The sequence below is a fragment of the Chlorocebus sabaeus genome, chromosome 8, assembly GCF_047675955.1.
Source record: "Chlorocebus sabaeus isolate Y175 chromosome 8, mChlSab1.0.hap1, whole genome shotgun sequence".
NCBI lineage: Eukaryota > Metazoa > Chordata > Mammalia > Primates > Cercopithecidae > Chlorocebus > Chlorocebus sabaeus.
This window is the reverse complement of record NC_132911.1, coordinates 26,854,890-26,910,452: the sequence shown is the minus strand read 5'-3', so window position 1 is coordinate 26,910,452 and position 55,563 is coordinate 26,854,890. Positions and strand designations below refer to the sequence as shown.

Genomic DNA, 55,563 nt, shown 5'->3' with positions numbered 1-55,563 from the left:
ATATTAATTGATATTAATGCAGGTGCCAGACATAGGCAATTTCCCAAACAGATAAAAACACTTGAGATTGGTAATCAGCTTCCAATAAAATTTCAGAAATTGGGTGAGTGAGCTTGGGCATGCACATTAAGAGACAAAATAGTGGAGTATGACTTTCAGGGGGCATTCCACTGGAAAAGGGAAGAAAACCTCAGATGGGCATGTGTACAAATTCCTAAGCACACGGTGCATGCTCAGCTCCCGAGCATAAGGAGGGCACTGTGCATTCGGGCAGCTCACGCTGAGGGAAGAATGAAGGGAGAGGGCAGCAAGACCCCAGAAGTGGGCCAGCATATGAAGTCCCAGGATCAGGGTTAAATGCCACACTTGTCCCTCAAGTTGCCCACTTGGGTCTCTTCCAAGTGTACTTTCTTTCCTGTCCTAAAACTTTTTAATAAACTTCCACTCTTGCTCTGAAAGTTGCCTCAGTTTCTTTTTCTCCCTTATGCCCTGTATTAGTTCATTTTCACATTGCTATAAAGAACCGCCTTAGACTGACTGGGTAATTTATAAAGGAAAGAGGTTTAATTGACTCACAGTTCCGCATGACTGGGGAGGCCTCAGAAAACTTACAATCACGGTGGAAGGTGAAGGGGAAGCAAGACACTTCCTTTGCAAGGCTGCAGGAAGGAGAATGAACATAGCAGGAATTACCAAACACTTAGAAAGCCATCAGATCTTGTGAGAACTCACTCACTATTAGGAGAATGGCATGGGGAAAACCACCTCCATGATTCAATTACCTCCACCTGGTCTCTCTCTTGACATGTGGGAATTATGGGGATTACAATTCAAGATGAGATTTGGGGTGGGGACACAGCCAAACCATAACATGCCCCTCAGTCTAATTCTTTCTTTTAAGGAGGCAAGAATTGAGGTTGCTGCAGACATACAGATTCACTGCTCGTAACTCAGACCCCTTCTACTCCTAACAAGTATGGGGCAGGACCCTCTCTGGAATCGGGCTTTTATAGCCTACAATCAAACAAGGTAGGTCAGATAATTTCTTTATGGACAGTTTCCACAGAAAGGCAGAGAGAAAGTTAGACTAATATTTTAAGGTTTCAAGACTGGCTTTAGGAAAAAGGGGTTCTGGTTTCTATGACCTGCCTTGGGGAAAAAGAATTCTAGTTTCTATGGCTATCCTTGGGGACTGAGAGATAGGAGGGCAGGAGGGCAGAGAAAAACTTCTGCTTTTGAGGCCATCATTTTGGGTTATTCTTATTTGAGTTTCAACACTAACAAGTTTGCATGCCAAAATTTCATGAATACTGGTAAAAGATATGAGACTCCCGGATCAGAGACAAAGGACAATACTAACAGCAATAATAGTAGTTACAATATTGTCATTGGGCCAGTTTCTGAGCCCTAATTCTTGCAAGACTATGTGATGAAGGCCACAGTAGGTTGCATTATAGGAGAGGGGCCCCAAGTTTAGGAAACTCAAATCTCTTATAATTGGGAATAAATCTGCCAGATCTTTGGAGAGACAAGAATTCTGCCTTCCAGGGCTATTCAATGCAGAAACATCCTTGAAAAGACAGTTGGAAAAAGGCAGTTAGTGTCTCTGCTCTCTCAAGACATGCAGGAACATGACATATGTGAATTGTCTCCCAACAGAACAGGAATGAAAGTGCATCATGTGAAAAGTATTCTGTATCCGGAGGCTGTAAAGTGATCAAACTGAAGCAGGAATGAGGATTTGAAGGAACCATCCAGGCCTATTTTACCGGGCAAGAACTGAGCATGAACTCTGGTTATCTCAGCTAAACTTTGCAGAAGTCCTCAATTTCACTGTTTTTTTTTTTTTTTTTTTTTTTTTTGAGACGGAGTCTCGCTCTGTCTCCCAGGCTGGAGTGCAGTGGCCGGATCTCAGCTCACTGCAAGCTCCGCCTCCCGGGTTGACGCCATTCTCCTGCCTCAGCCTCCCGAGTAGCTGGGACTACAGGCGCCCGCCACCTCACCCGGCTAGTTTTTTGTATTTTTTTTTTTAGTAGAGACGGGGTTTCACCGTGTTAGCCAGGATGGTCTCGATCTGCTGACCTCGTGATCCGCCCATCTCGGCCTCCCAAAGTGCTGGGATTACAGGCTTGAGCCACCGCGCCCGGCCTAATTTCACTGTTTTAACGGGACTTGCCCATTAAAACAGTGCTTGTCATGAGCACTTTCCACGTTTATTTCACTTGAATCCTCACATTTCATGGAAACAGAGATATTATAGCTATTGTACTCATGAGTAAATGGACTTTGAAACATGATCACTTGTTCACTTTTTCAACCACAGGATAAGAATCAGGTTTTCTCGGAGCTCTTCTGCCGCCTCCCCTCTCTTGTTTCTCCTTACCGCGGCGGGCTAGAAGAAGACTGGCCAAAATAAGTAAAGGACTAATGCAAGAGTGTCATAGGTCCTCAAAAAGGCTTTGTAAACCTTAAGTGGTAATTGCACTCACGGTGCTTTAAGACCCAGCCACTACTTCGGAAGCAGGAAGTTGGGATCTCTGGTTTCTCCCAGCCGCGGGCCTGAGGTTCCCGGGGATTGGTTAAGGAACGGGCTCCTTTTCCCATTTCCAGCCGGAAGTAGGTTTCCAGTGACACGGAAGACCTACCGCGCCGCCTGGGAGACCCTTCCGTGCTACCCCGGCCAGGGACCCGCCCCGACCCGAGCAGGCGGGAACTGCGGGCACAAGGCCGATCCCGCTCTCCCAGGATTTCGTGTGCACACCGGAAGTGGGTGGGGCTCCTCCGGGCGCCTCTTCTTCCCCCCCCCCCGCCGCCCCGCGCGATTGGCCAGCGCTGTTGTCTCTCAGTGTTCTAGGGGAAAGGACTGGGCGATTCCCAGCACTCGGGCTGCGGGCGCTGGCAGCCAGACGGGTGGGAGGGGCTGGAGCAAAAGTTCCGGGAGCCCGAGCCGGCTGCTCGTGCCATGGAGCGGAGCCCCGACGTGTCTCCCGGGCCTTCCCGCTCCTTCAAGGAGGAGTTGCTCTGCGCCGTCTGCTACGACCCCTTCCGCGACGCAGTGACTCTGCGCTGCGGCCACAACTTCTGCCGCGGGTGCGTGAGCCGCTGCTGGGAAGTGCAGGTGTCGCCCACCTGCCCGGTGTGCAAAGATCGCGCATCGCCCGCCGACCTGCGCACCAACCACACCCTCAACAACCTTGTGGAGAAGCTGCTGCGCGAGGAGGCAGAGGGCGCGCGCTGGACCAGCTACCGCTTCTCGCGCGTCTGCCGCCTGCACCGCGGCCAGCTCAGCCTCTTCTGCCTGGAGGACAAGGAGCTGCTGTGCTGCTCCTGCCAGGCCGACCCCCGACACCAGGGGCACCGCGTGCAGCCGGTGAAGGACACTGCCCACGACTTTCGGGTAAGAGCAGCGGTTTGCGCGAGGCGGCCGAGCCAGGACTGGAACCCGGAACCCCTTGGCTCTGCTGCTCCCGCTTGTCCTGCCTGCCAGAGCCCAGTGTGCCCGCGTCTCGCTCCCAGCTTGCAGGACCCCACCTCTCCCACCCAGGTTCCCTACAGGGCGTGGCTGCTTCTTCAAGGTCGGCCCAGGGGTCCGTGCTAGGAGAAGAGAATGCAAACAGAAAGTGAGAGCTGAGGTTACATGATGTTCCCAAGACATTTGCCTCGGAAGGGCCCGGGCCATGCATCCCTTGTGCCAGCCGGGTGTGGCCCAGGTCCCTTTAAGCGGCACGGAAGTGGGTGCAACCCACGAGCCCTGTAGCTTGGCACACTCAGTTTAGAAGTGGAGGAGGAGCCACAGACCTGGCCAGGGATGTGGAACCTTAAGATTTCCCCCAAACCAGTCACCTACTTGCCAAGCTGATCCCACGGTTTGTATTATCCGGGGGAGAGGCCACTGACCCTGGCTGGCTGACTGACTTATTCTGGTTTGTAAACCAGCGTCTCCATACCTACAGTTCTAGTGGCTATACATAAACCCAGGAGCAACTTACAGGACAAAACTAACATGGAGAATTCTGCGGTATAGGAAGGAAAAATGAACAGAAGATAAGGGTTAGCCTAAGTCAGCATTTTCCAAAACGTTTAATCTTAGCCCATAGGAAGCAGTGCATTTTCCTTTGTGACCCAGAACATATGTATCAGTTGAAACAAAAGTTTTGTGAACATGTCCATGGCACTCTGGCATTTTCTGTTACTTAACTTTTTTTTTTTTTTTTTTTTTTGAGACCTCTGTCGCCCAGGCTAGAGTGCAGTGGTGTGCTCTCAGCTCACTGCAACCTCCGCCTCCCAGGGTCAAGCTATTCTGGTGCCTCAGCCCCCTGAGTAGCTGAGATTACAGGCATGTACCAACACTTTTTTTTTTTTTTTTTAATTTCTAGTAGAGACAGGGTTTCACCATGTTGGCCAGGCTGGTCTGGAACTCCTGGCCTCAAGTGATCTGCCCACCTCTGCCTCCCAAACTACTGGGATTACAGGCGTGAGCCACTCCGCCTGGCCTCTGTTACTTTACTTTTAAAAAATTACCCAGCATGTGAAATACTGAATTTATTTCATCACCTGCTAATGCATGAGTCATAGCCCCAGTTGGGAGAACACTGGGTAGCTGGCCCGAAGCTGCATGGACTGGAGAGGAGGAGCTGCCCGAGTCCCCAGTGCCTGGTCTCTGGGCCCCTCTGCAGCCCTGCCTTTTTTTTTTTTTTTTTTTTTTTTGCAATACCTGTTTAAGTACAGAAGTCTGTTACTGCTCCATATGCATTTGACAAAATGAACGGGAATGTACGGATGCTGTCAGTACGCATGTCTCAGTGAGTAATCCTTTTACTCCTGTCACCATTTTTGCTTAACATGGGTCCATGTCAATGCTTTTCTTGTTTCCACTGGCGGAAGTAGCAGATCCTGATTTGGGACAGCTGGAATAAGTGCTGGCCAGCCTGGGGTCTGGGGCCCAGGTCAAGGAGGGATCATGGTTCAGGTCTTGACTGATCCCTATTTGGCTGGCCAAAGTGCTGATCAGGAGATGGGCAGGGGTCAAGGCTGAGAATATCCAGGCAGAGCCCCCAGGTTGGGGCCAAGCTAGGATTAAAGAGCAGAGAGCCATGCACCAGCAGATGCCTGCTACTGTAGGGTCCCAGGGATACTGCAGGAGGCAAGATAGACAATTTCCAGCCTCAAGGAGCTTCCAGCAGAGACCCAAGGGAAGAGAAGGTGTCAGCCAGGTGAAAGAGCGTATTTCAGGTAGAGGCAGCAACATTTGGAAGTGGGAAAGCCTGACTTTCCAGGCACCGAGGGAATTTCAGGGTAGTTAGAATGAGGATGGACGTGCAGGAGGATCCAGGAGGCCTGTGGCTCACCCTTGCTGTGAACAGCAGCTGGGGGTTTTAACAGAAGAATGATGGTGTCAAGTCAGTGGACACTCAGGATGATGTCAGGGGCTGAGTAGTCTAGTCCCAAATGGATCTGAGAAGAAGGAGAGCCAAGTGTGGTCAGCCTGATGCAGGGTGCAAATCACTCATTTACTAGACAAATGGGTACTGATGGCTGTTGGGTGCCGTGGCCTCTTCTTAGCTTCTTGGAATTCTCATTTGAGCAGGGCGCATAGACAGTCAATAGACAAGATGTAGTTCTGTGTGATTCAATGTAGGTGGTTGTGGGGGAGCAGTATGGGAAGATTCCCCCCACCACTTGGTAAGAAGGGACTAGGTAAGAAGCTGTGTGTCTCGCTGAGGGAGTTTTCAGTTGTGTGTTGTGGGGAGCCCTGAAAGATTCTAAACGGGGGAGTTTGTGATGGGATGGGTGCTTTAGATAAAGATTACTTTGCCAAAATCATCCCAGCGGACACATTTCAGTGCTCACTCTGTGCTAGATGCTTTTCAGTGTTCACACGTCAACAAATTTAATGCTTACAAAAACTTATTTTCAGGTCCTGTGTTAGTTTTCTGTTACTGTCGTAATACACAGCCACAAATGTAGTGGTTTAAAATAGCACAAGTTTGTTCTCTTATGGTTCTGGAGGTCAGAAGTCCTAAAGTCGAGGTGTCTATAGGGCTACAGTCCTTTTGGAAGCTCCAGGGAGAATTTCTTTCCTTGCCTTCTCCAGCTTGCAGAGGCCCCCTTCCTCCAGCTTTGAAGTGTGTCTTTCCATTCTGTGTCTGTTGTCCCTTTGCCTTCTTTGACCAGTTCTACTACCTCCCTCTCATCACAATGACCCTGTGATGACATTGGGCCCACCGAGGTAATCCAGGATAACCTCCCCACAGCAAGATCCTTAATTTAATCATCCACACAGTCCCTTTTGCCATACAAGGTAACATATTCACAGGTTCTGGGGATTAGAATGGGGACATCTTTTGGGGGGAATAATTATTCAGCTTGCTACAGTTAGGTGCTATTATCCCCATTTTATAGACAATGATAGAATCATAGAGAGGGTAAGAAAGTTGCCCAGAGTCACAGAGCAAGTAGCTCTAAAGATCACCTGGAGCCTTGTTCAGTTCATACTGATCCTGGACATTGAGAGAGGTTTCTCTCATCTCAGACTTGTGTGGGCAGCTGACTGTGTGTCAGGGGTTTGAGTGGCTGTTGACCACTGTCAGGATGACAGAAGGTACTGGTTGTGTGCCAGTACTGCATGTCCAGTACAGGGCAGGACAGTCCTAGACCTGGCCTTCGTGGGCGTGGTTGTATCATCTCACTAATAATTACTAATATAGTTTCAGCTCAATGTTCCTGTGAAAGACAGTACAGGATGTGGTGGGAGATTGTAAGGGGGAGGCTGCTTTTGTTTGGTGGAGCGTGGGAACGAGTCTCCAAGGAAGTGATTTCGCTGAGAGGAGCTGATTGAGGGGCGGCCAGGAGTGTGTGTGTGTGGGGTTGGGGAGCGGGGCGCAGCGTTGGGGTGTGCAGTGACCAAGAGATGTTTCACGTGGGGACGAGGGAGTGCAGGACAGATCCTGCAGGACACAGAGGGCCGTGCCAAGGAGCTGGGATTTTTGTGGTAGGTGCAGTGGCACATGATGGAAGGACTGATGAGATTTGGGAATCTGGCATCATGCTTGCAGCAGAGCTCTAGCAAGGAACAGGGCTTAGAAGGACCTTCAGAAATCCTACTGCGGTGTTTCTCAAACTTGAACAAGTACACATTCTTCTTAAAGAAAAAAATAGTCCAGCAGTGAGAGTTAAATTATTTTATTGCTTACATGCATACAAACGCAAACCTGGTATACATAGCACTTGCTCACGCCACATATAAGCAATAAAACCAAAGGAAGTGAACAGATTGAATACAAAACTAAAATCAATAACATTCCACTTAAAATACTAATTCTAAAGTTTTATTTTGCTGGAACAAAATCTCTACTCCTGGCCAAGATACTTCTGATTCTCCCATTACTCTGTTCCAAGTGACTATTTAATCCACCCAAATTTCTCTGAAGAGCTCTGGAGCTTTCCTGTTACGGGATTGGCCTTCATTTGGGTGTGGCACATTCTTTACCTGCTATGTGTATTTCTCTTCTTTCCTTATCAGGACAAGAAAGTTGTATGTCTTGATATCAAGTAAGCTGTTAAGAAAATACGAATGGTGGACGGGCGTGGTGGCTCACGCCTGTAATCCCAGCACTTTGGGAGGCCGAGGCAGGCGGATCATGAGGTCATGGGGTTCGAGACCAGCCTGGCCAGTATGACGAAACCCCGTCTCTACTAAAAATGCAAAAATTAACCCAGCATGGTGGCAGGTGCCTGTAATCCCAGCTACTTGGGAGGCTGAGGCAGGAGAATCGCTTTAACCTGGGAGGTGGAGGTTGCAGTGAGCTGAGATCGTGCCACTGCTCTCCAACCTGGGCGACAGAGCAAGACTCTGTCTCGAAAAAAAGAAGAAAATACAAATGCTGGTGCTGAAGTTGTGAACTGAAAGCATGTGTCAGTGCTGTTTATTCTGTGACTTGGAGTTGGATTGTCTTAGTATTGGTTTAGGTTACCATTAAATGAAAATATCCTCAGACACAGACTGTTCGTCATTCCATTGTGACGGTTTAGGTTACCATTAAACGAAAATATCCTCAGGCACAGACTGTTCATCATTCCATTGTGACGGAATGGTTACATCTTGTGAGGAAATGGTTACATCTCAGTAGTGAGAGGTGGATCAAGGCCACTGTGTTTCATGCCTGTAATCCCAGTGCTTGGGGAGCCTGAAGCAGGAGGATTGCTTGAGGCCAGGAGTTCAAGATCCTGCACCAAAGCAGAAAAAAATTAGCTGGGTGTGGTGGCACATACCTGTAGTCCCAGCTACTCGAGGGGTTGAGATGGGAGGATTGCTTGAGGCCAGGTATTCGAGGCTGCAGTGAGCTATGACTGGGCCACTGCATTCCAGCCTGGGCAACAGTGCAAGACCCTGTCTCATACATACATACATAAAGTTCTAAGGAGAGAACTCAGGATTCCTGCCTCTCAGTCCAGTGCTCTTCAGCTTGCATCTTCAACAGAAGCCCTGTGCTGAGCTGCCTTGTCCTATCCAGACCTTGTCTTATCCATCTCACAGGACTGGCGTGATGACCACTCTTTGCCACAGCCTCTCCCTGTCCCAGCTCCAGCCCTCTCTCCCCTTTTGGGGTCAACATCTTAGAGTCCATCTGGCTGGATCTAACCCGAGAGTACTCTCGATACCTCTTGAGCCACATTCTAAGTCTTCCCCCTTCCAATGCTTTTCCCCATTTCCTAACCACTCACCCCATTCTGATCCCCAGCTTTTAGGCTAGGACTTACCAGCTCTTCGGTTGTACCAGAGGACATTGTTGCTTGCTTGTCCGGGCCTGTGCCCAGTGGTATTGGGAGATGGGGACAGTGGGGGGTGTCTCACTAGACTCTACACACTGAGGCTCCTGAGTGGTGGCCTCCAGCAGTGGGCCCCATGGCAGACACCTGCTTCGGAACGAGGTCTGAACACATAGGGGAAAGACAGATCTGGGAGACTGAGTTGGAGTTGCATAAGAAAGGAATTTGGATGAGCTCAAGTTATCCTCCATGCGTTTTTGCTGTTCATTTAAGAAACATGGACCATATCCAGCAGGAGAGTTAGGTTACCTGGCATGTAGGTGGCACTTAAAAGCTATGCCAAATGCACAGCATGTGCCAGCCACTCTCGTGTAAGCATCTTACAGGTATTGACTTGTGGAGTCCTCACAGCAATCCTTTGAGTTTGGTAGTATTTTTTATCCCTCTTATCCAGATGAGGAAATGGAGGTGCAGAGAAGTGAAGGAACATGTTCAAGATCACCTGGTACTAGGTGGAGGTGCTGGGATTTGAACCTGGATGGCCAGGTGCCAGAACTCTTGGCTGCTGTATCAATCTGCCTGAAAACAAATGGTGAAATTTGAGAGACTGTAGAAACTTCTCTGCCTTCATTTTTAAGGTGAGGAGCCTGATAGCTGAAGAGAGAAGGAACTTTTACCAACTCACCAGTGGGTAGCGACAAAGACAAGGCTCCTAACCAGCCCTCCTAACCTTCAGTCTAGGAGGCACGGTGGTATAGCAGAAAAAACACAGGCATTCTGTGTACTCATTGACTGGGCAGGTGGTTAACTGAACATTACTTTATGCAGGGACTTGGATATGCAGGGGACAAAACAAAGAGCAAGCATTCCTTCTGCAGAAGCGTACTGAGCACTACTGTGCGAGGTAGGGAGGACCTGGAGGGTAAGACCTGCCCTCAGGAAAGAGAAGCTATTACCCTGGATAGTGAGTGCGGAGACAGAGGTGTCCAGGGTGCTGTGAGCCCCTGGAATGGAACCAGAGCTGGCAAGATCAGGGAGCTTCCTGGAGGAAATGAAGGGTACTAGAGCCGAGTTTTCAAGGTGATGTTGGGTTAGTTGGAGGAAGCAGGTGGGAACCAGGCAGAGCAACAGAGTCTCACGGGGCAGAAAACCTGGCTCGGACCAGACAGAGCTGGTTTCAAATGCAACTCTAGCACTTTGGTAAGTACTTGCAAAAGGGCTGTGAAGACCTTGTACAATGATATTCTTTCCCTTGCCCCTACCTTCCTACTTCCAGCTATACCACAGAGCACCTGTCCTGTTAATGAAAACTGTGGGTAACATGTTAATGAAAATTGTGGGTAGCATATTAAGGTATTCAATATGCAATTGAAATTTGATGCTTAAGGAATCAATTTGTCATTTTTGGGAAATCATGTAGTCTATATGATCACATTCTGGATCCTTTAGTATGAGTAAAAACCTATTTTGTGTGTGTTTATAACTAAACAATCTTTAATGTAGGCCGGGCGTGGTGGCTCACGCCTGTAATCCCAGCACTTTGGGAGGTCGAGGCGGGCGGATCACCTGAGGCCAAGAGTTCGAGACCAGCCTGGCCAACCTGGTGAAACCCTGTCTCTACTAAAAATACAAAAATTAGCTGGGCGTAGCCTGTAATCCCAGCTACTCGGGAGGCTGGGGCAAGAGAATTGCTTGAATCTGGGAGACAGAGGTTGCGGTGAGCTGAGATCGCGCCATCGCACTCTAGCCTGGGCAACAAGAGCGAGACTCCATCTCAAACCAAAAAAAAAAAAAAAAAAAAAAAAAAAACCTTCAATGTTATAACGTGATACTAACATCAAGGCTTGTTTGCTCTCTTGAGCTTGGGGCTGGGGGATGTTTCAGATCTGTCTTGGGCCCCTGCTACTGCCCATTCATGTGCTCCTTGGGCTACAGGCAGGTCTCTTGAGTGGTAGTTCTATTTGTAATCCAAGCATATTTAGGGTTAAAATTAATACCAAAAGCAAACAAAAGAATATTGTTTAGATGCATTCAAATTCACACTTCTTACATGTCATATTTCCTAGGTTAACTACTAGATGCACAGAAGGGGAAAAGTGGAGTAAAAAAATGTGTAGTAAATTTTAAAATAGGAAAGGAAGAAAAAGAAAAATAGAATAAGCAAGACAAATAGCTCAGAACAAGGTGGCAGATTTAAATGCAAACATATCGGTAATTGTGTGTCAAATGCTCCAGTTAAATGAAAATGTTGATATGACTGGATAAGAAAATGAAACCTAATTCTGTGTTGCTTAATATAATTATCTCAGTGAAAAAACATTTGATAAAATTTACCATCTTTTTGTGACTAAAAAAGCAGGAAACTAGGAATTGAAGGAATTTTATTACTTCGATTAAGGATATCTAGTAAAAAAACTTATAGCAAATATCACATTTAATGGCAAAACATTGAAAGCTTTCTTATTGACATCAAGAAAAAAACAGGAATGCCCATTATGACCGACTCTATTCAGTTTTGTGCAGGATAGCCTTGTCAAGGAACTAAGGCAAGAATTATAAATAAAAGATGTAAGGTTTGGAAAGAAGGGAAGAAAAACTGGCATGTAGATAATACGGGTTGCGTATTTTTGCACTGAGATTTCTATGTGTAGAAAATAAAGATTCTACAGTTAAATCATGAGTATTAATAAGTTGAGGCGAATGTTGAATCCAAAATCAAGATACAAAACCAGTTGTATTTCTATGTATCACTAGCAAATAGAAAATGAGACATAGATGGAGGTTCACACCTGTAATCCCAGCACTTTGGGAGGCTGAGGCCAGAGGATTGTTTGAGCCTAGGAGTTTGAGACCAGCTTGCACAACATAGCCCTGTCTCTACAAAAAATTAAAACAAATTAGCCAGGTGTGGTGGTGCATGCTTGTAGTCCCAGCTACTTGGGAGGCTGAGGTGGTGGGAGGATCACTTGAGCACAGGAGGCTGCAGTGAGCTATGATTGCACTACTGTACTGCAACCTGGGTGACAGAGGGAGACCCTGTTTTGGTTTTTTTTTTTTTTTTAATTTAAAAATATGTTTACGATAATATAAAAAATAAGATATCTAGGAAGAAATTAACAAAAAATATGCAAAATTCTGATAGGGAAAAATATACTTCATTGAGAGATATCAAAGAACATTAAGTAACTGGTGAGATATATTATGTTCGTGGATTAGTAGAGTCAGTATTTAAGCTTTTCAGTTTTCCCCGAATTGATCTATAGAGACAATACTGTACTAATCTAAATCTCAACACGATTATTTTTGTGTAACTTCACAAACAGATTCTAAAATTTATATGACCCTCAAAGGGCCAAAAATTGCCCAGACATTCTTGAAGAGAAACCCATCAGAAATCCTCTTTGTTACAGCTACAGAAATTAAGGCTGTGTAATATCAGCACAAGGATAAACAGATGGGCCAGAGAAACAGATGGAGAGAACCAAGTAACAGATGTATGTTTGATTTAAGACAGAGGTGGCTCTGCAGACCAGTGAGCAGAGATGGTCTTTTTAAATAACAGTGCTGAGACAATGAGCTACCTGGGCACACCATGTACAAAAATAAACTCCAGGTACCCACATCAGACCTAAATGTGAAAGGAAAGCTATAAAGCTTTGAGAAAATAATACAGAGCTATACAATAATAATGCAAAGTCGTAAAGCTTTGAGAAAATAATATGATTGTTTTTGTGATCTCAGTGTAGGGAGGCGTTTCTTAAAACTAGTGTACTAATCCTAAAGGAAAAGACTAATACATATGGCCATATTTCAATTAAGAAAGATAAACGATGAAGTAGAAATATCCATTACATCTCTAACTAATCAAGGACATACATTGTGTGTATATAATAAATTCCCACACAGCAGTTAGGAAAATGGCAGGCAACGTAATGGAAAAATGGGCAGTACTTTACTGAGTACTTAAAAATAAACATCGAAGTGGTCAATAAACATTTTCCATTAACATTGCTCTTGCTGTAAAAATTGGTACCACTGCTTTGGAAAACAGTTTGGCATTACCTACTAAAGTTGAAGACACATCTGGTGGCCCAGCAGTTTTATCCCCAGGAATATATTACAGAGAAATGAGTTCACATGTGTCCCCAGGAGACATGTACAAGAGGGTTACCTCCTCTGGGTCTAACTTGATCCTCTGTATAGTTGGACTCACAGTGCTTACCTTACAGGGAGAATTCAAATTAAATAATTGAATTAAATAGAGTGTTTGTAAAGTGCATAATTTAGTGCCTTGTGTATAGTACATGCTTAATAGTAACTGCTTGCTAGTAATAGTAATATAATTGTTGGTTAGTCTCATCAACTGACATCTCAGAGAAGGGCCATTTTAGGATTGGTCTTTTCTAAAGGAAACCAGAACTCTCTTAAGTGGTTGAAAAGTTTGAGAAGATCAAGGGACTATCCCCTTTCCATCCTTATTGTCCCATGACTTCCTAAGGGCCAGGGTTGAAGGGCAGGGGCTGGGCTGTGTTGTTTTGGGGCCTGCACACCTCTGGGTAATGCATATGGGCAGCTGCTTCACTCCTGTCACTTACACTAATTTGACAAATCACCAAATTGTCCTTTTGGACTCTTACATGATTTTGTGTCAAAAATCTCATTCTATAAAATAAAACATTGGAATGACATTTCAGTGGTTTCGTGGGGGCATTCATGCAAACTATAGATGATATACCATAGAAAACAATGTTTAAAAATCTTAAATATTCTCACTTAAGATGAGAAGATCGAAATGAGTTGAAAATAAAACAGAACTGCAGAAAATGAAATCAGTAACCATTTTGTTTTCTGTGCTGTAAGACTTAAAGGAATGGGCTACTGAGTGGGACCAATGGGCCAGTTCTCTATTTCCTAGTAAATTGCCCCAAAACTTAGCGCCTTAAAACAAACATTTATTATCTTTGAGTTTCTGTGGGTCAGGAATTGGGCCTGCCTTAGCTCTGGGTGCCTCTGCCTCAAGGTGTCTCATGAGGGGCTGCAGTCAGGGTACTGTGGGCTAATTCTAGCCAATGGGCTAGTTTTCTATTTCCTAGCAAATTGCCCCAAAACTTCATGCCTTAAAACAAACATTTATTATCTTTGAGTTTCTGTCGGTCAGGAATTGGGCCTGCCTTAGCTCTGGGTGCCTCTGCCTCAAGGCCTGTCATGAGGGGCTGTAGGTACGGAGCTGTGGTCTCATCTGAAGGCTCAGCTAGGGCAGGCTCCTCATTTACACTCACATGTGTAGCTGTTGGCAGGATGCAGGTCTTCACTGGCTGTTTGCCTGAGAGCATGAGTCCCTCACTGGCTGTAGGTCAGAAGCTACTCTCAGTTTCTTGCCCCAGCAGTCACTCCCAGGGCAGATGACCACATGGACAGCTGGCTGCCATCCCAGTGAGCAAGCTAGAGAGAGCAAGGCAGGGTGTGCACAGCCTTTGTCACCTAACCTCAGAAGTGACTTAGTATCACTTGCCACATTCTTTTGGTCAGAAGCAAGTCACTAGCCCACAGGGGAGGGGATTTCACAAGGGCATGAGTACCAGGAACTGAGGGTCACTGGGGCCACTTTAGAGGCTGCCTGCCTGAATCAGCCCTTTGCCCACAAGGAGTCATGTCCCTCCCACATGCAAAATGCACTTGCCCTCTCCCAAGCTCCCCAAACGTCTCATCCCTTTACAGCATCAGCCCGAAGTCCAGATTTGTCATCTAAATCAGGTCCAGATGGGAATAAGGTTTTGGGGGACACATCTGTATAATTTATGGCTGCGTAACCAGTCACCCCAACATTTAGCAGCTTGAAACACTCATCTCACAGGAGGGAGGAATCACTGGGTGCTGTCTCAGCAGCTGCCTCCACAGCTGTCCGGGTTCACGTCCTGACTCTTCCACGTACTAGCTGTGTGCCCTTGGGCTGGTCGTTTCCCTTCTGTGCCTCACTTTCTCATCTGTAAATGGGGCCAGTAATATAACTTATCTACTAGAGAGGAGTAATGATTAAATGACATAAATTCTCAAGTAATTGGCATAGTCCTTGGCACAGAGTAAGTGCTGAATACATGATAACCATTTATAATTGTTTGAATTATTTTTCTTAAGAAAAAACTTCAGACGCTTTCTGAGACTGTAGATCGAAAAGGATAAAGAGGGAGAGAAAATGATAGGCCTCAGATACAAGAGGCAGGAATCCAACATAAAACACTGTCGTGGTTCTTCAGGTCGTCCAAGGACATCAGAAACAATCATTAAAGTTTAAGAAACAAAAACTACTAAACGAAAAATATTTGTGCCTGCTGATTAAAGTATTCCATGCGATCCAAGCAGTGTTAGAATGTCAGGATGCGGGAGGGGTATGGAGGGCCATGTTGAGGTAAGGCCTCATGGGAGGTAACTGAACCCCATGGGAAATGACCGGCTCCACCCCCATTGTCAGTCACCGCCTGTTAGAGATTGCAGACCCATTCAGTTTAGGAAATTGCAAAGGGAACCTGTGACCACACTGTCTGCAGTTGTCTGCACAGCTCAGGGATTCAGACCCAGCATGAACCAGCTTTTGGCCCTCATGGGACACTCTTCTAGCTGGTGCTGTGACCAACATGAGAGCAGATCACTTCTCAGCCCCATCTCCCAGTCTGTACCAGGCTGGACTGGAGGATATCTGAGGGCCCTTTATCCCATAGATGTCTGATTCAGGATCAGGACTGTACTTAACCATCTGTGCCCACAGCACTTGGCATGGATGGGGTTCGGCAAATGCATTTGAGTTACACTTGTGTTGAAGTGGAGTCCCAGTTGTAAATGTGATGTGTCTGCCCTCCGTGCCCAACCTCCAGCCCTAACCTGTCTTCCTCTCATTCCCACATCAGGCCAAGTGCAGGAACATGGAGCATGCGCTGCGGGAGAAGGCCAAGGCCTTCTGGGCCATGCGGCGCTCCTATGAGGCCATCGCCAAGCACAATCAGGTGAGTGAACGATGGGGCTGAGTGGGGAGATTGGGTCTACTCTGGGCAGTCGGGGGAGGAGTGAAGATGCGTCGGCCCTGGCTTTGGCTCACATAACCCTCTGGGTAGAGGTGGGCTCTCTTACCTCTGATGGTCCTGTGCAGCCACGTCCTGGATGCTGACCGTGGCTTCTCTGCCTTGGCCCCTCTAAAGACCCAGGTGTGATCATGCCAGCAGCCACAGGAGTGACTTAAAAAGCTACCAACACCATCTGCCCTATGGCACATGCATCATATCACCACCACCTGTGCGTTCAGTGATGACCTGGGACTCATGTAATTTCTTGTTTTCTTTCAGTTCCCACGTCCACTCCATCAGCAATCCTATTCCCCCATCTCTAAAATACGTTATTTCTGTCAAACTCTATGTTCTGGTCCAGGTCACCATCATCTCTCACTGGGCCTCCTGCCTGGGCCTCGTGCTTTCATTCTTTTGTGTTCTGCTTTCCACGGACTGGGGTGATCGTTTAGTAAAACACACCAGCAGTGACCCTCCTCTGCTTAAAACTGCCAGTGGCTTCCAGTCACCCTCGGTACCACCCAGATTCCTTACCATGGCCTCCGAGGCCATTGCCTGACCCTGCCTATCCTCAACCTCATTTACTTCTCTGCCTCATCTTCTTTCTGTCCCTTAAGCAAACTAAGTCTTCACCCCAGAATGTGAGCCCAGCATCTTTGCCATTAAAATCTCAGATGTCCCCTTCAAGAAGCTTTTCCTGATCACCCTCCTCTGTTACTCAATGGCATACTTTCCTGGTTTATTTCCTTGATGACACTTCATTACCTGTAATTACCTTTGGTTTTCTATCTGCTTTTTATCCCTTCCCATCAGCATATAATGAAAACAGGGCACACTATTGCCAATTAACTAGAGGAGTTCTTGGCACACAATAGGTGACCAATAAAAATGTTTGTTGATTGAGTGAAGTGAGTAGGTGACCAATAACTTAATCAAATGAATGAATGGGCTCCTTCTGTACCCACTCTGGTTGTTCTGCCTGGCACCCTCTCTTCCTCCAGGTCCTATGTGGATTGGCAGCCTTGTTTCTGACTTTTGATCTTGGCTCTGGTCTTTGGCTTTCTGAGGTGGCTGCCTCTAGTAATTACCACTCTGTTAGACTCGTGTTAGCGACAGCTGAGCCATGCCTGTTCCGGTTTGCTGGGCGTTGTCCTCAGGAGCCTGTGGTCCCTTCCACTATGTGTCCAAAGGTGAGGATTAGGCCCAGGAAAGGGCCTCATTAACATCTGGCTGTGGGTTTACCCTGAGCCACAGAGCTGGTGGAACAGAGTGGAAGAAAGGACCATGTGACACACTAGGCACCAGGGCAGTAACCGCAAAGCAGACCTATTTCCAAACCTAAGCCCAGTTCGCCAGCGGATCCCTCAACCCCCTCCAAGCTAATCCCCTCCTCTAAAAAGAGGGCAATTCCCTCTTACTAGGATTAAAAAAAAAATTCAGATAAAATAGTGCATATAAGTGCCCAACAGAGAGAAGTCGTTAACATTTCTGATGTCTAATAGACCGACAAACTGGTGGGAGAGAGTTTTCACTGTTTCAGTGGATTATTTTGTCATCTGATGTCAGAGCTATAAATATATGTTGAAATTCCAACTCCAAATAGCAATTACGAACCTGCTATTGCTGGAATTTGTTGAGTTGTTTTTCCAGTAGTCATTGTGGAGTCATGTAGCTTCATCATTGTTCTCTTACTTGGTTTCCTTTTGTGGCTAAAGCCATATGCCTGGCTTGCCTTGTCCAGGACTGGGTTGGGGATACTTGGGGAGTGTCTGTCTGTCCATGTGGCAGTACTGCCTGCCCATCCCAGGGAGTATAGGAGTCCTGAGCTTTTTGCTGAGGCTGAGGGTAATGAGGTCACGTGGGAAGCCCCTAGGATTCCAGCCTGATTAATACTTTGTCTATTAAATTCAGTTTATCAAGTCGATGAGAAAAGTGAAAGTTCTGGTGTTTATTCCTTTACAGTGAGGCCGTCATTGCCCACGGTGAGTGGGCAGGAGTTGACCTTGCACTTGCTGGTTTTTCCTGCCATGCTCTATTCTTGATTTTTCTGTGTGATAAGAATTATCGAGGAGAGGGAAAGCGTCAAGATAAATAGCTAATGCTTGCGGGGCTTAATACCTAGGTGATGGGTTGACAGGTGCAGTAGACCATCATGGCGCACATTTACCAATGTAGCAAACCTGCACATCCTGCACATGTATCCTGGAACTTAAATGTAAAAAAAAAAAAAGAATCACCCTGGATTCTACTCTCTCCAACGCAGACATCAGTCTTTTCAGTCTGATGGGTTAGCCTTGCTGTTTGTCCTCATTTGCATTTCTTTGATTATTGGTAAGTCTGTACACGTTTTCACAAGCATAACGGCCATTTATGTTTCTTCTGTGAATGCTAATTCACATTCTTTTTTTCCCTTGGAATATTTGTCTTTTCTCTCAGTGGATTTGTAAGAGTGCTTTGTACATTAAGAATAATAGCCATTAGTTATAAATGTTGCAAATATACTTCCTGTTTGTCATTTCTTTTTCAGTGGGTCATTTTCAATTTTTTTGGCCATTTTCACTTTTTCAGTGAATCCTTTTGCTATATTTTCAGAGCTATAAACATACAAACAGTCCCTGGCTTATGATTTTTTGACTTTACCATGGTGCACAGGCAATGTGCATTCAGTAGAAACTGTACTTTGAGTACCCATACAACCATTCTGTTTTTCCCCTTCAGTACAGTATTCAATAAATTACATGAGACACTCAGTGCTTTGTTATGACATAGGCTTTGTGTTGGATGATTCTGCCCAACTGTAGGCTAATGTGAGTGTCCTGGGCACGTTTAAGGTAGGCTAGACTAGGCCGGGTGCAGTGGCTCACGCGTGTAATCCCAGCAGTTTGGGAGGCTGAGGCAGGCGGATCACGAGGTCAGGAGATCAAGACTATCCTGGCTAACATGGTGAAACCCCGTCTCTACTAAAAAGGTACAAAAAATTAGCCGGACATGGTGGCGGGCACCTGTAGTCCCAGCTACTTGGGAGACTGAGGCCGGAGAATGGCGTGAACCCGGGAGGCGGAGCTTGCAGTGAGCCGAGATCGTGCCACTGCACTCCAACCTGGGCGACAGAGCAAGACTCCGTCTCATAAATAAATAAATAAATAAGGTAGGCTAGGCTAACCTATGATGTTTTTAGTAGTTTAGGTGTATTCATTGCTTTGACTTAACCGTTTTTCAACTTACGATGGGCTTATTGGGATGTAACCCCATCATACGTTGAGGAACATCAATATTTAACTTTCAGTCCAAAGATGAGATTACTAACCTGCCATTGCCACAGCACACATTTCGAATGGTTTTTCTAACACTTGTCATGGAATTATATTTTTGTCTTTAACTTTATGAATAGTCTCTTGCCATACACACCTCTTACTCTTCTATGTATTCAGTTATCTCATTCTTTCTTCGAGGCTTCTCAGTTTTGTACTGCGCCAAGGAATGTCTTTCTTATTAAAGCTTTCTTATTCCAAGCTTTATTTGCTTTTTCTTTAATTACATTTATGGTTTTATCTTCCCTTTGAAAAAACTTTTTGTGAGGACAGGCACGGTGGCTTACGCCTGTAATCCCAGCACTTTGGGAGGCCGAGGTGGGTGGATCACCTTAAGTCAGGAGTTTGAGACCAGTCTGACCAACATGGTGAAACCCTGTCTCTGCTAAAAAATACAAAACTTAGCCGGGCGTGGTGGCACACACCTGTAGTCCCAGCTACTTGGGAGGCTGAGGCAGGGTGAATTGCTTGAACCCAGGAGGCAGAGGTTGCAGTGAGCCAAGATCACGCCACTGCACTGCAGCCTAGGCGAAAGAGTGAGACTCAGTCTCAAAAAAAAAAGAAAAAAAAACCAACAAACCTTTTGTGGTTATGATTTGGAGTGTGTATATTATTTTAATGATTATTTTAAAATAAATACTTCCTACTGCTCCTTTGGTAAAGCCTCTGGATCAGACAAATTTTAAGTCCTAAGATTAGAAGGCAAATACTTTAAAAAAAATCATTGCTATTTGCAGCCATTCGTTTCTGTGATTCAGGACTTCCTTGTTATGGTGCAACCTAAAGAAGGAACTGAACATTGTATGTAGATGAGATTATAGTACTACAGTTGCAATCTATAAGCTGTGATTTTATTTTTTAAAAAACCCTATCAAAACAACCTATTATTAGGTTGTTTTACTTTCCCATTTGAAATCTGAACTTAGAAATGTGTGCTTATAAACTATTATGTTGATGCTTATAAACTATTATGTTGATGCTTATAAACTATTATGTTGATATTTTATCTATAGGAGTTCTATCCATGATTTCTTTGAACATAAAGTTCCTTTGCTAAAAATGGGAAAGTTGCTGGGCTATGGAGGTTCCCTCCGTATCTGACCCCTGACTCCCTCCCGCTCTCTGCTGTAGGTGGAGGCTGCGTGGCTGGAAGGCCGGATCCGGCAGGAGTTTGATAAGCTTCGCGAGTTCTTGAGAGTGGAGGAGCAGGCCATTCTGGATGCCATGGCCGAGGAGACAAGGCAGAAGCAGCTTCTGGCCGACGAGAAGATGAAGCAGCTCACAGAGGAGACAGAGGTGCTGGCACATGAGATTGAGCGGCTGCAGATGGAGATGAAGGAGGACGACGTTTCTTTTCTCATGGTAAGGAGCTCAGCATCTGGATTCAGTGACAGGGCCAGATGTTCCAGCACCAGCTGGGAGCCACAGCCCACCAGCCCTGGCCAACCTCATCTTCCTGGAGCTTCCCGGGTACTGGCCTGGAAGAGCTCACAAGTGACCTGCTCTGCTTGTGTCATAAAGCTAAAAAGACTCACCAGGGCGGAGTTCCTTGAAACCCTCTTATTTCTTCCTCTCTCTTCTTTTTTTTTAGAGACAGGGTCTTGCTCTGTCACCCAGGCTGGAGTACAGTGGTTGATTATAGCTCAGTGTAACCTCAAACTCATGGGCTCAAGTGATCCTCTCTCCTTAGCCTCCTGAGTAGCTGGGACTACAGGCACGAGCCACCAGGCCCAGCTAAGGTTTTCATGTTTTAACAGTCAGGTGGGGGTGAGGGGGGTCTCACTATGTTGCCCAAGCTGGTCTTGAATCCCTGGCCTCAAGTAATGCTTTCACCTTGGCCTCCCAGGTAGTTGGACTGCTGGCGCTCCACTGTGCCCAGCTCCTGTCTCTTCTTTCTTCCTTTCTCTTGCCCTCTCTCTTACTCTCATTTTTTTCCTGTCTCTACCTTTTTGTTTTGTTTTGTTTTTTTGTTTTTGAGACGGAGTCTCGCTTTGTCGCCCAGGCTGGAGTGCAGTGGCGCCATCTTGGCTCACTGCAGGCTCCGCCTCCTGGGTTCATGCCATTCTCCTGCCTCAGCATCCGAGTAGCTGGGACTACAGGTGCGCACCACCACGCCCAGCTAATTTTTTTTTTTTTTTGTAATTTTAGTAGAGACGGGGTTTCACCATGTTAGCCAGGATGGTCTCGATCTCCTGACCTCGTGATCCGCCCGCCTCGGCCTCCCAAAGTGCTGGGATTACAGGCGTGAGCCACCGCGCCCGGCCTGTCTCTACCTTTTAATAAAATGAATTCTTTTAAAAATCATTCAATTATTTAAATTTTTTATTTAAATATGATGCCTTGGCTTTCTGTCTTCTTAAGAAAAAGATGATTCTGTTCTCTCTTTTAAAGAACAGTATTATTCATTTTTTCTTCCTTTTATTGATTTATTTCTTCTCCATGAGCCATCGGTCCTTACAAATTTCCTGCAGGGAAATTTCTGGGCTTGAAAGCTGGTCTGTAAACTGGCCAGGGTGGTGAGGTGTCTCCTGTCCCTGGAAAACAGCTGACTGCTGTGGAAGGGGTGTCGCTGTAGAGCAGAGTGGGAGGTGACAGGGACGGTTACCTGTTCAGGCAGTGTCACCTCCTGGGTGGGACCTTTAGGAGTTCTCCACCTCACTCAGAGCCTCGAACCATGAAGCCTTCTGTCTCCAAAATGTCCCTGATTATGAAATCATTCTGTGTTCAGAGCTGTCTCTAAAAAGAAAAATGAAGGAAAAAAAAAAGATAGAAAAACCATTTCATGGGATCTAAAAGCTGTGTGTCTCATGGATTCTGTTTAGGGAACTGGGAGTATTGTCTTGCCCAGTACCCAGAGTGCTTTCAGGGATGATTTTGGTTTGTGACTCCTTTTTATTTTTTATTAGCAACTTTATTGAGATATAATTTACATGCTAAACAATTCACCCATTTAAAATGTACCACTCAGTGATTTTTAGTATATACAGAGTTGTGCAACCATCACGACAATTTTAGAACATTTCATGCCTCCAAAAGCAGCCCTGCTTTAGCTGTCACTCCCCAGTTCCTCCTCCCACATAAAAACTGTTACCTAAATTGAGTCTAACAGAGTGGTAATTACTAGAATTAGCAGCCCCTGGCAACCACTAATCTACATACTATCTATATAGATTTACCTATTCTAGACATTTCAAATGCATGGAATTATATAACATGTAACCTTTTGTGACTGCCTTCTTTCAGTCGGCATATTTTGAAACATCATTCATGTTGTAGCATCTATCAGTACTTCATTCCTTTTTATGGCCGAATAATATTGCATGGCATAGATACACAATCATGCATTGCTTGGTGATGGGGATATGTTCTGAGAAATGTGTTATTAGGCAATTTTTTTCATTATGCAAATGTCATGAAGTGTGCCTACATAAACCTACATGGTGTAGCCTACTATACACCTAGGTTATATGGAATAGCCTTTTGCTCCTAGGTTACAAACCTGTATAGCATGTTGCTGTACTGAATACTATAGGCAACTAGAGCCCACTGTTAAGTATTTGTGTATGTAAACATAGAAAAAGTACAGTAAAAATATGGTGATGTAATCTCATGGGACCAGAGTCATATATGTGGTTCCTTGTTGACTGAAACATCGTTATGTCGCACATGGCTATATTACATTTTATTTATTGATTTATCAGTTGGTGGTTGCTGTGGTTTAAATATGTTCCCCAAAATTTATGTGTTGCAAACTTAATCCCCAATGCAACAGTGTTGGGAGGTGGAGCCTAATAAGAAGTGATTGGGTCCTGAGAGCCCTCATGAATGGGTTAATGTTGTTACTGGCAGAGTGGGTTAGTTATTGAGAGAGTGGGCTTGTTATAAAAGTGAATTTGGGCCCCTCTTGCTCTCTTGCTCTTGGTCTTATGTGTGGTCGCTTGCCCTTCTTCCTTCTGCCATGGGATGACACAGCGTGAGGGCTCTCATCAGAAGCCAGTGCCTTGCCCTTGGACTTCCCAGCTTCAGAACCACGAGTGAAATAAACTATTGTTTATAAATTACCCAGTCTGTGGTATTTTGTTACAGCAGCACAAAATGAACTAAGACAGTGGTCATTTGGGTTGTTTCTATTTTGGCTATTATGAATAATATGGCTGTAAACATTGAGGTAGCAACTTTTATGTGGACATATTTTCATTTTTCTTGGAAATACGTCTGGGAGTAGATTTGCTGGATCATATGGTAACTCTAGGTTTAACTATTGGAAGAACTGCCAGGCCATTATCCAGAGCAGCTGTATCATTTTATATTCCCGTCAGGAGTGTATGTGGATTCCAGTTTCTCCACATTTTTGCCAAAATTTGTTTTTTAAAAATTATAGCTATCCTTGTAGGTGTGAAGTGGTATCTCCTTGTGTATTGCATGTCATCATTTCCCTGATGGCTAATGACCTGGAACATCTTTTCATGGGCTTTTTGATCATTAGTAGATCTTCCTTGGACAAATGTCTATTCAGATCCTTTGCCCATTTTTAACGTGGGTTGTCTTTTTATTGTTGAGTTGTAAGAGTTCTTTATATAGTCTAGATACAAGTTCGTTATCGGTTTTAACTCTACAGGTAGGTCTTTGATGCATTTTGAGTTATTTTTTGTATATGGTATAGTAAGGGTTAGCCCAACTTCTTTTTTTTCTTTTTTTTTTTTTTTTTTTGCATGTCAACATACAGTTTTCCCAGTACCATTTGTTGGAAAGACTGTTTATTACTCCATTAAATCATCTTGGCACTCTTGTAAATAATTGATTGATGGTAAATATGAGGGTTTATTTCTGGACTTTCAATTCTATTCCATTGATCCCAATGCCTGTTTTTATATTAGCACCACATATCTTGATTACCGTTGATTTGTAGTAAGTCTTGAAATTGGGGATTATGAGTCTTCCAATGTTCTTCTTTTTCAAGATGGTTTTGGCTGTTCTGGGTCCCTCGAAATTTTGTGTGAATTTTAGGATCAGTTTTTTAGTTTCTGCAAAGAAGCCAGCTAGGATAACGGATTACAATGAGTCAGCAGGTCAACTTAAGGAGTGTCTTAGTATGTTTTCTGTTGCTATGACAAAATATCACAGACTGGGTAAATTATAAAACAGTCCAAGTTTATTCAGCTCATTGTTCTGGGTGAGGCCAGGAAGTCCAGGAACATGATGGCGCTGGCATTTGGTGCGGGCCATCTCATGGCAGAAGGAGGAAATGAGTGCAAGACACAGTAGTTGCTCATTGTTTTATAGCAACACAGTCTCATGATAACTAAACCGCTTCACAGTAATGACAGTAATCCAATTGTGAGGGCTCTGCCCTCATGACCCAGTCACCTCTTTTTAGGCCCTACCTCCCAACACAGTTGCATTGGGGATTCAGTGTTCAACACATGAACTTTCGGATAATATGTCCAAATCATAGCAGAGATGTTATTGTTAACATCTTGACAATATTAAGACTTAGGATCCGTGGAATACATGACTCCTTTTGAGGTCAGAAACGTATATATTTCCTCTATATCTGTGGCTCTGTGTTGTTATTTTTTTATTTTCATTTTTTTCAGAAACACAAGAGCCGAAAACGCCGGTAAGTTGCCAAAGCGGGTGGAGGGGAGGGCAGGAGTGGGCAGAAATACCAGGGGTGCAAACTCCAGTGGCCCCGGGGCAAGCAGGTGAACAGCCAGCTGGGTGCACCAGCCCACATGAGCTACTGTGCCCTGGTTGTGAGAGGGAGTGGTGGACAATGGCCAGGTGGAGAGAGCCCTCTCACAGCATCCAGTTCCAGCTGGCTCTGGGGCAGTATTGTTCTCCTGAGTGTGGAGGGTCCCCGCCTGCCGTGCAGGGAAGGAGAACACCGTCCTGCACGTGGCTCGCGTTTCTCGGGCCAGTCAATGTCAGGCTTGTTTCTCGGTCAGCCCCCTCCCTCTGAGAGCCTTAGGCCACAGTGGTTTGTGTTGATGGTTGTTGGGTTCACAGGGATGAATGAGGAAGAGCTGTGTCCCAGTCAGAGCTGTCCAAAGATGGAAGAGAGTGCTTTTGGAGGGAGTGAGTTCCCTGTGCTCACTTCCCACTGGCAGTGTGCAAGCAAAGGCCGGAGGACACCTTGGGACCGTTGGACTAGAGCATCCTTAGGGTCCCTTCCAGCTCAGACATCCCGTGAGCCGGATGTGTAAGTGTGATTTCTGCCTGCAAGGATGGCAGCCATGTTAGAGAACCTCCTGTTTGTATTTCTCCTAGGTGGGGCAGGGTGAGCCCTCAGACTGAATTCTGAAGGGCAGTAACAGCCCTGTTGGCCTTGGCCCATCTCCCATCATAGTCCAACCCAGTCTTGTCTTGGGGAAGGTGGCCAGGAAACTTGGGCCTGAGGGAAGGGAATGAGTCCCGTTGCTGGTTTCCAGTTGGCCCAGTTTGGCCTAGGATGCATGACTCTGGCCCTGCCTGCCATACCCCATTGTACTTTTCCAGACTCTTCTGCACCATGGAGCCAGAACCAGTCCAGCCTGGCATGCTTATCGATGTCTGCAAGTACCTGGGCTCCCTGCAGTACCGCGTCTGGAAGAAGATGCTTGCATCTGTGGAATCTGGTGAGCGGGGGTGCAGGCAGATGTCCCAAGCATGGGTGGAAGCCCTTTATGTTAGCAAAGAGGCACCAAGGCTGGTCTCTGCCCACCTCCCACCTTCTCAGAGGTCCCCTCCTCTCTCAGGTGATCCCTCTGCCAGGCCCTTGCAGGCGAGTTCCCGTACCCTGGTCTTCTCCACTCTGCCCAACACCTCCAACCCTCCTGGTAGAATGCCTTCTCTCAGGACCGTGACACTTGGTCCCCTCTTCAGAGAGGGAAACTGGCTTCCTTGTGTATTCAGAACTGTATTTTGTATGATAAAAGACCTCCTCCATCCGGGATCGCCTCTCACAAGGCGACTGCAGCCCACACGAGCCACAGTGTCCTGGTTTTACAGGGAGGAATATCACTGACTCAGGGAATGGGCCATGCTGTCCTAACATCCCTGGGTCGTGTGACCCAGGGATGAGTTCCTGTGTGAGTTCCTGTGGCTGCCATAACAAAGGACCCAAACTGGAAAATGAGAGAAGTCGACTCTTTCACAGTTCTGGAGGCTAGAAATCCAAAATCCAGATGTCGGCAGGGCCAGGCCCCTCTGAAGCCTGTAGAGGGGAGTCTTCATTGCCTCTTCCATCTCCTGCTGCCTCCTGGCCATTCTTGGCCTTACTGGCTCCCCCTCAGCACTTTGATCCCCACCTCTGCCATCACAGCATTTCCCCCTGTGTGTCTGTATCTGTCTCCTCTTTATTATAAGGACACAGGTCATATTGGATTGGGGACCCTCCTCCAGTCTTACTAACACATGTACAACCACCCCACTCCCAAATAAGGTCACACTCTGAGGTACAGGGGTCGGGACTGCCACATATCTTCTGGGGGATACAGCCCAACCCCTGCCACGGCTCCAGCCCTGGGCCGCTCCTTGCATGGACTTGGGGCCAGGTGGGACACAGTGGTTGGTTTGTGGGGCTGGAGGTATCCACGTGTGGCCTAAGGGACTTCAGGTTTGCTGATTCCCCATTTCTGCCCCTGCTCGCAGTACCCTTCAGCTTTGACCCCAACACCGCAGCCGGCTGGCTCTCCGTGTCTGACGACCTCACCAGCGTCACCAACCACGGCTACCGCGTGCAGGTGGAGAACCCGGAACGCTTCTCCTCGGCGCCCTGCCTGCTGGGCTCCCGTGTCTTCTCTCAGGGCTCGCACGCCTGGGAGGTGGCCCTGGGGGGGCTGCAGAGCTGGCGGGTGGGCGTGGTACGTGTGCGCCAGGACTCGGGCGCTGAGGGCCACTCGCACAGCTGCTACCACGACACACGCTCGGGCTTCTGGTACGTCTGCCGCACGCAGGGCGTGGAGGGGGACCACTGCGTGACCTCGGACCCAGCCTCGTCGCCCCTGGTCCTGGCCATCCCACGCCGCCTGCGTGTGGAGCTGGAGTGCGAGGAGGGCGAGCTGTCTTTCTATGACGCGGAGCGCCACTGCCACCTGTACACCTTCCATGCGCGCTTTGGGGAGGTGCGCCCCTACTTCTACCTGGGGGGTGCACGGGGAGCTGGGCCTCCAGAGCCTTTGCGCATCTGCCCCCTGCACATCAGCATCAAGGAAGAACTGGACGGCTGAGCCGGCCCGGGGCTGCCCAGGTCTTGTGCCACGGCACTGTTTTCTTTCTGCCCTCTTCCTAATGCCCACATTGCTTGGGCACTGCTGTGCCCCCACCTCCTTGCCAGGCTCTTCCCCCTGTCCCGCCTGGTCCTTTTCCGTGACTCCAGGCTGTGCCTCTCTCCATGTTTGGTCCCTTCTCTGTTCACAGTCAGGAGCTATCTGGGTGGCACCTCACTGGCCAGGCTCTCCCGAGTCGTGGCACCTCCACAATGTGAATTTTCTGAATCCCCATTCCCAGATTTCTGAGAATAATGTTTACTTCTAGAATGGGCCTGTTGTAAGCCATCTCATCCAGGTGTGGTAAAGCCCTTGGATGAGGCGGGGACTGCCATGGAAAGGAAAGTTTGTTACTTATGGTTCCAAGAGGAGGGGCTGCATAGGAAAGCCCCAGGGTGGGTCAGAGGGAGGAAGGAGGGAGGGGAACAGTTGGGCAGGAGACTTCGTCTGCTTTTCTCAGGAGGAAATGGGCAAGGCAGAGTAAGCAGGGGAGACAGGTTTAGGGGTAGCTGACTTGAGTAATTTCAGTGGCTCTCAGCGTAGGGGCTGGTCTTTTTGTCTGATACCTGGCCCCAGGATAGTCAGGACAGGTGAATGTTGGCCTGGGGTGTGACAGCCCTGGGAGAGCCATGTGAAGGAGGCAGCTGGCACCATCGCTCCGGATTAGTTGGTTTCCGTAGGAAAGGTGTGTGCTCAGCCGGATGCTTGCTATCTTCAGGGATTAGGGGATTGGCTAGCCTGGGAGGAGCAGTCTGTCTAGGTCAGCGAGACCCCAGATATGAGAGCATCAAGAGTACAGGAAATACAGTTAATGCAGGGCCTCTGCATGGCTGTATCCCCCGTCCCCATCAGATCAGCTCTGATTGATCTGTTCTTGCACAGTTTCTTCTGAACCCAGGGTTGCAGAGCACTTAAACACAACATTTAAAATCGTGGTTTCGGCCTATTTCCTTGCCAGGCCCGTTTCCCCACCTGGAAATGAGATAGGAAGACTGGATGAGGACATCCTGCTATAGTCGCTGTGGAGGAAATTCCTCTGGTTAATTCTCATCAGTGTCTGCAGAAAGGAAGGAAAGGGGGTACCCTTTTTGGTTGGGAAGAAAGGAGAGGGGTGGTGCCGTGGACGTGGCCCTAAACGCTGTGGGAGAGGGAAGAGGAGACTGGGCCTCGCTGCCCTCTTGTCTCTGCTGACATCAGCCTGGTCATGCTTGCTCTACCACTTGCGATTTCATCCTGAATTACTTCCTCCACCGTGCCTGCAGACTTTTCCCTAGGCTTGTTTTTTCTCCCACATCTCTGAAGAGAGTTTTTAATCGTCAACTCACTATGTCCCAGGAAGTGGCATCATAAAAGGAAGTTTTTTTTTTCCTAGGAGCAGTGTTAAAATCTGGGTCACATTCCTGACCAAGGACTCAGCATCCCACTTTCTGCCCATCCCCTCCAGTTCACAAAAACTGACATTTTAAACAAATCATGACTCATGCCTATTAGTTGATTATAAGTATATTGTGTACACTGGTTACATAAAACTTAGAGCCACAAGGAGGGCCCAGGTAGGCAATGCCAGTGTGTGAAGGGGCTGGGTTGGGTGTGGTGAGGATGTTGGCAAACCAGCGCATGCACCTGGTTGGAAGATGCTCAGCCTCACAAAAACTCCAAGCCCTTTGGGAGCCAAAGCGTCTGAGAGTGTGACACTCCTATAAAGTATTTATCACACCCATTAATATAATTTCTATATAATAAACTTGACCTGAAATTATTTCATTCGTTATATTAAAATTTTAAAAATGTTTTTTATTTTCACTCTAGATATGGGAAGAGTTTTTTGGTTTTTTGTTTTTTAAACAGGATAACTTGAGCAGGCCAGGCCTCTTAAAAAATGATATTTGAGCTAAAACTCATTTTTCTTTTGGCATTTTCTTTTCAACGTTCTTATAAGCAAAGTTCATCCACGTTGTAGCATGTGTTCAGCTTTATTTTTTCGTTAATATTCCATTGTATGGAATGATAGTACTACATTTTATTTATCATGCATCGATTGGTGGACATTTGGGTTGTTTCTACTTCTTGACTATTATACATAAGGCTGCTAGGAACACTTGTGTACAAGTTTTTGTGTGGACATATGTTTTCATTTCTCTTTGGTATCTGCCTGGGAGCAGATTTGCTGGATCATGTGGAAACTGTTTAACCCTTGAGGGACTCCCAAGCTGTTTTCCAGTGTGGCGACACAATTTTATATCCCGTCAACAGGGCATGAGGGTTCTGATTACTCCACATGCCTCAGTGCTTTTTATTATCCATCTTTAGCCGTCCTAGTAGGGGTGATGTGGCATTTCATTGTGATTTTGGTTTGCATTTCCCTGATGGCGAATGATATTGAGCATCTTTTCATGAGCTTATTGGCCATTTGCATATGTTCTTAGGACAACTATCTTTGGATCACTTGCTCCTTTTTTAATTGGGTTATTTGTCTTTTTATTATTGAGTTGTAAGAGTCCCTTTATAGCCTAGCACAAGTTCCTTTAACTGGTATATGATTATAAAATTTTTCTCTGTGAACTGTTTCATTTCCTTGATGATGTCCTTTGAAATACTAAAGCTTTTAATTTTGATGATGTCCAGTTTTTATTTTTTCTTTTGTTGTATATGTATCCTAGAAATCTCACTTTTGATACCGTCCTCAGGTCCATGTAAGTTCTGGGTTTTGGCTCAGGGATGGGGCAGTTGTTCTGTTGGCAGGAAGCCCTAGTCCACGAGTTCATTAATTCTTCCCGGAAGTCCCTCTCCTGCCCTCACCTTCCACTCACCCCGTCACTCTCCTTCTCATTACTGTGTCCAGGCTCAAAGCAGCAGCTCCATGGGAAGGTCCCCGTTCTCCAGTTTCTCTCACTTTTGCATCCATTCCACGTGCACCATCGTTCATGTTCCCATCACCCGGAAGGACCCCACTTCCAACCCGCTGCAGTGCATTTCTCCAGGGCAGCTCTCAGGGCATGTTGTCATCGCGCTCTGCCTTTATACCTGGAGTCTTCTCAGTCTCTTCACACACCGCTGCAGCCGGACCAGGCTCCTGTTACCCTTGAAACAGACCACCTGCCCTCGCCAGGGGCCCATTGTCACTGAAATGTCCTGACCTCAGTTGCTCTGGCTCTTCTGGTCATATTGACTCTGCCACTTACATGATATCTCCTGGGGCACACTCTGCCTGCCTGAGCTTATTTCCTCATCTGCAGAAGTGGGGCCCCTCCCCACCTCCTGAATGTCTCAGCAGCGTGAGCACCTCAGAAACCAGAGTCTCAGAGCATGCGAGAACCTCAGTGACCTCCAGGCTCCCAGTCACGTCCATGTCAGCCACCTGGTATCAACTGGTCAGAATTAGGTGCACAGGGACCATTTCCTTTTTCGCTTCTTCTTGTGGGGGTTGAAATTTCTCTCAACATAATTTGATTGCTCCATATCACAATAGTGGAAGTCTTTCATGACCCTTGTGATGAGTGATGGGGAAGTGGCAAGAGTTTTCCCAGCTCCAGAGTGACATTCGAGACCCCTCCCTGGCTGGCTCCTGCTACCGTGGTCACCACTGTTTACACAGACCCTGCCCAGCCTTCCTGGGTGCAGGGTCCCATTGTTCCTCCTGCCTGCAGCGCCTGTCGCCCTCCTTTTATTGTCCCTCAGTCCCCCTTCTCAGCTTGGTGGTGCCTTCCCAGACCTGCCCGGGGCTCCCTGGGCTGCCACTGCATGCTGTCCGTTTTGCTGGAAGAGCACCTCGCTGTCTTTTGTGCTTGGAGACCTGGGAGTGCAGGAAGCATGTCATCTTCCTCTTTCAGGCCCCAAATCTGTGAATGTTGCTAGACCATAATAAATGATTGTTGAGGCCAGGCGCGGTGGCTCATGCCTATAATCCCAGCACTTTGGGAGGCCGAGATGGGTGGATCACCTGAGATTGGGAGTTGGAGGCCAGCCTAACCAATGTGGTGAAACTCCATCTTTACTAAATACAAAGTTAGCCATGCATGGTGGCACATGCCTGTAATCCCAGCTACTTGGGAGGCTGAGGAAGGAGAATCGCTTGAACCCAGGAGGCGGAGGTTGCGGAGAGCCGAGATGGTGCCATTGCACTCCAGGAGCCGAGATGGTGCCATTGCACTCCAGCCTGGGCAACAAGTGAAACTCCGCCTCAAAAAAAAAATAACAAAAAATAAATAAATGATTGTAGAGTATGTATATGGTTAGAGACGTGCACTGCGGGGCAGGAAAGCTGCCCTTGAAAGTGCCGCAGACCAACTGGTGGCATTTTGGTAAGGAGAAAGTGGCATGAAGCCCACAGTCCAGATTCTGGATCCAGATGCAAGCCCTGTGATTTCTGAGCTGCCTGAATCTTCTGACCCTCTGCTCGCTCACGTAGAATGAAGATGACAATATCTACCTCGGGCACTTGTGGGGATTCAGTGAGGAAAATGATGGTAAAAATGTGAAGTATTGTGTTCTAAACTTAGGACAGGATTAATACACATTGGCTAGTTCTTCAGAAATGGGAGATTCTGAATATAGAATTGTGATTCCCAGTGATGACAAATCCCAAATAAAAGTGAGAGATTGAGAAGTAGAAGTTACCTGTGTTGGGAGTGCTCCGATTTCTTCAGATTTTTAACAAGAATGTTTGCATAAAACTCATGTTCATGAAAAACTTTCGGTAGCATGAGAAAATGGCTATGTTGTAAGAACCCAAAAAATAGGATTCAAAGCAGTAAGTACAGGCATGCAACCACTCACAACAAGCAGGAGCCTGTCTTTAATTTGTGTTTTTTGATTAGATAATCCGTTTACATGGCTGTGAGTCCCAAAGGTACAAAATGTACTAGAACAGTGTGTCTCCTTCTGCCCAAACACTCAGCAACACCCCTGGTAGGCAACATATATTACCAGTTTTTTTTTCAATCTTCCCAGAGATGTTTTATGCATAGCACATATCCTGTTGATGGGTATATTCTGTTCACCCCAATACATTATAATTTAGAGCAGACAGCTCTAGCTGTCATCCCTGAGTATCCCAACCAAGAGGCAAAAACCCCAAAGATGTTATTAAAATCCTTTTCTCTCAAGGGGGCGGTCTGTACTGATGTTTTCATGCAGTCCGTTCAGTGGATGGATTTGACTTTCTGTTTGTGTTTAAATACTTCACCTTGAGGTTTTAAAACAGAAAAAGCAAAGCAGAAACCTTAAACCTGAGACCTCAATACACATGTCGCCCAGGCTGAAGTACAGTGGTGCGATCTCAGTTCAATGCAACCTCCACCTCCCGGGTTCAAGCAATTCTCCTGCCTCAGCCTCCTGAGTAGCTGGGATGCATGTGCCACCACACCTGGCTAATTTTTGTATTTTTAGTAGAGATGGGGTTTCGCCAGGCTGGTCTCAAATCCCTGACCTCAGGTGATCTGTCCGCCTTGGCTTCCCAAAGTGGTGGGATTGCAGGCATGAGCCACTGTGCCCGGCCTCAATGTACATTTTTAAAATCTAAATTCACTAGAACCCTTACAAAGGTTTCTGGTGGTTAAGAGGCTGGGATACCAGATTGGACAACCTGGACCTAAACTCTGACTCAACCGCTGTGTGACCTTGGGGGAGTTACTTAACCTCTCTGTGCCTTAGTTTCATCGTTAGGAAAATGAAGACAGTAAGAGTTCCTACCTCATAAGGTGGATATGAGGTTAAATGAGCAAATGTGTGAAACACTTAGAAGAGGATCTGGCACAGTTGGGAGTTTACTGTTTTACCTGGCTCTGCTATTTAAATAGTTGCAAGATTGATATAGCCATTGTATTTTTCTGTTAACAGGGAAACTTGGACATTTGCATGTGTTTTCCAGGTCATTCCATTCTAGCATCCTGTGATTCATAATTTATGTCACTAGCAAAAGCCTATGTCTTGTGCACAGTAGGGATTGCTGACTCAGGGTGCTGCTGCTGGCCAATATTCCAGAACCTGGGATTGGGAGCAGAAACTTTGTCTCATGTTTTGACCCTAGGGTGGAAAAAAAGACTAATGAGTCATAATGTTTTAGGCATAAAGGTTATTCTGGAGAAGAGTGAGATCTTTAAAAAAGTTCATAAAATTAGTAATCGATTATGCACAATGAAATCATGTTGTTATGTTCCAGAGATGACATACGTACTTGTATGTATGAGATTAAAGATGATGACAAATACTGACTCATGTCCACTGTGAAGGTGACCTTAACTTCCAGTAGCACTGGAGCTATTTGGACAAAAATGATGGTTAGCGATGTGAGATGCTGGGATTACAGCATCTCCCTTCCAGATTTCAAAAAGAAAATGCAGCTTCTTGCACTGGCTTGTGCCACTCACTCCTTCTCCCAGCCGTGACTGGAGGACCTGACAGATGCCTTCAGGAACTACTAAACAGTAAGTACTGAAGTCTGATGGCCCAGGGCACGGGGAAGCTCCCCTTCTCTGGGGCGCTGCTTGTCCTTGTTTGTGGGTGTCACCTGGGTGGGATTCTTCTGCCAGGGAATAGGCTGAGGAAGACGGGAGATTCTGGTTTCTATGGATACTGGGCTAGCTGGGATTTGCATAACAGTTCAGAGAACAGACAGTCTGGGAACAATGTGGACCCAGGAGGAACATCAAGGCACATGGAAACGAGTTGGAGGGTCTGGGCAGCCGTGTTGCATACAGCCCCCTTCTAGGGACACGAATCTGTGTCTTCCCCTGCTCTCTGGATAGGCAGCAGTGTGGAGCCCCGAGGATGGAGGGAGGTTGTGTGTGAGCAGTGCCCCAACCAGGGTATGGCACATACTTGGGGCTCAACAAATATTGGTGCTTTTTACTCTCCACCCCCTCTTAAGTTGGCTATGGGCATGCGAAACCTCCCTTGTTTACTTAACAAAGCATCTCATGTAGGCTCTATTGTAATCCCTACTACCTGAGCACTGTGTGAGATAGGCTCCAAAAAGGGGTCAGAGGGCTTGTTCAAGATCACAGGACTAATCAGTGACAGAGCTGAACCTCAGACCCTAGTCTCCTGGTGTTACTGTCCCTAGATCTCAAAAACATCTGGGTTTGCAGCAGTAAATGTGGTATAATCCAGGCAGTTCAGTTGATGAGGGGCTGAACTAAGATAGGGGGTGTGGGGGTAAGGCAGGGGATATGGCGAGAAGTGGGCGGTTAGAAATCCTGGTGGAGGTGGGATTACCAGGCAGACCATGTACAGACTGGACCGGGTGAAGAAAGGAGGCTGCGAGGTTTCTGTCCTGAACGACTGATGCTGGTCACTGGGACGTGGTGAGGTCAGTGCAGCGTTTGGGGACATGGGGTGGAAGCGCAAGGAAGGCCATTAGAGAGCTCTGGAGTCCAGGATCTGCACGGGAGATGCGGAGTCGTGCGGCACAGGCACATTTTAGATGGGGAGCTGAGGATTCAGGTTAAAGACCTATGAGGAGTGAATAGAGGCAGAACTGCAACCAAAGGAAGGCGGCGTAACAGATGCAAATATAAACACGTTGAACAGCAGTGCCAAAAGACCCCGAATTTAGGTATAATGGGGATGGAAAGCAACACATGGACTCGTTTAAGGCAGCATACAGCCTGCAGCCCCCAGCATGGCTTTGCCCAGTACCAGGGAAGACAGAAGCAAAGATGAAAATACCGATGACCAACAAAAAGTGATGGATGGCCAACCTACTGGCAGAAATTGGGGAGGATTTCCCCTAACTATGAAGCCCATGGACCCTGAGTTCCAGCAGCCACCCAGACACATCGAAAGGTGCTTTGTCCCTTCCTCCCTCTCCCCTGTCTACACCGAGGATCAGACGCCACTGAGGTTCCGATGTTGGACCTTTGGGGTCTAAAGAGGTGGTCTGGGTGCTGCAGAGTCGTGCTCCCGGGTTACTCCTTGCAGCATGCCCTTTTGCTCTCTGAGAGCCTGGTCTCAGCTGTAGGAAGTAAGGGAGGACTCCCACTGTGGGGCTCCAGGGACATCTGCAGCATGTGACAGGCGGTTACTGAGCTTGACATTTGTTGAGTGAATGCCTAAACAATTGAATCAACCCCCAGGGAGAAAGTGAAATTGGGAAATGTGAAAGGGAAATAAATCTTGGAGCCCCCAAATCACCAAGCTAAAGGGCGAAGTCAAGCTGGGAACTGCTTAGGGCCAACCTGCCTCCCACTCCATTCAAAGTCACCCCTCTGCTCACTGAGATAAATGCATATCTCATCGCCTTCTTTGGAGAGGCTAATCAGAAACTCAAAAGCATGCAGCCGTTTGTCTCTCATCTACCTGTGACCTGGAAGCCCCCTCCCTGCTTGAGTTGTCCCGCCTTTCCAGACAGAACCAATATACACCTTACATACATTGATTGATGTCTTATATCTCCCTAAAATGGATAAAACCAAGCTGTGATCTGACCAACTTGGGCACATGTCATCAGGACCTCTTGAGGTTGTGTCACAGGCGCACATCCTCAACCTTGGCAAAATAAACTTTTAAATTAACTGACACCTGTCTCAGCTTTTCAGGGTTCACGGAAACAAAAATTGAGGCTGTGAGATCTAGCCATTCTCCTGAGCATCGGGGCATTATTTTAATTAAGGGAGTTTCCTGACATGTCCTAACTCTCTACTGTTCTCCAGCTGCTTTTTGAAGTGGCCAGGAATACTGTTTTCTTCTGTCCTTCATCCTGTCGTCACCCACGTCCGTGTGAACAGACTACCAAACAGGCTTTGTGTGAGCAACAAGGCCGTTTATTTCACCTGGGTGCAGGCGGGCTGAGTCCGAAAAGAGAGTCAGTGAAGGGAGACAGGGGTGGGGCCGTTTTATAAGATTTGGGTAGGTAAAGGAAAATTACAGTCAAAAGGGGGTTGTTCTCTGGCGGGCAGGGGTGGGGGTCACAAGGTGCTCAATGGGGGAGCTTTTGAGCCAGGATGGGCCAGGAGAAGGAATTTCACAAGGTAGTGTCGTCAGTTAAGGCAGGGACTGACCATTTTCACTTCTTTTGTGATTCTTCACTTGCTTCGGGCCATCTGGGTGTATACGTGCAGGTCACAGGGGATACGATGGCTTAGCTTGGGGTCAGTACCCATCCTAGCGACTGCAAGCTCCAGGAAGCAACTGGGCAGAGAGGAGGGGGTACTGGCGGCAACATGGTGCATCCTGGGAGGTGGAATTCTTACAGGACAGTGCGGCAGGGATAGGAAGCACCTTTTCCAGTGAGCATGTGGGTTTGCAGTTTCTTGTTCTGTGTTTTTGTCAGTCCTCATTTTCATAGTTTCAGGAGAGCTATAGGCACAGAAGATTTCGCCTTCAGACAGCAGAACCACCCCACTGTGATGCTGAGAGAGGCTGGGAGGGTGCTGGCAGCTGGGTCACCCCAACCACTGTTCGTTGTACCTGTCTCATCTCCTGTGTGGGTTTTATGTGGAGCTGAGGGAATTTAGGATTTAGATTTCACCTCCTTTGGTGTTGAGTCTATTAATTAAAAACAACAGGCTCAGCACAGTGGCTCACGCCTGTAATGCCAACACCTTGGGAGGCCAGGGAGGGGGGATCACTTGAGCCCAGGCATTCCAGACCAACCTGGGCAACAAGCGAGACCCCATCTCTCCAAAAATTTTTTTAAAAATTAGCTGGGCATGGTGGTGTGTGTCTGTAGTCCCAGCTACACGAGAGGCTGAGGTGGGAGGATCTCTTGAGCCCAGGAGTTCGAGGCTGCAATGAACTGATTACACCACTGGACTCCAGCCTGGGCGACAGAGTGAGACTCTGTCTCTTAACGTAAATAAATAAAATAAAAACAACGTGGGGGCATGACAAAATACCACAGAACAAAGGGGAGGAATTATCCTGAAGATTCTGTGGAAGAAAATAATCTCTTTAAAAGGCCATCTGCAGTACCTGGAAGGAAGTTTTGGCATCCTTAATAAGGAGTCATCTCTTTAAACAGGAACAGACGGAGGAAGAGGACAGGAGGCTGAGTATGAGAAGGGAGTGAGTGAGTGAGAGCAAAACTGCAAGGAAACTGAGACGATCACAGCGGACTTGAAACTCATAGAAGAGACAGTCAAGAACAAAGCTGCAACCAAGACAGAAAAATGGAGTAAGCGACATGGAAGATAAATTTGAGAAACATTGCCAGAAGACAGGGAGAGGGAAAAAAGAGGAGGGGAGGGAAGGGGAGGAGAGGCAGGGCAGAGGAAGGATTAAAGTCTAACAAAAATTATAGGAAAAAAATAAGAATAAATTAAAACTGAAATGAATGATAGAATTGAAGATTGGAAGTGCTTGTCACATTCCAAACAAATTCATGGCAAATACTTTGAATTATAGGATACAAAATAAATTATAATAACATCCAGGACTACAAAGCAAAACAACACAACACAACAAAAACCTAGCAATTACCAAGGAATAAAAATCAGTCTGCTTTGCCAAAAGACAAATGGGAAAATATGTACAGAATTTTGAGAAAGATTGTGAATCATCTGGAATTTTGTATCCAGACAAGTTGTGCAAAGGTAAAATAAATGACATTTTCAAAATGCAAGGATTCAGAAAATATGCCATAAGTGAACCCCACTTGGAATAATTTGATTGAATATGTGTTATATTGCAAATGTCAAAAGTTCTTGGAAGAGATGATATATAATGTTAAATAGAATTTGACAACAGTGATCATATTATATAACTCCAGATTATAGTAACCAAACCCAGAATATTTGGAGGCAAGGGAAGTAAAGTTTCTTAAATCCCCATATGGAGGAAAAGAGGTGGGAAGGAACAGAATTCTTTTGTAAAGTATTGTTTTATTATGTATTTCTGATATTGAAACAAGTATATGTTGAAAGGTTGCTTTCAGGGACCACTGAAACTAGGAGACTTTTAAAACAGCATACATTTCTTCCAAAACATGAAAAAACAGAGAAGGAAAAAGATAGTCTATGCAGAAAGAATGACAACAAATGAAATAGTAATAAAAGAAAATGTCATCATTGCTATGCCGGCAGATACACATTATCTAAATATTCTTATTAAAAACTAAGATTCTCAAATTTTAAAAACCCTATAATTGGCTTCTGATAAAAAAATCTCAAACTAAATGACCAACTGAATCACAGTACCAAGGAGTCTCATTTCTAACAAAACAGATCCAAACAAAACAGGATGGTGATCATTTCAGGCAGGAATTCAAAGGAAAAGGGCAAAATGAGATATAAAGAGATTTTTTTTTTTCCTGGAAAATAAAAAAGTCATCAAATACATGAGGCACGTTCTTTGATATACACTGAAAGTTTGGTGGTGTAATGATTACCTAGAAACTCAATAGAATTAACTGATAATAAAAGACTTGGTGAAGTGAATTCAAATGACATTAGTTTATAAATATGAACACTTGATATCAGCAATATTCAGGAAGAAAATATGCTGGAAATAAGACTCCATAATAGCAACCGAAATATAAAACTACCTTGAATTAAATTTTAAACCAGAACTATAAAACTTTACTGAAATCTAAAAAACTAATTAGAATAAGCAGTCATAACTCGAAATACCTAGAGGTCTGGTTTTAAATTAGACAAAGTGATTTTTATTTCATTTGGAATAACCAAAAAAAGCAAAATATTTTTAGGAAAACAATAATTTCACTAAGATGTATCTTTTTTTTTTTTTGAGATGGAGTCTCGCTCTGTCGCCAAGGCTGGAGTGCAGTGGCATCATCTCGGCCCACTGTAAGATTTATCTTAAGGAAATATTCAGATATTAGGACAAGAAAATCTGTACAAAAGATCCGTCGTTCATCATGGAATTATTTAAAATAGAAAATAGTTGAACATAATCTAAATATCCAACAGTAGGGGAAGAGTTCGGTGCATTATTCCATATGCTGGAATGCTACGAAGCCACTTAAAAAACAAAATTTAAAAAACAAGAATATTTAAAGACATGAGGAAATGCTTACTTGGCTAAAGCCAAACCCAAACTATAGTCAATGCGATGCCAAATTTGTAACTCTATCATATTTTAGATACTGTTAGCCATGGATAGCTCTGGATGCTGTTTACACGTTTGTTGACCCCTATCCCCCCCACTCCTCCTCCTCCTCTGTTTTCTAGAATGAGAAGCGTGACATTTATAGTGAGAAAGGGTCGCCGTATGAAAACGCCAGTCGGTTAGGTTTGGTTTAGTACGTGCTTCTTGGTGCCCTGGACACAGGGTTTTCTTTTAAGAGCTGCCAGGCTATAAGGAAGACTCACCACAAGCGAAAGCGGGCGTAACCCCTGGGCTGGGTCCCAAGAGAGAGGAAGAGAAAATATGGGGACAAGGGAAGTCGCCGCCTTGACTCATTAGCAGGACGCAGTCACCTGCTGAGAAACAAGCGGCGAAGTTCCCCGGAGAGAAACCGGTGACGCCCTGGAAGAGAGGGGCTGGGGGAGGAACTACAGTGGGAAGGGGCCCTCGCTAGGCACAGCCTAGAAGGTCCGGGTATGCAGGGCGGGCGCCCACGGAGCCCAGTCGGCCGCGTATAGAACTGCAACTACTACTACTACCCAGCGGGTGCAGGAGGCTCATTAAGGCATCCGGGGCTTAAGAAACTTCGTCGGCAGGGGCGCTGCTATTGGCTCCCGCGACTGGCATGATGTCACTGTCATCCAATCTGAACTCAGTTGCTCCTCCGAGTCTAATGAGTTAATTAGGAGTTAATTAACTCTTCCTAAGCCATAGGGGCAACAAAAACAACCCTCCTCAACTCTTCGCTGTACTTTGCCAGATAGAGGAGTAAGAAGGTGGAAATGGAAATAAACTGAATAAGAGCAGACGGGCAGGTTTTATAGATAGAAGGTGTGTGTATATATATACACACACACGTGTGTATATGTGCACATATATACATATATACACCTTAAATCTATATAAATACATATGGTGTATATAAATATATTTACATATATACCATACATAAATTTATATAAATATATATTTACATATGGCATATAAATTTATATATAATTTATATAAATATATTTAACTATATAAGTATAGTTAAATACACATACTATATAAACCATATATAAAATATACCATATACCATATGTACATTATGATATGTACATGTATGATATATTTATACATAAAGTAATGTATGTTCACTCAGAAATATGTATAAGGAATCACCCAGAATTCCACCATCCAGAGTTAATACTATTAAACATTTTTATGCAGTTTCTTTTTATATGTTTAAACTCAAAAGTGTGAGATTTGTACAGAAATTAGATCACACTATATTTTTGTAGCCCTTTTATTCACTTACTGTTTTCTTTGCTATTTAATATCTTCAAATGTATAGGATTTAGTGGCTGTAAACCTTTTCAACTAAATAGACATTCCATAAGTGTACCATTTTCCTTTATGGAAATCTGTGGCATCAGTTTTACTGGCTCCAATGATTTGTACTGAGTATATCATAATTGACTTCTAAAATTTCCAGGACAAGTCTGCGTACCATGGCTCACACCTGTAATCCTAGCATTTTGGGAAACTGAGGCAGGTGGATCACTTGAGGGCAGGAGTTTGAGACCAGCCTGGCCAACATGGTGAAATCCCATCTCTACTAAAAATACAAAAATTAGCTGGGTATGGTGACACACGCCTGTAATCCCAGCTCCTCAGGAGGCTGAGGCAGGAGAATCACTTGAACCTGGGAGGTGGAGGTTGCAGTGAGCTGAGATCATGCTACTGCACTCCAGCCTGGGTGACAAAGCAATACCCCATCTCAAAAAAAAAAAAAAAAAAAATCCCCAACTCACCATTATAAGCAGTACTGCAATTGACACACTTACACATTTGCATACACATTGTATTTTAGGAGTCCTGTTCAATTAGGATAAATTCCTAGAAAGAAAACTCCTGTGTCAAAGATGAAAATAAATGTTAGGCCCTTCTGTCCGAGATGGTAGACTGGACCCAGGTTTCCCTCCTCTTTCTGAGACACCATAACAAAGTTAGTAAAGTTATAAACCCACAACAACAAAGTCAATGGACCATGATGGGGAAGAAATTTGACAATGCCTTTTTATGATTTTGGTCAATTTTCATAATCACCCTAAGAAACAGAGACCCAACATGAAATAGGTCCTCAGCACTGTAGGCTCCTCCTCTACAGAATCCCGTGTAACCTCCCTCAGAGTCCATGAAGGTGGATCTTAAATTACAGTGGTCTGGGTTCTAACAGCTCATCTGGGGGATAGGTGTTCAAAACTTGAAATGCATTACCCAGGAGATAGTAAGATTGCTTCTATATTACTGCGGAATAACTCCATCTACAGCTTTTGTCCCCAAGAGTACTCTTCTTTGTTTCCTTCTTCCTGGGATGTTTCCTACATTCTGGGCTCAGAACCCTGCTGGATGAATCCCCGATACCTGCACTGCCCATGGGTTTCTGTTGAAATGCTCCACCCAGTCCAAGGAAAAAAATGAAGCAGACAGAGACAATGCACTGTCTTCCTTCTTTCTTCTCTTTGGATTTTTGAAGAGCTGTGGCGATCGTCCTTGAAAGGGGCCTTTGATAGGATCAGCCCCCTCATCTTACAGTCTGGGAGCATGAAACCCACTTCCTTTCTCCATCCCAGACAACACCTAGGACCTCAAGTTCTGCAGCCAAATCCTCAGGCCCAGGTTGGGATAGCCAAGGGCAGTCTGTTTCCTGTTTATTTATTTGTTTGTTTATGTTTTTTTCTTTTTTCATGACTTCCCAAATTTCACTGTGTTTGAGCCTCTGCCAGGCACTGAGATACATGCAGAGGATAAGAGGATAACAGGATATGGTCCTTGAACTTGAGAAGCTCATAGTCTAATGGGAGTAAAAGATATTGTGCAAGTGCAGGGACAACATTCGGTTCAAGAACTGAAAGGAACAGTGGAGTGGGGTGGGGAAGGCGGGGCTTCCTGTGAGGAGGAAGGCAGGATGAGTAGAAGAGAAGGAGCATGAGGTAACGTCTGCCCCATCTAGGCTGTACACTCCGTAAAGGCTGACACACAACCGTGAATTTTACTTTCATAATATCAACCGACATAAAGTATTTACTCCTGGGTCCAGTGCAACATATAGTCTTGCAGTCAGAAAACTCCAGTTCATCATTTGCCCCCACCATATACCCATGTGACCTTGGCCAAATTAGTTAACCTCCCTGAGGCTCAGCTTCCTCATGTGGAAACTAGTAATAGTCATTCCCACCAGACAGGTTTATTGTGGAAAATCTATGTCAAGAACTTAGCAGAGGACCTGGCCTGTGCAAGAATCGGTGTCTAGCAGGTATTGTTGTTATTGTTTCAGGCTAAGATTCCAAGAAAACAGGATGCACCCCTACCACAGTCTAAAGTGAGGAGTGGGACCCCAAATCAGGGTATCCAAGGAAGGCTGACAGCCTGTTTTGCAAATCTCAGTGGACTTCCCTCTTCAGCCTATAAGAAGTTAGAAAATCAAAGGCAGAGCTGAGGTTAGAAGGTGGATTTCTTTTCTTTCCTTTTTTCTTTTTTTTTTTTTCCTTTCCTTTTTTTTTTTTTTTTTTTTTGAGATGGAGTCTCACTCTGTCTCCCAGGCGGGAGTACAACAGCGTGATCTTGACTCACTGCAACTTCCGCCTACGGCGTTCAAGCGATTCTCCTACCTCAGCCTCCCGAGTAGGTGGGATTACAGGTGTGCACCACCACACCTAGCTATTTTTTGTATTTGTAGTAGAGATGGGGTGTCACCACGTTGGCCAGGCTGGTCTCGAACTCCTGACCTCAGGTGATCCACCTGCTTCAGCCTCCCAAAGTGCTGGGATTACAGGCGTGAGCCACCGCGCCCAGCGAGGGTGTTGTTGGTATGCTGTGATCTCATCCTTCCTCCCAATCCCACCATTCCAATTCCTTCCCACCCCAAGTCCAAGCTTCCACAACCATGAAGAATGAAGGACGTGTCTTTCTCTTCCTCCAACATGAATGCACTACCGGAATACTTGCTATGTGATCCCTGGAGCTGGGAGGTCACAGTGGGCCACCATCTGACCATTGCTCGAGCAATTCAACAGAGAGTGTCCACGCTTGGCTGACTGCTCTGATGGCAGATGAAAGGGAGGCTGCTGCGTCAGGGACAGTCTGCCAGCTTTGTCAGAACAAAGGGCATGTGACAATGCCCTGAGGAGCAGATGTGGCTTGTGTGTAATCCCACCACTTTGGGAGGTTGAGGTGGGAGGATCACTTGAGCCCAGGAGTTCGAGGCTACTGTGAGTGATGATCACACCACTGCACTCCAGCCTGCATGATAGTGCGAGACCCTGTCTCTAAAAAATATTTTTTTTTAAGTAAATAAAAATAAGAAATGGGTGGCAGGTGGAGGGAGGCTCTTTGAAGAACTCTCCAAAGTGCTGCAAGGGGAAAAGTAAGCTCTAAACACCTACAAGGCCCAGAGAATGCCAAGGTCATCATCATGACCATCACAGCCTTGGACGACCTTTCTTTCCCTCACTCTCCTTCCTATCCCCTGTATCCCCATTCTGGCAGATGGGGCAAGAGGGGCAGAAAAGGAGCTGACGCCACCCGCAAACATGCCCAGGCTGGAGGGGGGCCAGAGTGGTAACGTCAAAGTCAGAAGTTTCCATGGGATATATTGATCATTGAACTGAAGCTGCTTTGGGGACTGAAAGGATGATATTCCATTATCTGATTGAAACAAGAAGAGTCAGGCAGGCCAGGCACGGTGGCTCACCCCTATAGTCCCAACATTCTGGGAGGCTGAGGCAGGGGGATTGCTTTAACCCAGAGTTGAAGACTAGCCTAGGCAACTAAGTGGGACCCTGTCTCTACAAAAAATACAAAAATTAGCTGGGTATGGTGGTGTGCACTTGTAGTCCCAGCTACTTGGGAGACTGAGGCAGGAGGCTTGCTTGAGCCCAGGAGGTCGAGGCTGCAATGAGCGTGATCCTGCCACTGTACTCCAGCCTGGGCAACAGAGCAAGAGACCCTGTCTCAAAAAAAAAAAATTGCTGTGCTTGCTTGAATTTGGTGTATGTATATCTGAAACTGGTTTTGAACCCATTGAGCAGAACGAGGCCAACCCTAAACTACAAAGGAAGAGGCATGAGAGTCACAGCAGCGTTTTGTTAGCAGTCGCAGTGGACTGTATGCATTTCTTCCTATTCCACCCCTTTTTAAAACCTACTTTATGATTTTCCAAGTCCCTACTATCCTTAAATCTAAATCCTAGGGGACTGGGGAAGGTGGACCAGTCCGGCCCCTTCCTCGTCAAGTGCTCCTGAGTGCGGCAGGGAGGGAATGTGCTGGGTGACCCCAGAGCCGATTCCAGATCCCTGCTTCCAGCACCTTCAGCACATAAAAGCATGCAGCAGATAGAACTGGACAGCTGGGGAAGAGGTCACCCTCTTTCCTTCCCTCCCAGTCTCTGGCCCTTTTGACAACCCATGTTAAAAGACTCATTTGTGCACACCCTGCTCTGACATCTCTAGGGGTGTTCAGCCCCTGGGGATTCTGCAATGGGGAGAGGCAGCTGTAGTGCTAGAGGTCAGGATACTCATAAGGCAAATCGTTTTCCCATCCCCAGCTTGCCTAACCCAATTAAAATGTTCCACCACTGGCAATGAACTTAGGTTCAGGCATTTTTGTAATGAGCACAGTATTACCGTTTGCTTTTTAGTTGCTGACCCTGATGGAGCACACACGTGGGGTGTCTGCTGGGCTCTCCGTTACCCTCCCCCCAGAACAGGACCCCTACCCCATACATACAGATTTGCACAATGCAGGCCACCCCCTGGTCAAAATCCTTGGCACCAGACACACACACCTGACCTAAAGTGAGCCAGACGGATTCTCTTGCCTGGACATTCTGAAATCAGGATGGAGAGAGGGCTAGTCTGTCTCTCTGTCACCTCAAGAAATGTGGGCTGGCCACTGCTTGGAAGCAGAGAGGGGGTCTGTCTTGGAGATGGAAGATGCAGATGCAGAATAAGGTGGGGGTGAGAGAAAGGAGAGAGAGAGGGAGAGAGGGAGAGAGGGAGAGAGGGAGAGAGGGAGAGAGGGAGAGAGGGAGAGAGGGAGAGAGGGAGAGAGGGAGAGAGGGAGAGAGGGAGAGAGGGAGAGAGGGAGAGAGGGAGAGAGGGAGAGAGGGAGAGAGGGAGAGAGGGAGAGAGGGAGAGAGGGAGAGAGAGAGGGAGAGAGGGAGAGAGCTGCTGCTGATTCCTGATTCTAGCCAGCTGTCCTTTTTGTGTTGGTTTCTTTGTGATATCTTTCTTGAATGAATTTCCTGTTTTTGCTTATGGTAATTTGGAGTAGATTCCTGTTAATTTGCAGCCAAATGAACTCTAAATAAGATGCAACCTGGTACTAGGAAATGAAGCCGCATATAACCACATAACTGACCCGTTTCAGGGTGCGGAGACAATAGGATCCCATCATTCTGCGATGGGGGAAGCTGGCTGCCTGTCAGTGATATACAAATGGAAACAGCTGGTGAAATCAGTGTTGCTGGGTTTTGGAACTTGGACAGTTTTTCGACTGAGACAGAGGCTTTAGGGGATTGTAAGGCCATGTTGAAGGATGTCAGGCCATGCTGGTGACTGGGATTTCAGTAAAGTGCATGGGGTCAAGTCTGAGGCTGTTGGGCTTAAAGTGGATGGGGAAAACCAGGAAAACTAGGTCAGTTATGCAAACTCCGCTCCTGAAGTCCTTTCTGCTCATAGTATAGGATCTGAGACCACTTAGGGTCAATTCTCGAAGTTAATCACAGGACTCACAGAGCTGCAGCAGTTACACTCGGCAGCAACCTACATCGAGAACTAAATTTGGTGCACCAATTATGAAACAGTGAGGTTCTGGCACTTGGAATAAGGACATTCAGGAAAGGCCAGGGGAGCTGGGAAACCCTGAATCTTCCCAACTTCTTCCAGTCCATTTTTCTGCACCCTCTTGCTGGACAAGATGGGGCGTGCCTCCCACTGTGAAGCACCCTTTGGAACCAGGTTTGGGATGATCTACAAGCCAACAAGGTGAAGGTGGGCTTTCTCAACTGCCCTTCACACCCTAAGGTGAAATCCATGAAGCGGAGAACCCGGGCCCTCCGCCTTCCTTCTAAGAAACTGCAACCCCACAGGCAGGGCCCAGCTCGGCTGCTCAGCTTCGAAAGCTGTCTAGAAACAGCTTTCAACAAATGGAGTCTCCCTAAATTAAATTGACGGGCTGCCAGTTAAGGTTTTATAGGTGCTGTGCTGCCAAAAAAAAACCTCAAGCCCGGAGAACAGGGTCTTTAGATCAACACAAACCAGCCACACACAGGGCACCTTCATCCCTCAGGCAAGCTGCAGGCCAAGCCCGAAGGCTGCCAGCTGCCTTCAGAAGGCATCACATGACCACAGTCAGTTTCTTGTCAGTCTCCTTCTGAGGTGGGCCCAGAGGACCCTGGACAAGGGCAGTATCCCTGTGGGCAGAGCCTACAGTGGTTTACTGGCTCACCAAGGAACTCTCTCGGGTGTCAGCTGGAGTCACCATGCAGGGGTCCACAAGCTTCGTCGTGTGTCCCGTGGGAGGCAGTTCACACTTGACACTGTAACTGCCTGATGAGCGCTTCCTGCCCAATGCACAGACAAAAGCAATTCCTGGAGACCATGGAGTTTAATTGGCCTGAGGCCTGTCACGCCGTGGGGGAGACGGAGTTCTTACTCAAGTCAATCTTCCTGAGCATTTAGAGGCCAAGGTTTATCAAAGGCAGTTTGAAGGAAGGGGTGGAGGTAGTGAGGCAACGGGTGGTTGCTGCTGATTGGTTGGGGGTGCAATCATGGGGCATGGGAAGTGTTCCTCCTGCACGCTGAGTTGCTTCTGGGTGGGGCCGCAGGAGCAGTTGGAGGGCCCAGTTGGGGCCACTGGTCATCAGATGCGCAAAAAACCTGAAGAGATACTTCAAACGGCCCATCTTAGGTTCTCCAATAGTGATGTTACTTGCAGGAGAGACTGGGGACGTTGCATATCGTGTGACCTCCGAAATAATGGCGGGCAGTCGTTTCTGTCTGCACCTTAGCCAGATTCAGCCTCCTCCCCTCCTTCTAGCCTGGCGATCTCTCATGAACTTTACAAAGGCTAAAGTTTTGGGGAAGGGCTGTTATTATTTCAACTTTATTATTTATTGATTATTATTTGAACTGTAAATTAAATCTCTCCTAAAGTTAGCTTGTCCTAAGCCCAGAAATAATTAAGGGCAGCTTGAAGGCCAAAGGCAAGATAGGTTTGGGGTAGATCAGATCTCTCCCACTGCCATAATTTTCTCGCTGACAATAATTTTTGGAAAGGTGGTTTCAACACCAGTAGCCTGCCCAGGGGCTTCTGTCTTGAGGGTCCTTCCTTCTTTGTGTTTAAGTGGGAAAGCTTTATGGCTACTGGCCAGCCTTTCTCCCAGTGTTCTGTATCAGGTGGGTTATAGATGGTGGGCTGTTGTCATTTGCTTTATAGACCCATCCATCTGGGACTGATCTGGAGGAGAAAGGGGCGTTGCCTGGGATCAGGACCTCACCTCTGTGTAGAAAGGAGGAAGTGACCATATTCCCGGAGGCAGTTACATCTGTACTGTGCGACCTCACTGCCGTGGGAAGAGGCATGGACTCCAGGCTCAGGCAGGGTTAGTGGATTTTGTTTTCCTGAGAGCTTTGAACTGAATCTAAGAGAAGGCTAATGGGTTTCTCTGTGTGGCCCAACGACAACGAACGCCAGTACCACCAAAAAGCACTGGCATCCTTCATGGCTGTGAGGCAACCACATGCAGGAGCAGCACAGAAGGTGGTCTGCAAAGATGAATGACGCAGCTTTGCAGAGAGAGGAGAGAGATGCAGAGAAATACAGAGGGAGAGAGAGAGAAAGAGAGAGAGAGAAAGAGGGGGAAAGAGAAAGAAAGGGAGAGAGAGAAAGAGGAAGAGAGAGAGGGAGAAAGAAAGAAAGGGAGAGAGAGAAGAGGGAGAGAGAAAGAAGGAGAGACAGAAAGAGGGAGAGGAAGAAAGGGAGAGAGAGAAACAGGGAGAGAGAGAGAAAGAAAGAGGGAGAGAGAAAGAGAGGGAGACAGAAGGAGAGAGAGAAAGAGGGAGAGAAAGAGAAACAGCAAGAGAGAAAGAGGGAGAGGCCGGGCGCGGTGGCTCAAGCCTGTAATCCCAGCACTTTGGGAGGCCGAGACGGGCGGATCACGAGGTCAGGAGATCCAGACTATCCTGGCTAACACGGTGAAACCCCGTCTCTATTAAGAAATACAAAAAAAAAAACTAGCCGGGCGAGGTGGCGGGCACCTGTAGTCCCAGCTACTCGGGAGGCTGAGGCCGGAGAATGGCGTGAACCCGGGAGGCGGAGCTTGCAGTGAGCTGAGATCCGGCCACTGCACTCCAGCCTGGGCGACAGAGCGAGACTCCGTCTCAAAAAAAAAAAAAAAAAAAAAAGAAAGAGGGAGAGAGGGAAAGAAAGGGAGAGAGAGAAAGAGGGAAAGAGAAAGAAAGAGAGAGAAGAAAGAGGGAAAGAGAAAGAAAGGGAGAGAGAGAAAGAGGGAAAGAGAAAGAAAGGGAGAGAGAGAAAGAGGGAGAAAGGGTGAGAGAGAAAGAAAGGGAGGGAGAGAGAAAGAGGGAGAGAGAGAACAAAAGAGGGAGAGAGAGGGAAAGAAATGACTGACTCATTATTGCTTTTCTGACTCTTCTTTTTTGGAAGGAACCCTCTGTTTTGGGTTCCATAAATTATTCCCAACTCCCCTTTTCTCCCCTTTTCTTTTCTGGTAACTATTTATTTTGAAATAATTACAGATTCAGAAGAAGTTGCAAACATAGTATAGAGAGGTCCCACCTACCCTCTACTCAGTTCCTCCTATGGTTACATTTTACAAAACTGTGGTACAATGTCAAACCAAGAAATGGGTGCAATGTGTTTCTATAGTTCTACGTCATTTTATCCCATGTGTAGACTGGTGTAACTACCACCACAATCAAGACACACAACTGTTCCATCCCACAAAGATTTTTCTTTTTGCTACCCCTTTTAGAGTCATCCTTCCTTCCTTCCACCACTCCTAGCTCCTGGAAACTACCAGTCTGTTCTCCACCTCTATAATCTTGTCCTTTTGTGAATATTCTATCAATGGAATCATATACTTTGTGACCTTTTGAGACTGGCTTTTTTTTTTTCTTTCTCAGTTTGATTCCCTTGAGATCAACTCAAATTGCTGTGTGTATCAGTAGTTCATCCCTTTTTGTTACCAAATAGCATTCCATGGTATGAATAAACCACAGTTTGTTTATCCATTCACCTATTGAGGGGCACGTTGGTTATTTCCAGTTTGGGGCTTTTATGAATAAAACTGTGATGAGTATTTGTGTACAGATTTTTGTGTGAATATATTTTCATTTCTCTTGGAATCATGCCCAGGAGTGCAATTGCTTGGTGATCTGGCAAGTATATGTTTAGTTAAGAAACCCCCAAACAACTCTCCAGAATGGTTGTACCATTTTCCGTTGCCACCAGCAATGCATGAACTATCTAGTTTCTGTGCATTCTCATCAGCATTTGGTATTGTCACTATTTTTGTTCTTTTAATGAATAGAGACAGGAGTCTCACTATGTTGTCCAGGCTGGTCTTGAACTCCTGAGATCAAATGATCCACCTGTCTAGGCCTCCCAAAATGACTGGTGTGAACCACTATGCCTGGCCTACTGTTTTTTTTTTTTTGGTTTTTGTTTTTTTGGTTTTTTTTTTTGTTTTTTTTGAGACTGAGTCCTGTCTGTCTCTAAGGCTGGAGTGCAGTGGCATGATGTCGGCTCACTGCAACCTCTGCCTCCTGGCTTCAGGTGATTCTCCTGCCTCAGCTTCCCAATTAGCTGAGGTTACAGGCACGTGCCACTGCACCTGGTTAATTTTTGTATTTTTATTAGAGATGGGGTTTTGCCATGTTGGCCAGGCTGGTCTCCTACTCCTGACCTCAAGTGAGGCCTCATCATGGTCTTAAATTGCACTTGCCTTATGGTAGTAATGTTGAATATTTTGTCATGCATATGTTTGCTATCTGTATATCCTCATTGGTGAAACATCTCTTCATATCTTTTGCCCCTTTTCTAATTGGATTGAATGGGTTTTGTTTGTTTTTGTTTCTTAAATTTTTTTGTTGTTGTTGAGATGGGGGTCACGCTATGTTTCCCAGGCTGGTCTTGAACTCCTGTGCTCAGCAGTCCTTCTGCTTTGGTCTCCCAAAGTGCTTGGATTATGGGTGAGAGCCACCGTGCCTAGTGAATATTTAAAATTTGTTTTACTGTTAGATTTTAATATAAATTGTCTTTTTTTTTTTTTTTTTAAAGAAACAACCTTGGAATGTGCTTCTGTTACTTGCAAACCTAAGATTCATTTACAGTCTGCTCTTGTATTTAATGACATCATAATAATAGCTAACATTTACTGAGCCCATACTTTGTGCCAGGCACTGTTCTAAGTGATTTACAGGTTTTAGCTCACTTGATAAATATTGCTTTTATAAACATCATATGTTGTGGTTATAAATATTAACCGCCATTACAATTTAGTTAACAAATCTAACCATGGGCATAAACAAACAGCTCTAGCAATCCGGCTTTGCTTGGCTTCAAATCGGTTGAGTTGATTTGTGTTTTAATTGGTTGAAGGAAAATCTAAGCCACTAGTGTCTCCAGAGCATGTGAATCAGGACAGCCACTCTTCAGGTGACATAACAGAGTTCACATTTTTAAAATTACACAGTGCAAACATGTTTTTACTTGTTTCAAGTCAATAACTGATAATGTTCAATTCAACAAATTCTACAGAAGAAAATCCCACAAACTGCAATTTCCCATTGATCAATTCCCATTGATGTTCTATAGTTTTTACAAACCACATCGGTGTGAGTGGAAGAGAGACGCATGTATAGATTAGATACTATGAATTCCCTTGTGAGACTAGGTCCACTTTTTCTGAGGGTTGGGAAGTAGTCCCGGGCTCCATGAGGGTCCTCAAGGTGACTTCCCAGCTGGTCCTATGGTAGAACTACCTCTGAGAAGGGCAGGGGCCCCTTCCTTTGTGCCTGAGAGGCTGTGAGTGTGAGTTATTGTATGGTGAAGTCAGGTCACCGAGCAGTGGTTGCCCTGGGATTCCTGGGCAGAGATATAGGAATCAGGTCCCCATGGTGCAGCCAGGCAATGCGTGGGGATTCAGGGAATGGCCGCACACACCCCCTCCAAGTATTGTTGCTGTAGTACAACTTGGGCTGCGAGAGGTGGTGTCTGCAGAGGTGATGTTGCTGACCTGTGCGGTGTGGGACCTATGCTTCTTTGATTAAAGTCAGCGTTTGAGTGGATTGATCACAAGCAACAGGTCTAACCCGAAGTTGACTTGGCAGGTCCAGGGCCAGCCCACCTTTCTCAACGACGCTCACAGGGGCTTTCCATACTGCGGTGTGAGGAGCACAGCGCCCACCTCGCCTTCCCCTCCACCTGCTCCCTGATCACCATCCCATCCTTCTGAGTCTCCTAGTTTTGACCTTGCTGATTTCTTTTCTGATTTTGGTCTCTCCTCACCCTTGGTTCTATGAACTTGATTCTTCGTACATTTTCTTACCATCACTGTGTTTCTTGTTTTAGCAACATATTGCTTTATGTCATCTCAGAGAAGTCCCAGGGACTCTCCCACCCAGTAGGTCTTTGGGGCCGCGGCTCTACCCTGCTTACCTTACTCACTCTCTCGCCAGTGTCTCCCACATCCCGTTCCCGAGAGCTCAAATCTAGGCCTCCCTACATAACAGGTAGCCTGTTTGAGGTTATCTTTCCCATCGGAGTCTGTTTTTTTTTTTCCCATCGGAGTCGGTTTTTTTTTTTTTTTTTTGTAAATGGGGTGGGTAATCCCTTTCTCACAGGGCAGTTGTGAGATGTACTGAATGTGTGTTGTGTGTGTGTGTGTGTAACGATCACAGCCTAGTACAAAATGGAAACTACGTAATCCTAGAAATAAAGCAGCCCTCCCCATGACTCCTCTCCCCCACCTTGGTCTCTGCTGTTAGGCATTGATGTCCCGTCTCTTTCTCCCCCATCCCCCGTTCCAGCCCTACCCTCCTTCACAGTTAGTGAGGGGGACTCAGACTGAACTTGCTCCTCCCCTAGCAGCAGAGGATCTCTGATTGGCTGCCGTCACCATGGCAACCCACTGCCTTCTCTCCCCATCCCTCACTTTCCAGAGCCAGCAGATTTGTGGAGTTCCAGACTTCTCGGGGCTGGGAGGGAAGATACTGGGGGAGGACAGAGAGGCCCCCTTCACAGCCAGGACAACCATGCATCTGGGGTTTGCTTGGACTCCAAATTCCAGCCTCGTATGCAGTGTGGCCTCTCCTGTCTCCACATGTTGAGGGAATGACTTTCTGATATCCTTAGTTGTCCTGATTCCCTCTGAAATGGCTCAGCTTGGTGGCTGAGGGTCCTGGATTAGTGGCATGTGGCATGAATGATAAGTGTGCTGTTCAATGACACTCACTGAATGTCAAACAGCACAGTGTTCATCCTGCCGTCCTTGCAGCCCTGCTGAGGGGATTACGCCATAGATTCAGCCCTGGTGTGCTTTGAAAACCTCAAAGGCTGTCAGGGCTCATTCCTCATGCTGGCCACCCCTTGGCCAGGAGCTGGCAGCCTAACTGGGGCCCTCCCCTCCTGATGCGAAGTGGGGGCTTGGAGATGTGTGTCTACATGAGGCCTCCTGGAGAACCACACGGGGTGCTGCGGTTAGATGCCAGCCTGCAGGTCCTGGCAGTGGGGTGCAGGTCAGGGGTTCGTGCCAGGGCTTGAGAATCTACTTACTCCCCAGCACAGTCTGCAGGGTGAACACGTGATATCCATGCATTAACTATGATTTTCAAATGCTCATTGATGCTATTGTAGTTTAAAAATAATAACTTCAAAGCATGGACTGAATTCAAGGCAACTTTTGTTATTATTCGTGTTCTCACTCAATAGGGGCGTGGTGGTAGAAGGTTAACAAACCCTCCTAAAATAGGGTGAGGTGCCAGGCGTGGTGGTTCATGCCTATAATCCCAGCACTTTGGGAGGCCAAGGCAGGTGGGATCCCAGAAGTTTGAGACCAGCCTGGCCAACATGTCGAAAACCTGATTCTACAAAAAATTAGCTGGGTGTGGTGGTGCACGCCTGTAGTCCCAGCTACTGGGGAGGCTGAGGTGGGAGTATCACTTGAGCCTGGGAGGCAGAGGTTGCAGTGAGCCATAATCACGTCCCTGCACTACAGCCTCAGTGACAAAGCAAGACTTGGTTAAAAAAACAAGGAGTTGGGGGAGCAAGGTGATGGAGTTCTCATACATGCCACAACATGGATGCTCCTTGAAGACATGCCAAGTGAATGAAGCCAGATACAAAAGGACAGTACTGTTCGATTTCAATGATATGAGGTGCTAGAATAGGCAAATTCATAGAGACAGAAAGCAGATTGGGGTTAGCTGGAAAGGGGAGTTATTGCTTACTGGTTACATATGAATATTGGAGAAGATGCAAAAGCTCTGGAGATGCAAAGCTGTGATGGCTACACAACAATATGTGTGCACATGAGGCCAGTGAGCTGTACACTTCAAAACAGTGAAAATGCTGAGTGTTATGTTGTACATGTTCGGCCACAATAAAATTACTCTTCCCCGGCCGGGCGCAGTGGCTCATGCCTGCAATCCCAGCACTTAGGGAGGCTGAGGCGGGCGGATCATGAGGTCAGGAGTTCAAGACCAGCCTGACCAATATGGTGAAACCCTATCTCTACTAAAAATACAAAAATTAGCCGGGCGTGGTGGTGGGCACCAGCTACGTGGGAGACTGAGGCAGGAGAATCGCTTGAACCCCGGAGGTGGAATTTGCAGTGAGCCGAGATCGCGCCATTGCACTCCGCCCTGGGTGACAGAGTGAGACTCTGTCTCAAAGAAAAAAAAAAAAAAAGCAAAACAAAACATTACCCCTCCCCTCCAAGAAGAACACATGAGGCCAGGCTGGATGGTGGAATGTGGGGATGATGGACACATCTTGGGGGGCTTTAATCTCTAGAGGTGTTCTGGAGGAGAGGGTCTCGCTCCACAGCTGCCTGGCTCCTCTCCTGCCTCACCCTGCCTTCTCCAGCTCACTGGCTGAGGGCAGCAGCCTGTGAAGGTTATGTTAGTGGTCCCCCATTCCCTGAGGGAACTACAGAAGCCACCATCACTGACCTGTCATCTCCGCTCAAGAGTCCACCATATGGAAATGTAAACTAGTACAACCACTATGGAAAACTGTGTGAAAAATTTTTAAAGAACTAAAAGTAAATCTACCATTTGATCCAGCAATCCCACTCCTGGATATCTACCCAGAGGAAAAGAAGTTATTGTACAAAAAAGATACTTGCACATGCATGCTTATGGCAGCACAATTCACAATTGCAAAAATATAGAACCAGCCCAAATGCCCACCAATTAACAAGTGGATAAAGAAAATGTTTTCTATATATATAAATATATATTATATAATACAATATATAATATATATACACATTCCATGGTGTATATATATGTATATACACCATGGAATACTACTCAGTCATAAAAAAGGAATGAAATAATGGCATTTGCAGCAACCTGGGTGGAATTGGAGACCATTATTCTAAGTGAAGTGACTCAGAAATGGAAAACCAAACATCATATGTTCTCACTCATAAGTGGGAGCTAAGATATGAGGGCGAGAAGGCATAAGAATGATACAATGGACACTTAGGAGACTTGGGGGAAAGAGTGGCGGGAGAGTGAGGGATAAAAGACTACACACTGGGGACAGTGTACACTGCTTGGGTGGTGGGTGCACCAAAATCTCAGAAATCACCACTAAAGAACTTATTCATGTAACCAAACACCACCTGTTTCCCAAAAACCTATCGAAGCTTTTAAAAAATCCACCATATTTAGGAATCACCAGTGTAATGACCAATCCACCTTCCTACCTGTGGCTCCCTCTGGAAGGCCCAGGAGGGCTGGATGGGAGGGGCAGTGAGGACCCACTATGTCAGCAGAGATGTGGCTGATACCTTTGCAAAGGTGGCCAGAGGGAAGCCTTAGTCTCCAGAGACTCTAGTGCAGGGCCCTCATCAGC

The 55,563-nt window shown here is 46.3% G+C and overlaps 1 protein-coding gene across 1 annotated transcript; it reads left to right on the top strand.

The window, feature by feature from the left end:
- The first annotated feature begins 2,842 nt into the window (after positions 1-2,842).
- On the top strand, positions 2,843-30,002 carry TRIM35 (tripartite motif containing 35). The gene is made up of 6 exons (XM_007961987.3): positions 2,843-3,397; positions 15,672-15,767; positions 20,267-20,497; positions 24,733-24,755; positions 25,634-25,752; positions 26,768-30,002. The coding sequence occupies exons 1-6, from the start codon at positions 2,963-2,965 to the stop codon at positions 27,343-27,345; spliced, it is 1,482 nt and encodes a 493-aa protein (XP_007960178.1). The 5' UTR covers positions 2,843-2,962; the 3' UTR covers positions 27,346-30,002.
- Positions 30,003-55,563: the final 25,561 nt, after the last annotated feature.

Coding starts and splice junctions, on each gene's coding strand:
- TRIM35 (XM_007961987.3), top strand. CDS start 2,963: ATGGAGCGGAGCCCCGACGTGTCTCCCGGGCCTTCCCGCTCCTTCAAG. Junction 15,768..20,266: donor CCATCGCCAAGCACAATCAG/GTGAGTGAACGA, acceptor TCTCTGCTGTAG/GTGGAGGCTGCGTGGCTGGA. Junction 24,756..25,633: donor CACAAGAGCCGAAAACGCCG/GTAAGTTGCCAA, acceptor GTACTTTTCCAG/ACTCTTCTGCACCATGGAGC.